Raw genomic sequence first — 72,089 nt, forward strand, 5'->3', positions numbered from 1 at the left:
AGCATTTCCAAGTTTCCTGCTGTTGGAGTCCCAGCTGTTGGTCCATACTGTCCTCTCTGATCTGTGTCCCCTTGGCCGACCTCATCTCCTACAGCTCTCTCCTTTACTTCGGCTTCAGCACCAAGCCCTCTCCAGCCTCAGGTCGCCGCGCTAATGCTCCCTCTATTCACCCGCCCGCCTCTCTGCTGTCTTCGGGAGAGTCACACTCACAGTCACGGCGAGGCCAGTGCTGGCTAGTCCATTCTAATATGGACGCTCCCTCCTCCCCCACCCAGCAGCTCCCTGTCTCTCTCTGGTCTGCCTTTTCTTTCTTCTTAGAACCTATTACATTTAACATTATGTACCTGGAATATATCTATCCAGCGATAGATAATTTACTTGTGTATTACCTGTCCGCCCGGCCCGCCCCCCACACATTCAAAAGTTCCCGAGAAAGTGGGATTAAAAAAAACAAAAAATCTCTTTGCTTCACTGATCTATCTATCCCCAGCCACTTGGCCTAGTGCCTGGACCGTAGTAGGCGCTCCCTGAATAGGACTGTAGAGCTTATGGAATTTTCTCTGCTGCTTCCTTTAAGGGATTGTTCATGCCTCCACCAGTTACTTAAAGTAAGTGCTGCAATGTGCCAGACACTGTGCTAGGCCCTGGAGGTCCAAGGGTGATCCAAATGATTGGGTACCTGCTCTAAGAGAACTCGGCTAGCGGCTAGTGATGCGGTCAATGCTGAATAGTGAAATCAGCCGTGTGATTTCTTTCTTTCTTTCTCTCTCTTTTTAAAAAGATTTTATTTATTTATTTATTGAGAGAGAGAGAGCACACTAGCAGGGGGAGGGGCAGAGGGAGAGAGAGAGAGTTCCCCGCTGAACTGGGAACCCGAAGTGGGGCTCCATCCTAGGACCCTGAGATCTTAACCTGAGCGAAGTCAGATGCTTAACGGACTGAGCCACGCAGGTGCCCCACAGTGTGATTGCTTAATAGTGATAAGGCCTTGGAAGACAGAAAACAAGGTTGTAATCATGACTGCTGGAATGGTCAAGGAAGGCTCATTTGAGTAGGTAGTAATGAGAGAGCAGGCACTATTTGCAGGTGGCAGTGGGGGGGCGGAGTCCAACCTGTGGGATGGGCAGGACTTGGGGCCATGAGGCAGGAATGAGCTAGATCTGAGCTGGCTGTTCCCCACTGGTCCTATGCCATATCTTTGCTCTCCTCTTGCTTTTTACCCAGGCCAGCTTCACATGCCTTCTTGCCCCTGCCCCAGGAGCTGTGCATTCGCTCCTCCCTCTGCCTGGATGGCTTTTCCCTGGTCTTCTGCAGGCCTGGCTTCTTTCTGTCACCAAATGGAATGTCCCTTTCCCAGGGCAATTTTTCCTGTCCCACATCTAAAGCACCTGCTCCTCTTGGCACTCTGCCACACCACCTTCATTATACCTGTCCCTAGCGAACGTGACCCACACAGGTCCTGCAGCTTAGGGTCATGCTTGTTCTTGAATGCTTGGTCCATGTTCACGGATGTGCACACTTGGGCAGGCCCCACCTGGATCAAGACACAGAACATTTCCAGCCTTCTGACCCTTCCCAGCCAGTGCTACTGCAGCTCCCAAGCCCGGAGAGGTAAGCCCCACTCTGACTTCCTTGTGCTGAGCGCAGAATTCTTCGTATTAGCTTGAAGAGAAGAAACATCTAGAGGGCTTGGGAAAAACCAAATTCTCAAGTCCTAACCGAGACCTACTGCAGAATTTCCTAGGCCAAGACCTGGTAATTTGCATATATTTCCCAAGTGCCTCGAGTAATTCTTAGTGAGCTATGAGCCTGGACCTTACCAATGGGTGGTTAGGTCTGTAGGTTCTCACCACCATATAAATCCTTGAGTTACTTGGGCGACCTTGGGCAGCTGCTCTATGTCTCAATTTTCTGTAAGTTGAGATAATGGTAGTAGCTACTTCATTACATTTTTTTTTTCCCCAGAGGAAGTCAGTCATTATGTATAATGTGCTTACAGTAGTGCCTAGCTCATATAACTGGGCAAGAAATCCCTGTTATTCTTATTTTTTATTTACACGAAGCCATTATCTATTTTCCCAGACTGTGAGCTCCAGGAGAGGGTATCTGGCTTGCTTTATTAGCCCTGTATCCCCAGAGACTAGGATAGGGTCTGGTACACAGAGGCTTCAATACAGTTTTTGATGTTGAATGAATTTATATGTTTCCATCGACTCCATTTTAAACATTTGCTACTATGCACAGCCATACTTTCTCTGGTATGTGTAGATCACTGCAATGGTTTTTGTTTTTGTTTTTGTTTTTGTTTTGGTCTTAAACTTTCTTTTCTTTTTTTTAATCTTCCTATATTTGTTTTTCTTATTGTATAAGTATTACAAGTTCACTGTTAGAAATTTGGGAAGAAATACAGAAAAATATAAAGAAAATAAGAGCCATTTATAATCCCCTCCCCAGAAATAACATTTTTTTAAAAAGTGAGCTCTACCCCCAATGTGCGGCTTGAATTTACAACTCCAAGATCCAGAATTGCGTGTTCTAGTGACTGAGCCAGCCACATAGCCCCAGAAATAATATTTTGATTGACATATATACTGAAAATCTTTTTTTTCTTTGTGTCTGTGTGTATATATATGCATAGATCAATGTACAAGTTGTTTTCATATATTTTATTAAAAATATGATTTTAATTTACATGCTGTTTTTAATCTCCCTTTTTGGGTATATATTATGATCATTATTTTTAAAGATTATACAAATGATACATGGCCACCTGAGATCCCACCATCCAGAGATAACCAATATTCACATATCTTTTTAGATTTTTCCATAGAAATATAATAGAACAAATCAAATAAATTGCTGATATTTGTGTATTTTAACGTAAAAATGTTAATTTCATATGGTTCAAATCAACATGACCCACCATATTAATATTATACTTCCGGTAGAGATTGCTTTTTGTGTACCTAATATTGGTTATCTCAAATTCTCTTAGTGGCAGAGTTTCTGATTTGCAGCTGAGTGTATGGCCTCCAAGAAGAAGGCCTTTTCCAGCCTCCTTTGTTGCTGGACATGGTTATATGACTACATCCTTGCGATGTAAATGAAATGTTGTGAGGTAACTTCCGGAAAGTCTCCTAAACTTATGAGTTGACATAGCCATTTGCTGTTTCTTTTCCACTCCCTCCTTTCCTTGCTTGGAAAGAAGATGTGATGGGTGGAGCCCTAGCTGCCATTTTGGACTATGAGAGTGAAGTTATACTCTGGGTATGGTCAGGTGGTGAGCTGGAAGTAGCCCAAGTCCCTAACTTCTTTGTAGACCTGTCAATTGGACTGCCTACTCCTGGGCTTTATTTACATGAGAAATGCCTTTTATTTTGTTTCAGCTACTGTTACTTGTGTGTGTGTGTGTGTATGCATTCTTTCATGCAGTGAATCAGATCCCCATCAAACACAATACTATATATACTGTTTCATAATTGGCTTTGATTTTGAAGAGTTTTCCCAGTTAGGTTGGTGCATTTGAATCACCTGGGATGTTGTCCCAGCTCCATGGGTGGACACTGTGCTTCTTATGCACTGGTATGAAGCCTAGGGATCTGTACATTAGATAAGAGCCCTGGATGATTGTGATGCATTTGGTGTTTGCAAGCTTCTGCTCCTCACTGTGAATTTTAATGGTTGCATAATATTTTATTATAAGACCGCATCATAATTTATTTGATATGCCATTGAATGTTGTTAATTTTTTTAATAGATATCCTAAGTAATATACTTGGTGGCTTTTTTTATTAGCCCATGTGAACCCATTATCTCTCTATGCCAGCCATCCTGAAGAGAGCTGCTGGAGAACCTGTTTCAACACCATTTGGAAGGGCTTTTCCTCTCCTTTTCTTTTCAGATCATTTTCTCAATATGGGTTCCTTCCAGATGAACTTCTCAGTAAGAATTACATTTCTTCTTTTTCTTTTTTTTAAAGATTTTATTTTTTAATATTTAATATTTTATTTATATATAAAATATATTTTTATATATTATATATAAATTATATATATTTAATATATTTATATATTTATATTTTATTATTTATATTATTTCTTTCTTTCTTTATTTATTTGACAGAGAGAGAGCACAAGTAGACAGAGCAGCAGGCAGGGGTAGAGGCAGAGGGAGAAGCAGGCTCCCTGCTGAGCAGAGAGCCTGATGTGGGGCTCAATCCCAGGACCCTGAGATCATGACCTGAGCCAAAGGCAGATGCTTAACCCACTGAGCCACCCAGGTGCCCCCAAAATTACATTTCTTAAAAAGGCTTTGCCATAAACACTAGAATGTTTATGGTTCCTTTTGTTCTTAAGATTTTGACTACTTCTCAGTTAATAGAAAGAACACAATTTAGCAAAGGCCAACTTCCTGTAAGTTACAAATATAATCCTACTACCTGTTGGAAATCTAGACTGTAGAATAAATTCAGATCTGTTGCCAATGCTTAAAAGATGGTACATTTCTCATAAAAATGGGGATTTAAAAGCTTTAATACCTTTTAAGTATCCCAATATATCCAAATTATTAACATTTCAACATGCAATCAATATTAAAATATTGTGTATATTTTGTTTAATTTATTTTTAAAAGATTTTATTTATTTATTTGAGGGAGAGCGAGCAAGAGCAAGAGAGCAAGAGAGAGAGGGAGAGAGAGAGAGAGGGAGAGAGCGCATGAGCAGGGGGCAGTGGCAGAGGCAGAGGGAGAAGCAAACTCTCTGCTGAGCAGGGAGACCAATGCAGGACTTGATCCCAGGACCCTGGGATCATGACCTGAGCTGGAGACAGACACTTATCTGACTGAGCCACCCAGGCACCCCTAAAACATTATCATATTTTAGTATTATTATTAACAGTTTACAATCCAAAGCTAAGTCTCCTGATCTGGTGTGTAGCTGACACAAGACATCTTCCCCGAGACCAGGCCCATTTCAGGAGCTCAGGAGCTACGTGTTAGTTGCTACTGTCTTGGGTAGCACAGTTTTGTGCCAGCATTGGGACATTATTCCAAAAAAAGCTCCATTTTAGTGAGTAGCTCACGTCTGCATCTCTATATTTGATAAATTTGGATTTAAAGTTTTTGTGTGTTTTTTTTTTCAATGGAAAGATCTGGAAATCCAGGACTGCATTATCATATGTGTATGGTAGCATTTGCCTGGATCTGAGAAATTTCTTCAGATCTAATGAACTGCTCGTAGCCTCTATAATTTACCCCAGTCCCCATTCCTCCCTGTTGCTTCTTGGTATCAAGATTGAGTTTTGGGGCACCTGGGTGGCTCAGTTGGTTAAGCCTCTGTCTTTAGCTCAGGTTCTGATCCTGGGGTCCTGGGATGGAGCCTCATGTTGGGCTCCCTGCTCAGCGGGGAGTCTGCTTCTCCTTCTCCATCTCCCTCCCCCGGCTCGTTCTCTCTCTTGCAAATAAAGAAATAAAATCTTAGGGGGAAAAAAAAGATGGAGTCACTTCCCTAGATCATTGCCCATTTGAATTTATTCAAAATTTCTACCATGTTTCTGATAGAAAAAGGATTTGTCCCTCCCTATGGTTTAAATATTTTTATTTATTTGTTTGTTTTTATTAACACACAATGTACAGGGGTACAGGTCTGAGATTCATCAGTCTTACACAATTCACAGCACTCACCAAGGCACACACCCTCCCCAGTGTCCATCACCCAGCCACCCGTCCCTCCCAACCCTTTCTTTTGACTAAAAATCTCTGCCAAGGAATTACCTGCCTTACCTGTACTTTGCCATTCAATCTCCCGAAGGGTAGGCACGATTATCACTATTTTACAGATGTAGAAACGGAGTCTCATAAAGGTTAAATGGATTTCCTCTGGTCGGAAGGCCAATGAAGGATGAACTCAGGTAAGAGTCTTTAAGGACAGGTCGCACAGACTGTAGAAGGACAGAGATTTGCCTAAATCAACCTATCAGAATTATTTTCTTACTTAAATGATTTCTGGAAGGAGATTTTCAGACAGTTTCTTAAATTATTAAAAGAATACACATTTTTATTTTTTTACTTATTTTTAAAATATTATTTAATTTATTAATTTATTTGTAAAGATTTTCCATATTCATTTGCCAGAGAGAGAGGGCACAAGCAGGGGGAGCAGCAGAGGGAGGAGAAGCAGGTTCCCCGCTGAGCAGGGAGCCCGACGTGGGACTCGATCCTGAACCCTGGGATAGTGACCCAGGCTGCAGGCAGCTGCTTAGCCAACTGAGCCACCCAGGTGTCCCCAGAATACACATTTTTTTTTTTTTTTAAAGATTTTATTTATTTGACAGGAAGAGAAAGATCAGAAGTAGGCAGAGAGAGGGAGAAGCAAGCTCCTGGCTGAGCAGAGAGCCCGATGCGGGGCTTGATCCCAGGACCCAGAGATCATGACCTGATCCGAAGGCAGAGGCTTAACCTACTGAGCCACTCAGGTGCCCCTAGAACACACATTTTAAAATTCTGGTAATATTAGTCATAACAAGAATCATAAGATCATAATCACTGGGTTCATTGTCTTAAGTTTTGGGAGGAAAGATCCCCTTCTCTTAACAAGATAGTTCGTAATTTCAAGTAACCAATTTTTTTCCATAGTAAACATTTTTTTTTTTTTCTTGAGTAAGCTCCATGCCGGGGTAGAGCCCAGTGGGGGGCTCGAACTCACGACCCTGAGATCAAGGCCTGAGTCAAAACCAAATGTCAGATGCTTAACCAACTGAGCCACCCAGACACCCCTTCCATATTAAACATTTTAACAAATGTAGCTTCCTATAGCAGTCATGCACAGTGCACTAAAAAGTAAGGTCTCAGGGCAGGAACTTTTGTTTATCTTCTTGTTGTACACCAGCGTCTATAATGAGGCCTGGTGTATGAAAAGTGATGGATGCAGAGATGGTATCAAAGTTCCTTTGGAAGGTCACTGTTACAGCAAACCTTTGGCTATTTCAAGAAAGCATTTTCCCCCCATGTTAGTTAAACATACAGACATAAGTGTGATACGATGACAGAATCCAGAAAAATGATACCTTCCATTGAAATTGTATGGTAGCTGGTGTGCAAACACTTCTAAACCTCTCTTATTTTTCGAGACAAAGGCTAGAAAGAACGGCGAACCCAGAGCTTTGCACTTTCAAAGGCATTTGTATCCACCACCTCTCCACTCAAAGTTCGTCAAAATTACACAGAAAATTGTGGTGCAAGCTTTCCACCATATATTTAACCAAAGGGCCGGGGAGGGGGGCAGGCCCGGAGTGAGCTCAGCTCACCTGTCAGGGGAGCTGACCCCCATCTGTGATTTCGAGGCTTTGGGGGGGCTTTTGGCTTCCTGCCAGGTTTGGTTAAGGAAAAGCCACATGGAAGGGAAAAGCCAGAACAGTTCTTCCCCTCCTTCTTGACCTTGGTGGCTGTGGCTGTGTCTGCTCTATGGCCCCAGATCCCAGCTGGACCACTGTGGCCTCATCTCAGCCACGTGATACCAGTCCCTTGTCTCTGAAAACGCCCCTTCTCCCTTTGGTCCCAGCTGCATCCCTGGGGAGCGGGGGTGGGGATGGGGGTGGGTAGGGCCTTCCAGCTGTTACGAATCTCTCAGTTGCCTGACCACGCCCATTTGGCTTTTCAGCCCCCTTACGCTGCGTGTATCAAATTCCCTGCATTAAATGTACGCTTAAATTCTGTGTTGCTTCTCTTTTTCTGGTTGAGCCCTGATTGACATGATGGCCATAAGGTTTATAGGGCTTACGGTTTTATTCTCGCTTTTCTGGACACAGCAGGTGAATCATAACTGGGGAGCACCTCGGACTCTCCATGGGCACCTGCTGGGAACCCACACGCTCGGGCCCCACCCAGACGCCCTGGAACAGACTCTCCGGGCATGTGGTCTCAGCACGCAGCATGGAGACACACCTTGGGTGACTCCAGCGCCCACCTCCTGACTTCGTCCGTGAAAGCTGATCCAGAGTCTTTGAAGGGGACCGGGGAAAAACTTACTCCAAAACTGATTCACTAACAATATTCAGCAACTCCCTGCGATCCCTGTATAAACATAGAAGTCAACAAAGAAAAACTTGAAAGCTCAAAGAGGCGCAAAACCCCTCGGTAATAGGGCATCATCAAGACTCAACCCGTTGTGCGTTGAGACCTGATTACTCAACCAATTATTCTGATGGGAGTTGGCGTTGGGTCTTGCCTGGCACCAAACCCAGGGTGGCACACCTGTGTTTTAATAGTTACATTGATTTAGAAAATTTCATGGGAACAAGCAGACACAGGTCTTGCTTTTTTCACTCTTTTACATAGTTAATGCAAGAGCATGGAAATACTTCCAACAGTATAAAAGAGTATACGGAGAAAAGAGGGTGCCCTTCAACTTCCCCTGAGCTCCCCCCCAAATTTCCTTTTTAGGAAGCAACTGCTATTACCAGTTTCTTGTGTGTCTTTCAGATGTTCCCTACATCTGTACAGGAAAGGATGTGTTTACCCATCCGTTTCTTTTGTCCAAAGTACACTATAAAGCAAAACAACCTTCTACATCCCAATTTTTTAGCCTAACAATGTATCTTGGAAAATATTGGTTAGAGGTGGTCTAACTCTCCTTGCTTCAGGAAGTGTTCAGTTTTCCAGTGTGCACACACATACACTAAAATGTACTGACACAATTCCCGTTAATGGACATTAAGTTTGTTTCCAGTTTTTTTTTTTTTTTTTTTTTTTACTACAAAGCTGCAACAAATATCTATGTCTGTCTTTTTATCTGTATGGGAGAGAGAGTATCTGTAGAATGATTTCCAAACATAGAATTGCTAGGTCAAAGGGCATTTAAAGTTTTGATGCATTCCAACCGGGTTGTGCCACTCGGAGCTCCCGTCAGTAACTTGTTAGAGCCCCGGTGTCACACTCACTCCCAAGGTGTTCTCACGTTTCTGATCTTTGTCAATCTGATGGGTAAAAACATGCTCAGTTGTAGACTTAATTTGCATTTCTCTAATTAGAATACAGGCCTAAATTTGAGCAAACTAAAGCAAATTTTTAATGCCCATCTCTAAGAAACCAAAGCATATAGTTACAATCTAGGTAATTATTGACTCCGAGGAGGTTCAAATATAATGCATAGATGGTAAAGGAGACACACTGTTCCAAAGTTTGAACATCAAAGAGGGAATCTGAAAGTGAACCTCTTGGGGTCCTCAGTGTGTGAAAAGGTAGCATGTAACAAGTTTTGGGTGTGTATTATCAAGTTGTGTTAATTATATGTTAAAGGTGAAATTCAAATCAGATATTTGCTGAGTGTTCCTAAGGGAACACCCTTAGGAGCCCTGTGCTTGGAACAGCACTGATCTAGTTCTCATTTGACAGAAGGGGAAACTGAGACCCTTCCTTTCTTGTGGGAATCCAGAGCTGTTGGCAGAAGTTTGAAAAAAATATTAAGCCTTTTTTGGATATCTTTTTATACCCTTTTATTTTGAGATAGTTTGACCCACAAGAAGTTGCAAAAATAGTACAGGGAGTTCTCATGTACCCTTCACCCAGATCCCGCCAACGATAACATCATACTCTTTCTGAGCGGCAAAAAATCTTGAAATGTGGATTACTTTTAAATGCTCTTTAACCCATCCTCATTCACGGCCAATTCTAAAGAGAGTCATATCACAATTGTACTGATAGTCCAGATTTCATTATAATGTCCTGGAAAGTATTTTAGTTAGGGCCACATTTGCTCCTGAAATCAATACCCCCCATATAAATACAAAGCTTCGAAGTCACAGAAACTGACTGCTTATTCTCAAGTCTGAGATGGAAGGTCTCCTTCAAGGTCCTGGACCCCCTCCATCCTGTGGCTCTGTCATCCCCCACAGCTGCACCTGAAGAAAGTGCACTCATGTCCTAGAATCCTTTGCTCTAAAAGACACACACCTACTTCTAATGTGCCATTGGTAGAGCCTAGTCACACAGCCTTGAGTGACTGAAGGGGGCCAGCCTGGAAAGCGTCATCCCCGGATGGGCAGTCCTTTGTAAACTACAACTCTAGGCTGCAGGTGGGGCAAATTTTGATGGACAGACAGCTGTTTTCCACAGAATGTTCTATACTTTGGCTCAGATGATACAACACCAAGGAGATCTATGAACCCAGGTTTTACTTCAGCTTATTATTATTTAGCTAATTCTAATGGATTTTGGTGGTTTTGTTTTGGAGTCGGCCTGGTATCTTCTGATAATGGGATGACCTCCTTCCATGTTTTCCTTTTGGCAAAGGTTCCCCGGGCTCCACATAGAGTTAGTCACAGTCTCCGGTCCCAGGAGTCACAAAGGTGTCCTGGAACTTAGACACAGCCAATACCTTCCATGGGACTGACTGATCTGGAGCCCCTCCAAGCTTCTGTACGAGGTCCACTCTCTTCTATTTCCCATTGGAAGTTCTGTTTCCCACCATATGTTCAGCAGTGGACATGGTTTCTGGAGCTTCGGGAGCCATCTTGTGGACCTCAGCTGGTGAGCTTGGGTGTGGAAGTGGGGGTGCTGAGAGCAAAGTTAGAAGGAACCTGGCTCCTGCTGAGATTACTGAGCCATTGACATGGCTTTGACACTGCCTCCCTTCTCACTTTCCATTAATATAATAATAAATGTCCTTCTGATTTCAGCCAGTTCTTCCCACCCAACTTTTTTCGCGTCAGAGTACATGACTGAAAAGCTATTGGTATGGAAGCTAGGAGAAAATGAATCATATTTCTTTTTTTTTTATTTAAGGTTTTATTTTTTTATTTGAGATAGAAAGAGAGAGAGTGAGTGCACAAGTGGCGGGAAGGGTAGAGGGAGAAGGAGAAGCGGGTTCCCTGCTGGGCAGGGAACCTGACTCGGGGCTCCATCCCAGGACCCCGGGATCATAACCTGGGCTGAAGGCAGATGCTTAACTGACTGAGCCACCCAGGCACCCCTGAAAATGAATCATATTTCTTTATGCTAGTTCCTTAAAATGTAAAAAATAAGACAGGAAGTTTTCAGAAATAATTAAGTATTATAATTTTCCAAAAGTTCTTATAAAATGTCAGATTTTTATTTTTATTTCTTTAAAGATTTTATTTACTTATTTGAGTTAAAGAGAGAGCCTGAGCAGGGGAGAGGCAGAGACAGAGGGAGAAGCAGACTCCCTGCTGAACAGGGACCTGCCGCAGGAGCTTGATCCCGGGACCCAAAGATCATGGCCTGAGCCGAAGACAGATGCTTACTTGACTGAGCCACCCGGGCACCCCAAGTGCCTGATTTTTATACAAGAGACTTGAGTTTGTTCCACAGACACAATTTTTGTGTGTCAGACTATGATTCAAGTGGATATATGCAATTCCTGCTGAAATATGTTATTTATTTATTTATTTTAAAAGATTTTTATTTACTTATTTGACAGAGAGAGATCACAAGTAGGCAGAGAGGCAGGCAGAGAGAGAGGGGGAAGCAGGCTCCCTGCCGAGGACCCAGCTCGATCCCAGGACCCTGAGATCATGACCCAAGCCAAAGGCAGAGGCCTAACCCACTGAGCCACCCAGGCACCCATCTGCTTAAATATTTTTAATCACGATCTTATCACATATTTGATAGGTACTGTCAATGAAAATGTTGTTAGCACAAGGTTAAATAAAAATATAAAAATGTTTTTTAAAATAACCTTTCAGAAATTTCCAATACTAATGTATATTTTTAAGGCTCTAATGGCAAATATCTTCTTTCCTGTCCTTGATGAATGTTGGCATTGCTTGTGGCCTTCCAGTCCAACCAGACACATAGATGAAATACCGTGTTTCAACAGTAGCTTCCACAAGCAGACCTCATGGGCATGGTTTGAGCAACCCCCCATGGCTCACCTAAATTCACCAGAAGGGAACAGCTGGGAAAGCAGAGCAGTAACCATGTTTTAAAAAGACAGAGATCAGGACCACTTACCTGGAAATGGATCAAGTGTTGTTCTGGCCAGACCGTCCCCCAGCCCACCAACCAACTCCACACTGGTTGGCTTGGCTAACATGTTCCTTGGGCGTCTGGAACGCCAGCTCCTCCAGGAGCTGCATGGCACCTTGGCTGGTGGTTGGAGGGCATGTCCAGCTCCTGACATGAAGGTGGCTCCTGGGCCACCTTCAGCAAATCAAGCACCAATCCATTATTTTAGTAGTTGTCAGTTCTCTGTTGGTTACAATGACAGAGATCCAAGTTTGAATTGGCTTTAAACAAAGGAGAGAATTTATGACTCTAGCTTCAAGGCTGATATTATCAGAAATGGCTGTCTTTCTCTTGGCCTGGATTTAGGGAAAAAAAAATAGATTTCTATTTTTCTTTTCTTTCCCCACATGATTTCTTCATGTGGGGTTTTAAAATTTAGTTTTAATTTTTATCTGTGTGATACAGGCATGCAGTTTAAAGAGTTAAATTACTCTCCAAGGCTCGTTATAGAGAAGAGTGATCTCCCTGCCACTATTTCCTGGGCCCCAGAGGAATTACAGTGTAATTATGTTTAGACAAATATTCCATGTTTACATTGTGTGAATACTAGTTTGCAGCCGAACCATAGTATATTCTGATTATGCTGTTCTGCACAACTTTTTGTTTTCATTTGAGTTAAAAAAAAAAAAAATGTCCCTTTCTGTTCGTCTGCTTACTCTTTGGTGTATTAACTCATCTGAATTAGTTCCTACCCATTGGGTGAATCTCTTCTCAAGGTATTCAAACACACACCAGTTTCTCGGATGTGATTTCATCTTTTGAAGAGGATTCTTCAATGTGGAGAAGAGCCACTGGGCACTGATGGTCTTGAGATGGTGTCTTCGTCATCCCCCAGGATTTCTTTTTTTTTTTTTTTTTTTAAGATTTTCTTTCTTTATTTGACAGACAAAGGTCACAAGTAGGCAGAGAGGCAGGCAGAGAGAGAGGAAGGGAAGCAGACTCCCCGCTGATCAGAGAGCCAGATGTGGGGCTCGATCCCAGGACCCTGGGATCATGACCTGGGCTGAAGGCAGAGGCTTAACCCACTGAGCCACCCAGGCGCCCCTCCCCCAGGATTTCTTACGCTTCTTCCTCATGGCAGACTGTCTTGTTCTTCTACCTCTCTTCCTTCTTGGTGTTTCCCCTTTTTCGGTGTGCTAGATTCCTGTGGCGAAGTACAAGGGAGGTACATTTTAAGAATTAACCTGTATATCGTCCTCCTTTATTGATGATTTGCATTGAAAATTCTAGGCTAGGTAGAATATTACTCAACAGTCAAAAGAAATAAACTACTGATAGACGTAAAACCTTAGATGAATCCCAAAGGCATTGTGTTGAGTGAGAGAAGTTACTGTCAAAATGTTACGTACTGTGATCCCATTTATGTGACATTCTCTAAAAGATAAAATGATAGTGATGGAGAATAGATCAGTGCTTACGAGGGCTTAAAAGGAGAGGGGAGGGTTTGACGACATGGGGGCAACAGGAGGGGATATTTTTGGGTGCTGGAAATGTTCTGTGTCCTGATTGTACCCATGGTCACCCAAATCTATACATGTGTTACAATTCATAGAACTATCCACTGCAAGAAAAAAAATCTCATTATATTGGACTATAAAAAACCCATTCTAGGGTGCCTGGGCAGCTCAGACAGTTAAGCATCCAACTCTGGGTTTTGGCTCAGGTCATGATCTTGGGGTCCTGGGACTGAGCCCCGAGTGGGACTCCCCACTCAGTGGAGCTCTGCTTGTCTTCCTCTCCCCCTGCTCTCTCTCTCTCTGAAATAAATAAATAAATCTTAAAAAACCCCATTCTATGTTAAAATTATAGTTGTTTCTTATTATTGGCTACCATTGTGTTCTACAGGTACCATGATGCTGAATTAGGGAATAGTGTTGCTAGGCGAAATAGACGTGGATCCCTTTGAGCCTCTGATCACGACATTTTCATCAGTCCATCAGTCCGTCAGTCCATAGCTTTATGCACGTCTCTGTTTAAAGACACTTAATTTAATATATATTGTTGATTCACTAGGACTGAACTCTGCCAACAGCACTGTTTACTTATGCCTGAACAAACCTGATCTAAGACACCAACATTTTCTGTAAGCATCTCCCAGCTTTCCTGCATGTAGGAGCACTAGACAGCACTTCATTCCATTTAATTATTATTATTATTATTGTTATTATTATTATTTTAATTAAGTAAGTAACCTCTACACTCAACATGGGGCTCGACCTCATGACCCTAAGGTCAAGAATCACATGTTCCACTGACTGAGCCAGCCAGGTGCCCCTGCTTGGGGCCATTTTAAACAGTCTGAAATCATGAATAAAAACCCACAAAAAATGCGTAAAATGGGGCACTAAGCCGACTGACGAGGACACTAGCTCAGCTGACGTGAGGAGGTAGAATGTCACCTTGGCTGACCTCCGCTGGGTGTCCTTGGCCCTTCTCTGACATGGCCCTGACCAGCCAGGAAAACTTCTCCAGGATTGGTTTCAGTGTTAAAGGAAATTTGAGCCGGTAGGTTAATTCCAAATACTGAATCTGGCCATGAAAGCGATCGACTGGAATTGTCCTTGAGAAATTTGAAGGTGTGGGGCGCCTGGGTGGCTCAGTGGGTTAGGCCTCTGCCTTCGGCTTGGGTCATGGTCTCAGGGTCCTGGGACCGAGCCCCGCATCGGGCTCTCTGCTCAGCAGGGAGCCTGCTTCCTCCTCTCTCTCTGCCTGCCTCTCCACCTGCTTGTGATCTCTCTCTGTCAAATAAATAAATAAAAATCTTTAAAAAAAAAAAATTTGAAGGTGTTGTTCCAAGGTTCCTGAGTTTTCCGTGTCCCGGATGACCTAAGTCTGACGCCATTCTGATCGTTGTGCTTTTGGATGAAAACTTGTTTTTTTTACTAGCGTTTAGCTGCATTTCCTTGTCCCTTAGTTAATCTGCAATTTATGATGCTGTTTACTGGTGGGGTTGATTCCCGCCCATTGCATGGGGTGCCCAGGGGAGCCTTATCTTCTAATAACTAGTGTCCTTTGCTGTCAGTTCTGAGACATTGTATAGTTTTTTTTTTCTTCCCCTGTTTTCTCTGTCCTCTTGCTAGAATTTCCAGCATTTGGAACTGGACCTCCTGCCCTGCTTCTATCATTACATATCATTTCTCTCCAATTTCGTGTCTTGGTCTTTTTGCTCTACCTTCTGGGACGTTTCCTCTACGGTACCTTTCAGGTTTTCTGTGTGGTTTTCCTTTCACGCTCTCCTATTTTTAACTTCCCAGAACTCTTTTCTGGTTATTGGAATTTTTTAAAGAAAGGCACCTGATCCTTGTTTTGTGGGTGTGGCATTTTTTCTTGTCTCTCTGGTGATGTTGCTACTTTGGGGAGGCGCTTTCTTCCTCCGACATAGTTATGGTTTCCTCCAAGTGGCTTGATGCTTCTCTGCTTCACTGTTTCTGCCTTTGTCTTTGGGGTTTCCTCAAAGGTCTTACACTTCTTGGATCTCCAGTCTTATTCTAGGAAGAGGGACGGAAATGCTGACCGGCAGCTCCGAGGGCAGGGGATGGGGTAGGCGGTTTGCCAAGCCTGAGCATCCGCGTAGGATGACCTGGCTGGGCTGTGTCACTGCTTGTGCCCACGGGTTTCCCTTTTCTACACTTGGCAAATTTCCCAAAGAATACGTACCACTCAGCTGCTGGGAGGCTATCCGCCTTCTTGGCTGTGGTCTTGGATGGTGGTGGGGAGCGGAGTGGAGGGAACAGTGGAGAAGGAAGGTCAGGGGGTTCTGCCATCAGTTTGTAGCCCTTCTCTGGTCCTCTCTGTTTTCAGTTTAGTTCCACTGCCTGGAGCTCCCTGTCCAGAGACCTTATGTATCAAAAGGCACTTTGCAGGGGCACCTGGGTGGCTCAGTGGATTAAAGCCTCTGCCTTCGGCTCAGATCATGGTCTCAGGGTTCTGGGATTGAGCCCTTACATCAGGCTCTCTGCTCAGCAGGGAGCCTGCTTCCCCCTCTCTCTCTGCCAACCTCTCTGCCTACTTGTGATCTCTGTCAAATAAATAAATAAAATTTAAGAAAAAAAAAAAGAAAAAAGGCACTTTGCAGATGTGATTAAATGAAAAGTCCTGATCTGGGGAGATGGTCCTAAATTGTCTGGGTGAGCCCAACACAACGACAAGTGTCCTCACAAAGGGGAAACGAAGGTCAGAGTCACAGAAGATGTGGTAATGAAAGAAGAGGTCAGAGAAGGAGAGATTTGGAGAGGCTAGACTGCTGGCTTTGAAGATGGAGGAAGGGGCCATGAGCCAAGGAATGTGGGCAGCAACTTCTAGAAGCTGGAATAGACAGGAGATGGGTTCTCCCCTAGAGCTTCCAGAAGGAACCAGCCCTGCCAACGTTTTGGTTTTCAGACTTCTGACTTCTAGAACTGTAAGATAATAAGCCATTTGGTGTTTTAAACCAGTGCATCTGTGGCAGCTTGTTACGGAAGCAGCAGGAGACGACTACACCTCTGTTTGCACACTCATTTCAATGTTCCTCAACTGGGAAATGTCTGTTCTTTGAATGGGTTCTTTGAAATGTCTCCTTTGAATGGGTTCTAACACTTCCAAAAGGAAACCAGCCCTGCTAACCCCTCGAATTCAGCCTAGTGAGACCGAGTTTGGACTTCTGGGCACCTGGGCTGTAAGATAATGAATCTGTATTGTTTCAAGCCACTAAGTTTGTGGCAATAAGGAGAGCAGGAGAAGACGCTGAGACACTTCCCTCAGCTTTGGCACACAGAGGGCCGCCTAGAGCCGGTGCCCGAGACGGAAATGTTGGTGTGTGGAAATACCCGAACAACTCACTAACTTAATAAATAACTCAAAAGGGAGCCTGCAGCCTAAAATAAAGTTGGCTTTTATCATATCAGAATCACTTACATGGTTTTTGAAAGGCACGCAAGTCCCCAAACTTTTATTCATGTGGCAGAAATTGAACTGCAAGTGTGAGAAACCGAGATCCTGTTGGCTCAGCATGAATGTCTGTCTGCGAGGCATGAAGGGCTCCTGAGACCTCCCGTCGCCCTAGGACAGAAAGTCGGCGTAACAGCCACGTCCAGGAGGTGTCAAGGGTAGCAGGAGGGGGTGCAGGAACAGTCGCTGACATTAATCTCTCCACCCACATTGCAAAGGTGACTTTATGGTTGAAACATCACGACTGACTTCCTTTTTGATTTTTACCAGAGCTTTCGCTCTCCTCTTCATTTTTTTTTTTTTTTCCTGCTGGCAGATGTGTGACATTTTTTTCCCCAAAAAACTTACTCAGCACTTCAAAGTGTCATTACTCTTTAGTCCTGTGTCCTAACATATTTGGCTCAAGTTAAAAAGAAAAAGGAAAAAAAGGTTGGCTTTGGTCTGTGCCCTTGGCTGACCAGGCCTAGAATGAAGAAGAAGAGGAAAAAAAAAAAAAATGAACAGAACTGACTAAAAGATTCAGGCAGGTCTCCCAGTGGCTCATTTTTGGTATAAGTTCCACATATTTATTCCTTGTCTTTTTCTTAGTGGACTCCTACGTGGGAACTGCTTAAAAGACACATGAGTAACTTAATTTAGGCCCTGGCTTCTGTTGTGGGTAGAATTGAATCCCCCCCAAAAATGTGTTGAAGACTACCGCTGGTCTTTGTGAAGCTAACCTTATATGGTCCTTGGGGATCCTGCTGGAAGAGGACTTCTGGCTGCCATCTTGAATTTGGACTTCTGGCCTCTGGAACCGTGAGAGACACATTTCTGTGATTTTAAGCCACCCAGTTTGTGAGGCTTTGTTATAGTAGCCACAGGAAACGAATATGGCCTAACAGTCACGGCACTATTGACACCTGGGGCTGGAGAATTCTTTGTCACGGGGGCTGTCCTGTGTATCAGAGGATGTTTAATCGAATCCCTGGCCTTCACCCACTAGATGCCAATAGGACCTGCCCACTTGTGGCCACCAACAGTATCTACAGTTACTGTCCCACGTCCTCTGGGGACAAAATCAGCCCTGTGATTGTGGTTGAGAGCCACTGGTTTAGAGTTTAGGAATCTTCTGTCCATTACCACTATAGGGGGGTAGCCAGAAGCGCTGATTATAATGAACCTCATTCCGTCTTTTGACCAATAATCCACTTCTAGTTGTTGACTACTCTTGGTGGAGGGTTTCTTCCCCAAGTTCTGCACCCGCTCCTGCATGTTTCCCCTCTCTGGGCAGCGGGCAGACCTGGGTTTTCTGTTGCCTTCCCTGGGCTACGCTTGAATGCTTAGCACAGCACCCACCCCTGTGTGGTACCAGATTGCCAGACTCACACCATCCATCCCAGGGACACAGCCTGGTACAAACGCAGATTTCTGGGCAGAGAATAGTGACTCTGACTATATGAGGTTGGGAGCCCAGGACAACTATTTTCACCAGCCTCCTCCGCTGAGGGCCACGGGAGCCAGACTAAGTTCCTGAGCTACTGGCTTAGGGAGCAGAAAACACGCCATGAATCGAAACATGCTTGTTTCTGCCCTTCATGTACACGAAAGAGGAAGTTTTGGGTCGCAGCTGTGCTATACAGCCCCCTCAGACAGACTGTGTGTAGACGTTTGTTCAGGATTTATGTCGAGGGAGGCGGAGGGCTGGAGGGGAGGAATGCCCAGGAGAGCAGTCGCGGGAGGGATTCAAAGCCGCGCGTTCCCTCGGATCCCGCGGGCCACGTGAGTCATGGTGGACCAAAGTGCGAGAGTAGCTGTGGCCGGTGACAGAGACGTCTGGGTGCAGGGAGCCTGTTCTAGGCATCGGCTCCTTCCTGCCTCTGGTCCCCAGAGACCAGGTTGGACACATCAGCTCGCTCAGTGCAAGGCTTAGACATTTCTCAGCGGACCCTTCCTCACATCTGACTGCACAGGGTCCCCTGGCTCCTCCTCGCTGGAGGGCGGGTGGGGGAAGTATTTGCACCCCCAGTCTCTCTCTCTCTCTCTCTTTTTTTTTTTAAGATTTTATTTATTTATTTGACAGAGAGAGATCACAAGCAGGCAGAGAGGCAGGCAGAGAGAGAGAGAAGGAAGCAGGCTCCCGGCTGAGCAGAGAGCCTGATGCGGGGCTCGATCCCAGGACCCTGAGATCATGACCCGAGCCGAAGGCGGCGGCTTAACCCACTGAGCCACCCAGGCGCCCCGTCCCCCAGTCTCCTGAGTGGGAGGTGATCAGTGGAGGAGAGGGAAGGCAAAGAGTAGGAGGCGACTCAGCGAGGCTGCGGGAGCTCCCTGCTTCCCTCCGGGTCCGGGAGCTGTCGTGGCGCCCCAGGAGCCTCTCCTCTCCTCACACGGCCAGTGAGCCTGATCTCCCGGCACAGGTGGGCACCCAGGTCCTTGCTCCTCTAGCCAATCCCGCCTGGTGAAATATGAGATAAAAGAGATGTAAGTGAAAAGAAATAATTTGGGGCTTCTTGGTGAAAACGTTTTTGGAAAAGTCTAGATTTTATGCCGGCGAGGACTTATCTACCACTTATTTTCCATCTTCCCAGAGTGCCGCACATTGTGTTCTGAGCTGAAACAGAATGGACGGGGGGCCGGACTGAAATGAGGCAAAGCAAAGCAAAATCTACCAACCTTAAAGAAAGCATGAAAAATAGCCCAGTAATTAAGGACATAAACATAAAGACAACGAAGTAATTATAAAGCTTATAGGAACCTTACGGATCTTTTTTTCCCTTTTTTAAAAAGATTTTATTCATTCACTAGAGAGAGCACAAGCAGGGGGAGAGGCAGAGGCAGAGGGAGAGGCAGGCTCCCCACTGAGCGAGGAGCTCAACATGGGGCTCGATCCCAGGACCCTGGGATCATGACCTGAGCTGAAGGCAGCAGCTTAACCATCTGAGCCACCCAGGTACCACTTTAGGGATCCTTTTATTATTTTATTTATTTATTTATTTTAGAGAAAGAGCCTGTGCAAGAGTCGGGGGAGGGACAGAGGAAGAGGGAGAGAGAAAATCAAGCAGACCCCGCACTGAGCTCAGAGCCCCATACTGCACTCAGTACCAGGCTGGATCTCACGACTCTGAGATCATGACCAGAGCTGAAATCAAGAGTCAGATGCTTAACTGATGGAGGTGCCCAGGTGCCCATTAGGGATCCTTTTAAAAAGGGATTTTTGATTCTGTGTGTGTGTTTGTGTACTTTTAGGAAAGTTTTATCAGTATATTGGAGAAGAAGGTGTAGAGAAGGTATACATTGGTGGAGAATATTTATGATTTTCTTGCTGCCCAGAATATATTCCCATTTTAATGGTATAAACACTCCTTTTTCTATTGGAGAAATTGAATCTCCTGTGTTATAGGAAGTCTTGGTAGGATCATCAATGAAGATACCTTCCCTTGCAAGCCGAGTGACTAATCAGACACCCATTTCCTCCTTGTCTCGGTGGAGACCAAGGATGGAACTCCTTCTTTCCAGGGGGTGGACTCTCAGCAGTCTGTCAAGTCATCTCTGTGACCGGTCCTTCGGGAGAGAGCCCTCTTCCTGGTTTGCAAAGAGCTGCCTCTTGCTGTATTTTCTCATGGTGTGGAGATTGAGAGGGAGGAAAAGAGAGAGAGAGAATGCCCCAGTAACAGGAGACATCCAGAAACAAAGAGGTAGACAGGACAGAGAGAAGCAGAGACAGAGAGAGAAAGAGAGAAACAGAAAGAGAGAGGATTTCTCTTGTGTCTCTTCCTCTAAGGACACTAATCCCATTCACGAGAGCTCTTCCTCATAACCTAATGACCTCCCGAAGGCCCCGCCTTCAAACTCTATCATGCTATCATTGAATTAGGATTCCAACGTATAAATTTGGGTGGTGGTGGTGGTAGGGAGAGACATGAACATTCAGTCCATAGCATCTGTCTAGAACTGCTGTGTTTAAGATGGCAGCCCCGAGCCACGTGTGGCCAAGTCCTTGAAATGTGGCTAGTCCAAACAGAAATATTCTGTAACTGTGAAATAACACACCAGGTTTTGAAAACCCAGTCCAAAAAAAAAAGAAAAAAAAAAAAAAGAAAAGGAAAGAAAAAAAAAGTGAAAGAGCTCATTAGTAATTTTTTTTTTAAAGATTTTATTTATTTATTTGACAGACAGAGATCACAGTAGGCAGAGAGGCAGGCGGAGAGAGAGGGAAGCAGGCTCCCTGCCGAGCAGAGAGCCCGATGCGGGATTTGATCCCAGGACCCTGAGATCATGACCTGAGCCGAAGGCAGCGGCTTAATCCACTGAGCCACCCAGGCACCCCTCATTAGTAATTTTTAATATGGATTACATATCGAAATGGTTTGACTATAACAGATTAAATAAAACGTCTGATCAAAATTATTTCATGTGTTCATTTTTGCCTTTGTAGAAATGTAGCTACTAGAAAACTTCAAATGACACAGATGGATGGCATTCCAGTTTGACTGAACAGAACTGCTTTGCACTCTTGCACTCGTGAGTTAAGGACATCGGGTAAAGCTTTTCTGGTTCTACTTGATCCCAGGCAAAACTGGCATCAGAAGCTTGAGGAGGACAAAGAACCCAAGTGCTTGGCTGGCGGGAGTAGGAGCCTCCTGGGAGTCTCTGTGTGCAGGAGAGGGAGCCCCAGGGTATGGTGGTCTACTGATGTCGTCTGATCAAATCCGTGTAATACTTGTCTCAGGAGTTAGTTATGTTCTCATTTATGTAAGCCTTATTTATTTATTAAGTGGGCTTCACCCCAGCACGGAGCCCAACACAGGGCTTGAACTCATGACCCTGAGATCAAGACCCAAGCTGAGATCAGGGGTCCCACACTCCACTGACGGAGCCCCCCAGGCACCTCTGTATAAGCTTCTTTTAAAGCAAAAGTTCATCATAAGCAGTAATATTGTGGCATCTCAGGCTTGGTACACTAGTAATATTTATTTCCAAGACACATTAAAATAAACACAAAGCTATTAACGTAGACTCAAATTTACCTCCTGTCCCACTGATGGTGCACATTTTGGAACATTCTGGCAACGATCAATGTTTGTTAATCTTCAGCAAAGGAATTCTTTCAAAAGAAGAGTCAATCATTCTCTGATATGTGTAATTATGACTTTCCTTCTCTTCGATTTTATGAAGCCATTTGAATTCCTCCAATGTGTTACTTTGACACTTAATGCAATGTTTATGCAACAATCGTAAAAATTAATTGTCTTCCTTCTTGAAAGTATTTAAAATCCTCATCCTTGGCCTGCCTTATTGACATGTGCATATTAAAGTATGACTATGTGACAATAATAATTTTACAACAATGAATAAATGTCAAATTAATTACATTAAAATAGTAATTTGTCTGTTTCCTTTCAGATAGATATAATTATTAATTTGGGGAAAGTGTGCAGAAACTGTTAAGTGTATTATCAGAGCTGAGGTTCCTTCTCTGAAGTGATGTTTATTTTTTTCTTCTGAACTGTATTATTGGGGAGTTTCCTTTTTGTCAGAATCTGTTACTGGTGGTCAGTAAGTTTTAGGGAAATTCCACACTTTTCAAGCCAGGGGCTAGGAGGTGGTAATGGCCATATTACCAGAACTTTCTGTTTGTGAAAACTTTGTGGATTTTCTTTGGTGGTTGGGGGTGGGGGGGAGGTTTTCCTGTCATGAAAAGGAGCGTACCATTTTCTAGTTTCGTTTGTTTGCCAGAATATCTATGCAGCTAAAAATAGAAAGCCTGGGTGGTGTTTTTCTTTTTCTTTTTCTTGGTTCTTCACATATTGTCTTAAATAGACAACCGTGGAGAATCCCAATTTAGGCTTAACGTTTTCGGTAGTGTTCTCTGTCTTCCTCTCCGGTGGTGTAAAGAGATGAACTGAATCTCTGCTTTTTATTTTTTGTAATTATCCTTAGCTTATGCCTTTCACACAGATCCTACCTCATTATGTATTTTCACAGTACTCGGTAAATGGATTCGGTGAAAAGCTCTGTGGGTATTGTGGGGTTTATGGATATAAATGAGGGGTCTGGCAGGTTGAGGGTTAGCTCTCCAAAACCTCTCTAGTGTAGTATGGTCGTATTGCAAAACTTCTTATTTTATTTTATTTACTTATTTATTTATATTGCAAAATTTCTTTCTAGAAATGATAGGGTGTAATGTTCCGCATTCTTTTCCTAAAGGCCTGGGAAACACGAGAGACCATGAGAGCTGTTCAGTATGGCTCTTGGCAGAGCGGAGAGACCCCAGCCTGTTCCCCAGCCTGTTCCCGGGGCCCCTCACGAATCCCTGGGGAGCCTGCAGCCCGCCTCCCTCCTTTGGGGCCGGCTCACCTCCAGTCCTCTGGGTGTGCTGTGGGCAAACCGCTCTTCTGTCTCCTAGGCCAGCACTTGCCTCTGAGCAATGAGCTTCCCCTCTCTCCCTCCCTTCTCTTTTCTTTCATTTGCCTTTTTAGAAGGTGGGCTTGGGACTAAGGTGACTCTTGAAAGTGGTTGGGGGGATCCTCTCGTTCCTTAAATTTTTGATAGGTGTTCATCGCAGTTTCTTGCATTGACTTTGATTTTAAAACTATTGCATTAAAATATTAAAATTTATCTTGATGGTGGAGCTTTTTGGTGCCACCTTAAATTTTCCACCTGAGGGGAGGGTCTCGCTTGCCTCACCTTAATCCCCTGCCCCGCCTTTGAACTCTTTCCGGAGAAAGTACTTGCCTCCTGAAAATCCTTGATAATTACTGATCTGGGTAATGAGTATATGAGGCCTCAGGCTGTCTGTGTATGTTTGTATTTTTCCAATAAAAAATTTATATATAGTAGAGAGCCTGTGTTATATTGCTTTACAGATACATTATGTGTAAATGTAAGTATTAGCAATAACTTTTTTCCTCGATTAAGAATTTCATATTTACACTGTAAAATTTTGGAAAACATTTCTCCAGGTATGATGAAAAAGATGAAAGTTACTCTTAAATCCCACATTCAGAGGATTATCGATAATATTTTTATATATCTCTGTCTCATCTTTTGCCTTTGTGTGTCTTTGTGTCCATCTGTGAGACACCATCAGCCAGGGGCAGGGGGACATCAATTGAAAAGGCCCATTAGCATGGCAATTTAGGACTCCAAAATTTGAGAGCACTATTTTCCAATATACGCAACTAGCACCTTTCATTCTTGCTTACTATGTCATTAAGCATTCATAAAGGGATTAAAAATAAGTTCTTTTAGGTCTAATTCTCATTACAAAAGTGATACATGTTAATCTTAGAAAATGCTGTGTTTTTCTATGATTACGTACTACCAAAGTATCATTATACTGTACGTACTGTGCTGATTTATATATTTTTACGCAACAAGAAATCGCAAATATTTTTCCTTTTCAGTAATATTCCGTTATTTTTCATGACTACCTTATTGTAAAGTTTTTTCCGGCGAGATAAACACAACACCCGGCAAAGTGGGTGCAAGGCAAGATTTATTAAAAATGCTCTCTGGCGAAGTTTCAGGGCTCAGGAGAAGGGGAGCCAGGAAAGTTGCACCGGGCACCCTCGAGTGAGGTTCTGCGACTCTGGAAAGCAGAGTGGGGGAAGTCGTGCCCAAGGCAGGGAGGAGGGGGCTTTTAAGGGGTCTCGGAGGAAGCTCAGGGGTCTTTTGGAAGTTTCCCTTATTTGGATATTTCGCCTGCTCGTCGGGGTCCCATTGGTCCACAGGAGCCCGGGGCGGGGGTCTCAGATTCCTGCTTGTCAGAGTCCCATTGGTCCATGGGAACCCGGAGCTGGAGGGTCTCAGATTCCTGCTTGGGCCTTTGTTCTCCTGTCTGAGCTTAGGTCTTGTGGCGGGAACTTTCGCCGTCTTAAGTAGCCCTTTCCTGCCAGCCCAACACTTATATGCCATCAAATTGATACAGATTAGTGTGTTGGCTAAGATTGTGGGCTTTATTCTTCCTTTAAAAAAAATTTTTTTTAAGATTTTATTTATTTGTTTGTCAGAAAGAAAACAGGAGGCAGAGGGAGGAGCAGGCTCCCTGCTGAGCAGGGAACCCTAGGCGGGGCTTGGTCCCAGGACCCTGAGATCATGACCTGAGCCAAAGGTAGAGGCTTAACGGACTGAACTCCCCAGGGCCTCCCTGCTCTCTTTCTTACTAGCTGTGGATCTGGGGCAAGTTATTGGAATGATTCATGCCTCTGTTTCCTTGCCTGTAAAGGTAGAAAGTTACAGTACATACCTCACAGGTTGTTAAGAAGAGTACAGGAACCAATGTCCATAAAGCCCTTAGAACAATGCCTAGCATATTGTAAGTCATCAATAATTTAATTACCTAATCCTCTCTGACTAGATGCTTAGGTTGTTTTTTAAGGTAAGGCTGCGAGCATCATCTCTCTCTTAGGCTAAGTTCTTGGAAGTGAAAATACTGAGCTGCAGGGATGTTTGTGACGATGCTCGTGACACATCGTAGCTCTGGAAAGGCTGCGCCAACTTCCGTTCTTGGCATCCGCTGAAATATTTCCAAGACCCTTTTGCCAAGTTAGATAGTATTATTATTGTCATTATTATTTTACATTTCTTTCACTAGATAATTTGCCTTTTTTTCCTTTCCTAGTCCCTGATATGCACCCCTGTTTTTGAATGATCCCTCTATATCTCAAGGAAAGGACATTTTTCGTTCATTGCTGAATCTGTGTATAGACGAAGGGAGTGTTGTTTAAAGTGATGTGTCTTTTGTTTCAGCAGACACAGGGAAGAGTGAGTGTTTTTTCCCTCATTTCCTGTTCACCCCAATAATCATTAACAGATTGTTTGGTATTCTTCTGGACCCTTCAAATACTCGTTTAAAAATAATAGAGTGATGCGGGCACCTGGCTGGGGCTCAGTCATTTAAGCGTCTGCTTTGGGCTCAGGTCATGATCTTGGGGTCCTGGGATAAGAGCCACATATCAGGCTTCCTGCTCAGCGGGGAGTCTGCTTCTCCCTCTGTCTGCTGCTCCCCTTGCTTGTGCTTTCTCTCTCGCCCTCAAATAAATAAATAAGATCTTTAAAAAAATAATAATATAGTAACTCCTATATTCTTGTGGCAAAAATGCAGACAATGTTCAAATACACCTATGAGTACCTATTCCGAGATGACATCTTAGGATTCTTACTGAATGCAGAATGCTCTTGTGTTTCCCGTCACGTCATGGATGTTTCCACGTGGGCATACGTGGATCTGCTCATTTTTTCAAAATATCTCCAAAGCATTCTGTATCCTGCTTATCTGACTCGAGTCGAAATTGTCCCTATCGATGGACAATTGCCTCCACTTTGTTAATACTATAACTTGACATAGTCAACATCTTTGCACCTATATTTTTTGCCTATTCGTATGTGGAAGAATATCTCAATGTTCCCTTGTTGGGGTGATTCTTTTAAAAATGCTAATGCAGTCAGTATACAAGGACAGCTGAAGTTAACCTTTGAGACAATACAGCTGTAATCTTTCTTCCTCCCCCCGTGGTTGTGTGTGGTATTCCAGCATCAATAATAAATGTGCTTGATTAAAAACGAAAATGAACCCAACAAACGGAAACAGATCTCAGTTTTAAATTCTTATTTACAAACATGAATGTGTTTTTTTCCCCCCCTTGCCTTCACCGTGAACTTTAATTTTTAACGGTAACCCAAACCACCTTTAAAACAAATCATTTATCCCAAAGGTTTGCGATGTCATAATTGCCTGGTTATTTGGATGATGGATGTGTCATATCTAAAAACAAACTAGTTATCTTGTGAAATTTATTGCAACATGTGTTATCTGAACCCAAAGATGAGGACACTGCATGGATAAATATGATAAAAATTATGATGGATTTAGAAGTTTGGTGCTCAGCTTTGTTATTTTGTCGTTTTTATTATATCGTTGGGTCAAAAATGTAAAAGGAAGCCAGCAAAGGAAATGTTAATGTGCCTTGTGGAGTGGTGCCCCCCCACACCCCCCAGTTTGGGAAGCAGGTCATTCTAGCCCAGGAGCTCTTGAATGCTTTACAAGTAATAGGAACCAAGTGGGAAAAGCATGTTTTATATTTCAATGCCGAGATCCTCATAGAAAAAAAAAATTAAAGATTCAGAAACCTTGGCTGTGATTCAGTACCTAAACACTTCCTGGTGATTTTCACAATCCCCCGAGACCCGTAAATGCTTCTGTGCTGGGGGTACCCACTGTCCCCGTCACTTAGGCCATTCATCAAACTAACGAGCTCAAGAGTGATGCTATTTCATGTTCAATTCCGTGAAGGAGGGACAGAGAGAAAACAAAACCGAAATTCAGGCAAAAGAGGAATCCTAAGGGCCAACCTGACAAAAAATTTATTAACTCATACACCCCGAATCTTACCCAGAGTGATACTCTTTGCTGAGATTTGACTCTACAAATCTTACGCTAGTTCCTCACCCAAGCCTCACAGATGAAGCACGATGGTTCTCACACGGGCTGATGCTTATGGGTCCAGACTTAAAAAACAGTACTGTGTGGCTTTCTCCACCAACAGAAGGCTTGTGCATCCCTGGGGAAGAGAGAGAATGTCGTTTTCTCTTGTCAGGTGCCTAAGGCTTCCTCTCTCAATTAACACAAGGGGGAGGTGGCGCTAAAACTCATTTAGATGAACTTTTCCTTTACTTTGGAATTTGAATCACAGGTCAGGTTGGGGGGAAAGGGTGAGTTTCTGTGTTATGTGTGTCATCGAAACAAACATTATATTAGAACATGAGATAATCCACAGGTAATGAGAAAAAAAAAAAAAAAACAGAGCTTATGTAATTGCGTATTTCTGGGGCACCTGGGTGGTTCAGTTGGTTAACTGTCTGCCTTCGGCTCAGGTCATGATCTTAGGCTTCTGGGATTGAGCCCAGAGAGCATTGGGCTCCCTGCTTCTCCATTTCCCTCTGCCTGCCTCTCCCCCTGCTTGTGCTCTCTCTTTCTGTCAAATAAATTTTTTTAAAAAAGATTTTATTTATTTATTTGACAGACAGAGATCACAAGCAGGCAGAGAGGCAGGCAGAGAGAGAGGGGGAAGCAGGCTCCCCGCTGAGCAGAGCCCTGATGCGGGGCTCGATCCCAGGACCCTGAGATCATGACCTGAGCCGAAGGCAGAGGCTTAATGCACTGAGCCACCCAGGTGCCCCTAAACTTTTCTTTGGGTTACATTTTCCATGTAAAATGAGGCATGAAACAATTTTAATTAGTCCTTTACTTTTTTCTTGTTTTATGGTAGAAAAACTAAAGAAACATAAACAAATAAAATCTGCTAATATTTCTTATCCTTTATGTCTGTGCTCAAGAGAAGACATTTTTCCTAGAATGGCATTTAAAAAAAAAGAAAGGCAAGTATAATGTACATAACTCTTGCTTTCTTGGTTATATTTCTTTGAACTTTAAGACATTATTATTTACATTAATGTTTGAAGCTTTTTCTCTTGAGAATCTACCTATGTGGGTTTTTTTTTTTTTGTTTGTTTATTTGTTTTTTTTTCTTTTTTTTTTTTTTTTTTTTTTTTTTTTTTTTTCATACTGGCCTTATTTTCAATAGTCGTATTTTGTAACTGATGATGGTAAAATTTATGTTCTTAGAACTTCAGGCCATGATTCATTCTATTTTGAACCTAAACAAGAATATTTCTTTCCCAGTGGAATGGCCATGCCTCACATTTACCCTAGCTACATGATCGACGATTTTTGCCTTAAAAAGGCATGATTGTCTGATCATGTTTTTATCATCAGTAATTTCATGCACAAGTCATGAGGCCCACGGATTTCCTCATGCTCAGCATACACTTACTTCTCTTTTGCTGTATGTGCTTGATACTTTTGGGAAGAAGACTTTGGATTTAGGATAAACTTAAAACCTAGGTTTGCAATGAAGTATATGTTTTTTCCTATAATGCTGGAAGCCAAGACTGTGAAAAGGCCCTTCGGGGAAGCAAATGCTGTTTACTTGAAATGTGTAGAGCAGGGTTTCTTGCTAAAGGATAAGAAAAATGGTCCTATTACCACCACTTTACATTTGTGTGACCTTTTATATTAGAGTCAACATTTGTCTCTCTTCCCCACCCCTCAACATTTGCCTGCCCCTCCTCTCGCTGTATCCGGATTTCTTTTTCGAAGTCCTTTTTTCTCCATGAGCATGGTCAGAGTGTTCTGACTTTCCACTGTAGAGACCAAGGAGGTTCCTTCCTAGAACTTCTTCTTTTTTTAAAAGATTTTATTTATTTGACAGAGGGAGACACAGACAAAGAGGGAACACAAGCAGTGGGAGTGGGAGAGGGAGAAGCAGGTTTCCTGCCGGGCAGGGAACCCAATGTGGGCCTCAGTCCCAGGACCCTGGGATCGTGACCTGAGCCAAAGGCAGATGCTTAATGACTGAGACACCCAGGTGCCCTTTTTCCGGAACTTTTTAATCCAGGACAGCCAAGGGTGCACAGGTGGCTCAAGGCCAGCCAACCAGATTTCTCTCCCAGGACTTTGAGTAGTGAGCTTGGCTCAGAGATGGAAAGGTCCGAGGGCAGTGGCCCCTGATGGGCGTGCTGTGTTAGGTCCTTCCTTGTTCCTGATCTTTGTTCATACCTGATTTCACAGCTTTCCCATAAATCCTGGAGTCTTCTAAATATCCTTCCGGTGAATTTACTTTTTGCTTTTGCTAGCCATACTACAGTGGCCACACAGTTTCTGTTTCTTGCCACCAAAGAACTCTAAGTGGTAGAACATGGGTCTCTAATTCACTGGATTGGAGTGGTGAGCAGGTATCACCATCCCCATTTTATGTATTGGAAACGGTGGGTTCAGAGAGGCTGAACGACTTGCCCCAAATCTCACAGCGAGTAAATGACAGAGCTGTGATCTGTTCTCACAGTTTTGACCTCTGCTTTGGTGGTTCATCTGTAAAGGCAATTTCAATTTCCTTTGGTAGCAAAGCATGACTTCAATACCAGACAGCCTCATGTTTGCATCCTGGCCTATCACTGAAACTCTGAGCTTCATGAATGGGGGATAAAAATATCTATGAATAGGGGATGACAGCATCTATTCCAAAGGACTGTTGTGAGGACCATGTAAGATAATGATCTTGGGAAGCATGTAGTATAGGGCTTGGCATGCAGTATGTGCTCAATAAACTTAATTCCCATATAGAAGTTACAACATTAAGATTCAGGCTCTCTTGATATTGTATGGGCAAATTTATTAGAAATAAAGTCCCTTAGTACTAGAAAAGCTTGTACGATGGAGAAGACTCCTCAGAACAATGGTCCTAGGGGCACCTGGGTGGTTCAGCGGGTTGGGCCTCTGCCTTCAGTTCAGGTCATAACCTCAGGGTCCTGGGATTGAGCCCCACATTGGGCTCTCTGATTTGTGGGGAGCCCGCTCTTCCCCCACCCCTCACTTGCTGCTCTGCCTACTTGTGATCTCTCAAAGAACAATGGCCCCAGCTGGGTTTATCTGGGATGTACGGCCCAACCTTCCTGGGCCTTTCCTGTAATAGGTGCCTGCTTCTCCTGACCACTTTGGGAACCACTGGGTATACACATCTCTCTCTCTTTGTATTGTGGGTTGTGAGGACCAAGGACAGATTAGCACAGCTGTTCCCCTATGAAGATTTTTGCAAGACTTTGTTGAGTCTTAAGCAAGAAAATTTATTGCACTGCCAAGTGCATGAGGCAGTGGAATGGGGTGAACGGAGGTCTCAGATTTGAATCCTGATCCCACCCTTCATTGGCTCTGTGACTTTAGGCCAGCAGCTTAAACTTCTGAGCAACAATTTCCTCTAGTGCCAGGGTTTATGGGTGTCCAGCTTCCCCTTCAATACTTTTGTGAATCTCTGCGGGACTTTGATCTGGATACCATCTGCTGGACAAAGAGTGAGGAGAAGTCTTGGAAAATGAAGTTTACTCAAAAGGTTCTTTTGAATAGCGAGAGATTATCTTAACACTAGAAGAGCTTGAGATACCTTAATGGTAAGTTTGTTTGCTTTTCCCTACTGTGGGCTGCAGCCTGGGCTGTCCAGTGGAACCATCTGTGGTGACGGACATGGGGTCTCTGTTGGCACTGTCCAATATGGTAGCCACTAGCCACATGGGCTGTTGGGTGTGGAGGTACTTTAATGGATGTGTTTGTTTGCTTTTCCCTACTGTGGGCTTCAGACCTGGGCTGTCCAGTGGAACCATCTGTGGTAATGGACATGGCGGTCTATGTCTGCACTGTCCAATATGGTAGCCACTAGCCACATGGGATGCTGGGTGCTTGAAATGTGAATACATGTGTCTGAGAAACTGAATTTATAATTTTACTTACATTCAATTAATTACTATTAAATTGAATTAGTCATGTGTGGCTCATGGCTATTATGTTGAAAAGCTAAGCTCTAGAGGAAAAATAATGCAGTTAGAGAAAACAGGGACGCTCTGCTGACTTTGAATGGGAAAGTTTACATTAGTGACTCTGCAACATATGAGTATGACCTGATTTTGAGACTCTGGTGGAAGGGCATACATTCAGCCCATGGACCAGGAGCCTGGCACAGTGATTATGAATAGAGAAAGATGGAGGGTAGTCCCCAAAAACAAGAAATGAAGGTCCAGGCAGAGTAATCATTAAGGTCTGCTATAGACTGAGGGTTTGTGTCCTCCTACAATCCTTAACCCCTGTAAGATGGTATTTGGAGATGGTGGCTTTGGGAGGTCTTTAGGTCATGAGGTGGAGCTCTCAGGATGGGGTTAGTACCCTTCTGGAAGACACAGGAGAGAGCTTGCTTCTTTTCTCTCTCTTAGCCACGTGAGGACCTGTGGAGAAGGCAGCAAGCCAGGAAGCAGGTTCTTCCCAGACACCAGATCTATTGACACCTTGATCTTGGATATCCCGTCCTCCAGAACTGTGAGAAATACACGTGTCTTGTTTAAGCTCCCCAACCTATGGTTATTTGTTATAGCAGCCTGGAGAGACTAACACAGGTTTCCTTCCTGGGTTGTTAATTTCTTAAAGATCCAAATCCCTTTACAGAGAGGAAATCGATCTTCTGGGGCAGGTGTGGGAAACACCCAGAAGAAAGCAACGTTTAGCCAGAAGAGATGGAAACCTACTGTTGTAAACCAAAAGAGCCTGGGTCTAAATCAGAAAGGACTGAAATGCCGTAGTTTGCTAGTTTTAAGTTCCATTTCTTTGCGCTCTCCTTATCCACAGGCAGGATTGACTCAGGGTTTGGAGAGGAGGACTCAATCAGTTATAGAAAATAAAGGTACATTTTCCCCGCATGTCTGAACATAACATGCTAAAATATATGTTTTACCTCACTTACAGTAATTACATATTTATTTGTGTGATTATTCAATTCCTCTCTGTCTCACCTTCTTGACCCTAAGCCCCCCAAGGGCAGGGGTTGTGTTTGCGTCTCTCACCGCTGGATTCAGCTCCAGATGGTGAACTTGGCATAGTTCTCTGATTGTTCAGTGTCCCGCAACCAGCAGCGACATGGGAATTTAATATTTTTATCCCCATGTAGCAAGGGCCTCCCAAATAGGGTAGTTGCATTATGCTTTCTGTTATATGCCACCTAACGGAGATTCTTGGATCCACCTGTGGGCTATCCAGACAAATAGGAATTCTGACCTTTGATAGGTTATGGAGAATAGTTACTGAAGGACAGTTAGTTAGAGATCTATTTAGCAGATTAAATCACTGAATTTAATTTACCTAAAAAACTAGAAATATACGATTTCTAGTGTTGTTCGTATAACTCAGTTTCCCCCCAATTACAAGATGTTGCCATGGATATATAAAATGTGTGCCATTATTTATTTATTTTTATTAAATGAACTCATTTAAGAAACTAAGTTGAGGGGCACCTGGGTGGCTTAGTGTGTTAAGGCTCTGCTTTTGGCTCAGGTCATGATCCCAGGGTCCTGGGATGGAGCCCCGAGTGGTGGTGGTGGGGTCTCTGCTCAGCAGGGAGCCTGCTTCCCCCCACCTCCCGCCTGCCTCTCTGCCTACTTGTGATCTCTCTCTCTCTGTCAAATAAATAAATAAAATCTTTAAGAAAAAAAGAAAAGAAAAGAAGCTAAAATGCCCTAGCGTCCTCTTGGACTCGAACATCTATAAAAGCAGATTTGCTGCGCTAAGCTTTCCCTCACACAGTAAATGTGTAACCAGTGGTGTAGAGACTTGTCCTTTATGACCCTTGACTATGTAGCACAGTTTGGGGAACCCCAGATGCTTCACTGTTGGAGTGATGTCTTACAGAGTATACCTGTTTGTTACAGAGGTCAGGGTCTCTGTACCCAGAGCTGTGTGGCCCCCTCTACAGAGGAAAGATGATGGCCAACTGGTCCCCCTTTGCTCTAGACTTTTTCCTGCAAGTCCCACCTTCTGGGAACCCCCTCAGTCTTGGGCAAGCCAGAATGATCGGTCTTCCACTAGACGGCACCCTCGTAACTTGGTCACCATCTTTTTAGAGACAACTCCCTTGGTCCTAAGACCTTGGGACTAGGTTACCTTGGGGAGGAGGAGACAGATAAAAACCATCCAAGACGTGAAGGTAGGAAAATTGGGTTTGAGAAATGGACTCAATGGCTCATTGGGCACTTAATTGTCCTAATTTGGGGTTTCTCCAAGTCGCAGGTCCTCAGATGCGGATTCGAGTGAGGAAGATCATTCAAGAAGCCACTCCAGGAGACACCTGTAAAGGAAGGAAGCACTGAGATTAGGATTGAGAACAGTCAACCGAAGATGCACTATCACGCCAGTTACCATCGTGAGTACCTGCAGCCTCATTCCTTGTGGGAACCCCGGGACCCAGGACGGACATGGGCCTCCTCCCCGGGGTTGGGGAGAGGGAGCCGAGGTATTTATACACCAATTAATCATCTGTCCTTGGCTGAGAACTGTTCCCGGGGATGTGAATTCTCCAGGATCTGGCCTGCTCTGAGTGGAGCAGTTGAGTGGGTTCCCACCACCAGAAAGAGCCTGCAAGCCAAGAGATGGGCGCTTCCCTGGAGACACAGCAGTGGAAACACCTGAGGGGCCGAGGGCGGCCCCAACCACGTCACCTGCAATAGCCCTGGGCAGGCACTTTCCCTGGAGTTTTATTGTCTCCAATCTTGTGAGAAGCTGGGGTTTGGTGAGGCCTTCCCAAACTGGAAACAAATACTAGATTCCTTCCTTCCTTCTTTCTTTCTTTTGAAAGCATCTGAAGAAATTTTTTTTTTTAAATTTAAATTCGATTTCGTTAACACATAGAGTATTAATTAGTTCCAGGGGTAGAATTTGGTGATTCATCGGTTACATATGACACCCCATGCTCATTCCCTCAAGTGCGCTTCTTAATGCCCATCCCCCAGTCACCCCTTCCCCGAACCCACCTCTCCTCCAGCAACCAGTCTAGTCATGATTTACTTCCCTCTCTCTTTTTATTTTACTATATTTTTCCTTCCCTTCCCCTGCGTTCATCTGATTTGTTTCTTAATTTCCACATATGAGTGAAGTCATATGGTATTTTTCTTTCTCTGACTGACATATTTCACTTAGCGTAATACACCCTAGTTCCATCCATGTTGTGATGAAACGGCAAGATTTCATTCTTTTTGATGGCTGAGTAATATTCCATTGTATCTATATGCCACATCTTCTTTATCTACTCATCTGTCGGTGGATATCTGGGCTCTTTCCGTAGTTTGGCTATTGTGGACATTGCTGTTATGAACATTGGGGTACACATGCCCCTTGGAGTCACTATGTTTGCATCCTTTGGGTAAATACCCAGTAGCATAATTGCTAGGTCATAGGGTAGCGCTATCTTTAACTTTTTGGAGAAACCTCCACACTGTTTTCCAGAGTGGCTGCACCAGCTTGCATTCCCACCAACAGTGTAGGAGGCTTCCCCTTTCTCCACATCCTCGCCAACATCTATTGTTTCCTGAGTTCTTAATTTTAGCCATTCTGACCAGCTGGACATTAATTTCAGAGGACATTGAATCACATAAGAAGGTGGTTTCTGATTCCTGTCCTATCCTTCCAGAAACATGGACAAGAAAGTCTCTCCTGAGTACTTTCTCCTGAACATCTCTAATACTTCTCAACCTTTCCTTTTTAGCAGGTCTCAGCCTGAGTACAAATCCCAGTGCCTAGAATGTAATAATACTGCTTTAAATTATGAATTTATTTATTTTAAAAGAATTTATTTATTTATTTGAGAGAGAGAGAGAGACACGGGGCTCGATCCCAGGGCCCTGGGATCATGACCTGAGCTGAAGGCAGACGCTTAACTGATGGAAACCCCCCAGGTGCCCCAATAATACTCTTTTTAAAAATTTTATTTACCTTCATGGTTAGTTTCTAACTGTAGTGTGTGATCTTCATCGTCCTTTAAACAAAAGTCCTCCTAAAAGATAAACCTTAAGTAAAGGACAGATGGGTTGTTACTATGGTAAAAATGAAGGTGATAGATTATGTGAAATAACCTTGAAACTCTCTCTTGCTTCAAAAGTTTATTGTTCCTGGATTTCTTTGAGAACCTTGTTGTTTTAGGGAAACTCCTCTTGTTGACCTTTTTGATTATTAAACTGCTTAGTGTGCTAGGCTTCTCAAGTCTTTCCCCTTTCACTTGAGTGGCACCAAATAGAGATGAACTATGATTAATGGTTGTATAGAGATTGCTGGTCCTGGGCACTTTTCTGAAATCTGCTGTGGCAAGTTTCCTCAGCACCTCTTGCTTCTGCCTTAAGAGGGATTTTAATTTGGTCTCTATCATTGTCTGCATCAAACCACAAGGAGGCATCAGTGGATTTGTGCTTGAGGCCAAAGAAGAGAAGTTTTTAGAAGGGACAGGTGTGTCCCCATCTCCTAGTCATTTGCAGTCATGTTTGCATTCAAAGATTCTTAAACAAAGAAGGGCATTTTGATCAGAAAAATTGATTGCCGTTTCAAGCCTTGATGTGCTGCGAGAAGAAAAAGCTATTTTCAAGACTAATCAACTACATTTAATTTAATAGCTGAAAAGCAGAAAAATAAAATAATGCGGTGGCTTTAATAAAGAGTGCTGTGGTTCGAAGCAGTCTATTTTATCCACAGCAACTCTGAGAGGCAACATTTTCGGGAAATAGGTCAAATTCTGAGTTCCCACTGTGTCCCACTAGAGGGCGCTCTTTAGCCGTATATTTAACATTGTCCTCCTTTTTGTAAAAATAATAATAAAAAAAAATGAGTGTGGGGGTATGAATTCTGATACAATTCTTGTTGAGCATGTTATGAAATTTTCTCCCAGACATTGTTTTATTTTCGGCTTATATGTGTGAAATTCCACTTTAAGAAGTATAACATGATTCTGAATCTTTCAATATGTATAAAATCCCTGCGGTATTACGGTACAATAGAAGCAAAAGACATAAGTTTAAATTATTGTAATCCCATAGGTATCTTGGCTATTGTTTCTCTATATATGTTACTGCACAAAGAAAATTTATTGTAAATATTAATACCGTCTGCTTAGATCTTTTGTGGAATGACTAAGGGAGACAGTGTGGTGTAGGTGGACGAGGGGAGGTATTCTGCTGGCTTTTCCGGAGCGATTTTCGTTATCTATCAGGACGTTCTTTTAATTTGTTTTTCAGGATTTCAGTCTGTTTGGATCGCTTTGTCTTACAGCCATGAAATCATGGCCTGCTTTTTCTTTGATTCCTGTTCTCACAGATCCTTTACCTTTCTCCTTGGATCTGGGCTTCTCACACTATGAGACGCTGCTGTTTTTGTAACAGGGGGATGCCACCTTTAGAAATAAATTATGACTTTCCCCTGTTTTCAGAAAAGAAAAGTAAATCAATCAATAGGGTTTTCTCAATTTATTTCACTGCATTACAATTTCCTTAAGCTGCTACCGTTTAAGGCTATAGTTTAATAAGATATTGACATAAAGCAGACATGCAAAATTTTGTTATTTCAAGGTTAATAAATGGGTTTCCACGGTGTTCTCCAGAAGTCTTCATCTAAACATGTTTGTGAATTCTAACGTTGGCCTGAAATTACAAATCTTTTAAAAAAAACGTTTATAATGACACATTAACATAGAAATGTAGGCTCTAATAAGGATTCAAACAACTAATATTTCGTGATTTCATTTGTAACGTGGAGGTAAACATGTCCCTTTTTATCCCTTCTAGAAAATCCTCTTCCTTCTCCAGAAGTCACCACTGTTCACATGTCAATGTGTATACTTTAGACATTTCCTATGTACATGGGAAATTTAAAAAGAAACCATTAGCTTTTATTACTTTTACCTAATGGAATCATAATCTATGTATTGATATGTTGCTTTTTCCAGTTAGCAATTGCCATAGTGATCTTTCCATTTCAATACCTATAGATCTACCTCATTCTTTATAACCACCGGAGAATGTTCCATTGTTTACATGGATGTACTGTCCTTTATTTATCCAGAGAATGAGGTTGTATCCAGTTTTTAAAGTCTTTGAAGCAACCTTGCAGAAGACACCTTTGCTTATATATCCTTAGTGCCTATGTGGGCAGATCCGTAGAATGCATCTCTAGGGGGGTCTCTGGGTCACAGAGCAAACTTACATTTTTTTATAGTCAGCATTTCTACTGTCAGAATCATATTCTCCCACTTCTCACCCCCCAGTTATCACCTAATAAAACTCTGATCTGGAAGAGCGTCATGGAAGTTTCTGCGAGGATTACCCCGAAGCTTGCGAGAATGGGGCCCTCCAGGGGTGGAGTTTGGGAAAAATTTCGGCCTCCATTTCCTCAAGGATATGCCAAGTCCCAACTGATTTAATTTCCTAGGAACAAGTGGCAGTGGAGACCATTATTCTGATAAAGTAAGTCTTCCTTGGTGAAAGAAAACAAAAAATGAGAATTCAGTTCTGTGAACATTGGTTGAGTACCTAACCTGTGTGAGCCGCTGGCTGGTCACGGCTTGAAATAAGAGAGTTCAACAGAGGATGGGCGCACAACCACGGGTGGCCCTGGCAGGGTGTAATAAGGTAAAACATTAACTAAATGTAATCCCAGGTGGGACAAGCGAGGGACAGAAAAATTTTAAAAACACAAAGCACTTACGATAGCCCATGACTCCAACCTCCCAAGGGCAACCACTAATAAGTGTTGACACATTTCTTTTGGTTATTTTTTCCAGGGTATAATTTGTAATGGAGGGGACCACTCAGGCCAGTTTTGGAAGTTTTCAGGGTGATTGGCCCAACTGAAGAGAGTAGAAGCAGAAGCCCCTCCCTACCTGCCTTGAGGTGGGGCTCGGCCGCCTGTTGAAAGGACTTGGCAATTGCCAACGCTAGGAAATGATGTCTTCCCCCCTCCAGCTCTGTTCCTGGGATACACAACCGTCTGATCACCATTTCTGGGAGGCGCCACCCAGTGTAGCAAAGACAAAGTCAAACAAGTTGAGTGTACCTATCAAAACATGTTCACATCTTTCTACACTTGTCAAGACATCAATCAACACCATTAGGCGATTTTTCTCCACAGGGCTCCATCATTCAGGTGCAGGAAAAGTAGCTGAGGGATGGCTGGAAGAATTCTCGGTTAAGGAAGAAGTTTCTATTCATTCCCGAAGCAAACATTTTCTTAAGATTCTAAGCACCAGGAAGACAGCGAATGCGTCTGTTTTAGAATATTTGTCTTCCGTCCTGGTGAAAGTCATCCTTCCTAGGAGAATGGGCCAAATGTCTCCTTCTAAATCTAGCAAGAAAGAAGCAGAAGGCAAGTTGATGTTTTCTTACCAAAGACAGTTTGAAACTTCAGAATCTGGGGTGTATTTTAAGCATGACTTTTAACGGGGTGTCGCCTGGACCAGCAGGGTTTTGACAGGCAGAAGACAGAGAGCATCTCAGAGGGAAGTTTTGCATGTGGAACCCTGGGGGTAGTGCGGGGGTAAGGAGGGACTCAGTTGCCTGCACTGGATGGAACATGAAGTTTCAGAAGATCCAAAGATATCATAATATGGGGTGCCCGTCCCCAAGCCTCCTGGGGGACACTTGGCATTTTTTCTGGCTGCTCAACCCCTTTTCCCATCCTTTCTAGACATGAGGGATTCTCCATGTTGTAAGTCTCTGTCATCGACCATAGAAGGCTCATCCTCCTAGGCTCTCGGGTGGCTCGAGGACAGCCACAGTCCGGCATCCACAGCAGATCCTGGGATTCCTCCTGGTGAGACAAGGAGACGCTGCAAGAGTCCACTCCGGCGGGTGAAGTGGGGGCACCGTCTGGGCTCTGGAGGCAGCAGCTACAGGGGCTTCAGGACAGTGTCCCAAGCCCACATGGTGATGCAGGTGCCACAAGCTACAGGGTCTGGGTCTTGAGGGGGACACTGGTGGTCCTCTGGAGCGGTTCTGCAGGCCGCTGTGGGCGTTCTTCCTGGCTGAGCTGCCTCCAAGTCCAAGTCCTCTGTCCCTCATGAGGATTCTCTGACTCCGAAATGCCCTTTATTAAATTCCTTTTCTACCCCAGATAGCCAGAGATAGCTTCTGTCGCAACTCCCCATCCTGATGTTTGGGAGGAGTCCTCCTGAGGGCTGGCAGGAGAAGAGGCGGGGGAGGTCTTCGTGATGTGACCTGACATCGAGCACGTGCCCATCAGAACGTTGACTGGAGCACAGGTTGGTTCCTCAGACAATTCATGAAAGAATACATTAAGCTTCTGAAAAATGAGATCGCTTCAGGATCAACAAAACTGCAAACACAATCGGATATTCAGGATCAACAAAACTGCAAACACAATCGGGTATTTTTATCTCAGAGAGAGATGGGAAACGGTAAAAAGGAAATGCTCTGTGTTTTTAAACGTGTGGGGAAGTGGACCCTTGGGGATCCATGACACAGACTTTCTGGAAGGACAGCTGGTACCGTGTGTGTGTGTGTGTGTGTGTGTGTATTAACCTTATATATCCATGTGCCTTGATCTAACAGCTTCCAGGAATTTATCTGGGGAAGTAATTGGACAAGCAGAAAGTCAGACAGATGGAGATGACGCAGCTTTATTGCTGATGAGACTTTTTTTGGGGGGGGTGTGTGTAGCTTAGAAGTGGGTCCACCTGGGTTCAGCCTACCTGGGGAAAAGGTCCACTTCTCCGAGATTGCTGACTCAGAGGTGGTGTGGTGCTGAGGCAGAGAAGAAAGGGGGCTTTTTAATCCGTTTCCTCCCGCAAGTGAGCGATGCGGACCCACGACTGTCACCCGCCCATCCCTGAGTGCCTCCCTCTGCGGGGCGGGAGCAAGGGTGTTACAACGATAGTGGCTCCTCTGCAGGGAAACATGGCGAGGAGAGAATAAATGTTCCCGGCCCCCAGCATTATCATGCGATGCCATGTTTGTTTGAAAAATGTGTGTATGCTTGAGTAAATAGATACAAAAATCAGCCGGAGAGGGATGTGTGATAAGTAGTTTTCCTCCTAAGTTGAGGCTATGAGAGAGTTTTTCAGGTTTTCTCTATTACTTGACTCTGGAAAATAAACCATCATTATTTATTTATTTTTTTTTTTTGTGAGACAAAAACCCGAAATATATTTTTAGGAGAAAATGAAGTTTCCGTTCCTATTGTGTGTGATTCATACTTTATGTAAATGACATTTAATCATGCAGCAAGAGTTTTCTAGTTAGCTAAACACGGACAATCCATAGACACAGGTTCCATGACGAAGTAATTACTAGATTCCTGTGTCCTTTCAGTGTTCTGATGTGGACCGAGGGCCTCTCTTCTCTCCCTCAGATCCCCTTTCAAACCCTGCTTATTAAAACCCATTTCTCATGTTTTCATTGTGCCTTGAGTGAGAAGTCATTCTCAGTGCGTTAATTTACAGGCAAACGCATGAGTTACAGGTAGGTATCAGCCGTTTACAAATAATTATCCTTAGGGGGGACTTGAAGGCAGTAAATCTGAAATCTGGTAAGCCTGAATCCCAGCTTTTGCTGGAGTGAGGGGCTGTTTCAGACGCAGTCCAGCTACATTAAAATGAAAACAAAAACAAAAACAAAAACAAAAACAAAACAAAAACAAAACCAAAAGTCCCAGAAAAGATAAGAAAAGCAAAAAGGTAAGGGATTGCTTAAGAAGATTACTGGTCTCTTTCACTTATCTTTTTATTTCTCCCCTGTTGAATCACTTTGCATTTAAGGCTAAAACCAAACCGACTTAAACCCACATCTGAAACATCAGTGAGCTTTAGGAGACCAGGACGAGGAGGGCTGTATCTTCTGTTTTCAGAATTTTCAAATCAAAACCTGCTCCTTCTAGCTCCCCTGCCGCCCGCTGAGGTCCTGCCTTGCTGAGGGCACACGGGAGACAGTGCTCTGACACCCGCTCTCTCTTCTTGCTTCTGGCAGAACCCCAAAGCCGTGTGACCTGAGTGATGTGACACCATGTATAGGTCCATCATGTGTGTGTACTCTGATTTGGGGGTGGATTTAAGGATGGGCACCTGACACAGTTTTTGCCATTGTTCACATGGCTGGGGAGAGGTGTTCTATTTTTCATTCGAAAATACGTAAGGCGGGGTGCCTGGGTGGCTCAGTGGTTTAAGTCTCTTGCCTTCGGCTCAGGTCATGATCCCAGGGTCCTGGGATCGAGCCCCGCATCAGGCTTTCTGCTCAGCAGGGAGCCTGCTTCCTCCTTTCTCTCTGCCTGCCTCTCTGCCTGCTTGCGATCTGTCTGTCAAATAAATAAATAAAATCTTAAAAAAAAAAAAAAAAAAAGGAAAGAAAATACGCAAAGCAAGAAGCTGGCCACCATCCTGCCATCATAGGGAGCTGGTCATCCTGAGAGTGTCGCTGACGTAGGGGGCGGTTGGAGCCAAGAAACATGGCTACCAGGTCCTGAAGAGATTTCTGAGCCCCCAAATCAGTCTGGGTGAGAAGCCAGCTTGATCTTTAGCATTTTCTTTTCTTCTTTCCTTTCTTTTTTTCTAAGATTTTTATTTATTTATTTGACACACACAGAGAGAACACAAGTAGGCAGAGCGGCAGACAGAAGGAGGAGGAGAAGCAGGCTCTCTGCTGAGCAGGGAGCCCAATGTGGGGCTCGATCCCAGGACCCCGGGATCATGACCTGAGCTGAAGGCAACTGCTTAACCAACTGAGCCACCCAGGCACCCCGATCTTCAACATTTTCAAGTATTTGAGTCAATTAATGTCTTTTTTCCTTCTTAAGTCTCTTTGAATTAAATTTTCTGTCACTTACAGTCAAAAGAGTACTTAATCTCATAGTAGTAATAGTATCTTGTCCCCAGTTTATAAGTGTGGGATCTGAGCTTCAGGATAATGCGATTTCCCCAAACCGCCCGGCTTTGAACTCAGGTCAGTATCCCTCCAAGGCTGGTCAGTATCACCATGAAGACCTCACTTACCTAGCTCTAGTCCAGCTGACCATGGCCAAAGGTGGGAGCCAAGCTCCGCCATCTTGGTACTGAAGGTGAACCTACAGTTCCCTCGAGTCCCAAGCTGAAAACACTGGTTGAATGGAGGCAAAAAAGAAAAGGAACATTTCCTTGAACAGATTAATTTTTGGACTTGGTATTTACAATGAGCTATTTTTGAGTTAGTTACAGCAACCTCTGTGGCTTATTTATTTGATCCCACATGACTCTGAAGAAAAACAGCTTTGATTCGGTTTCCCAGTGACCCAGACGAACCGCATCATTAGGCAGTTGGTGGAGGTCTTCCTAATTACAAGAAATAAAGAGAAAAATCTGAGCACTCCTCCTTCGCCCTCCAACATTCTTTGCAAAACACGCCTTGCTAGGCCCCGGACTAGTTCATGAAAATGTGTCACTAACAAAATATCGAAGAGGCAGAAGAGCCTGATGGAAACAGTTTTATTGAGTGCCTCTGTGACAAAAATATCTTCAAAGGGAGTTCTATCAATTTTATTAAGCTACATTGTGCACTTGTACATGACAAGCATATCAAGCACAATAGCATTTGAATTAGCAATCAAGTTTTAATAGTATTTGACACTTCCCCACCTTGTACTGGCAGAAACTGTCTCTCTGAGGAGAGATGCCATGAGAGGAAAAATCAGCCTCGAACGGAGAAATAGGTGGCGTCCAAAAGTTCATTTGTGAATTTGTGGCTTGTTGCTCAGGACATGGTCAGGAGGGTGTTTCGTGTCCTGGACAGACACAGAAAAGCTGATTTAGTCTGTTTTATTGTTTAAGAGGCTTTGGTTGCTCATGAGAGAACAATGAACTGTGGTTAATTTAAGCCAAAGGGAGTTTACTGGAAGAATATTGGGAGGTCTGAATCAAAGGGGAGGTTGAAGGAACCGACTTTCCCCAGAGTGCTACAAAGCGGGACCCACAGTGATGACCGCCATCTTAACGTCCTTCTCAGGATCTTCCACCCTGGCAAACAGGACCTACATTTGCCCTACATATACCCCACAGGTATAGCCTGGTCTAGCTGTATCATTTCTCACCTAAAGCCTTGTCATCACTGTCTCAGTGGCTTAACTGCCTTCCTTCTCCTCCCAGGTGGTCTGGAGGGATAATGTTGAAAACTAAGCCAGATCACATCATTCCTTGGAAAGTTTCTTATGTTTTAGTCAATGGTTTGATCTGACTGATCCAGTCCCTGTCACCTCTCCAGCTTTCTCACCCATCGTCTTTCCCCTCCATGCTTCTGTTCCAGCCACACTCACCTCCCCCTCATTTTTGCTTTAATACACCAAGCATGCTTCTGCCCCAGGGCCTTTGCATGTGCTCTACCTTCCACATGGAACGCTCTTCCCAGAGCCTCTTTACAGCTTTGTTGGTGAAGTCTTCTCTGCTCACCCTCCAGAATAGGAGCCACCTTTCCCCACTTCCTATCACTATCTATCCCCTTTTATTCCATGCTATTTTTCTTTGTGGCCATATCACCATCTCCATTATATAAGGCACCAACCTGTTTACAATCTAACTCCCTTTCCTTGGATACTAGTTACTTAAATTTGTCTCTTTTCTTCAATTCCACATCCTCACATCTGCATATATTAGTTCCTCCCTAATATTTTTTGGAGTGAAGGAATGAATGCACGTATGGGTGACATGGGAGCAGCCCTGGGCTGGGAGGAGTCTAACTAGTCAGCTCTCTTTCACCAGAAGGAATGAACTCCACTAACTTTCCATTTCAATAATCAAATTCCAGGGAGGGGTTTCTGATGAGTATAGGACGGCTAACATGCCCAAATCTTGGCTAAAAGGGAACAGGACACTAGTCCCAAGAGCTTGCATGGAAAGGAAAGAGACACTCCCAAAAGGAAGCTGCTTTCTATGTTCAAGCATGGTAAGGGATTCTTTATTCACAGGTGAGGGAGCTCCACCCACCAACACATGAACTGCTGCATAGAAGTGAAAAAACTTTCTGTCTCAGTCAAGGATACTTGGTCTTCAAGTAACCAAAATCCAAGAAGTAGTAGCTTAGACACACAAGACTTGTATTTTGGGCATACCAATCTGTGAGAAGGCAGTTACAAATACCTGTTCAGTAGCTCAATGGTATCAGAATTTGGGCTGACATGTCTATGATCTTCTTGGCTTTTCCCTCATGGTCACAATATGGAAGCCATGTGTCCAAGGCTCCTGCCATCACACTTTCTTCAAGGGAAGAAAGGGGTGGAGGATAAGGGGCAGAGTGTTTTCTCTAAGCACTTCTTTGTGATCACAGAAGGAAATACCTTTCCTAAGAGACTTTCCATGTTCTCTTTTTAGCAAAACTGTAGGGCCTAGGACAATGTCCATTTAGCCTTTCCAAGCTCTGTGTATAAGATCTGGGCAGTGGGTAGGTTGTTGGGGATGCTTTTGGGTGTCTGCTCCAGATCATCCAGCTAGAGGTACAGGAATTAATGTGGACGGAATTTTGGCTGATGCCAAAATCTCTTAGGCACCAAGTTTCATTGCATCTTGGGAGGATGGCTCTGCTCTCCTTCTTACTTTGCTTTGTTTGGTTTTGAGACGCTGTCCAGGTAGTGAAACACAAGGGCCCTATACCGCAGGATCCTGTTGGTAGGAAATGTCCGGAATGGGCAAATCTATAGAGACGAAAAGCAAATTATTGGTTGCCAGGGGCTGGGGGCTTGCGAGAATGGGGAAGGGTGTGACTGCTTACAGGTGGGGGTTTCTTTTTGGGGTGATGAAGATATTCTGAAATTTGACAGGGGTGATGATAGCACGACTCTGAGCATATACTCAGAGTTACTGGATTGTATACTTTGAAACAGTGGATTTTTATGGTATGAATTATAATAAAGTAGTTATTTAAAGAAAAGGTAAATGCTAAACATACACGGTAATTTTTATAACCCCTTACATTTAAAAATATACCGGGAGCTTCCAAAAAATCAAAATGTCCCCGGCCTCTTGTGTTCTCTCAGAGGTGGGGGGCCCTTTCGCCCCCACTGGGCTCTCGGGGCTCCCACATGTCCATGAACTTCCCTCACTCTCCTTTCCCAGATGGGCACTCATTTCCTCTTACTCCTTTTAAGTCTCCTTTCTAGGTATTTTCCCACATGTCCTCACATATGAAAAACAATTTATTTCCCTTGCACTCTCATGACCTCATTAAATTGCAAATTCCATGAGACGGTACTCGACACGATAGCTAATATTGTTTCTACATAGTAGTTGCTCATGTGTTGCTAAGTGGAGGGTCGGATTATGAAAGTGTTGGAGAAGGACTCGAAGAAACGCCATGGCGAGTTGCGCGAGGATGGAGAGTCTCAACCCAGAGCTGTGCTTGAGAACCTCTGAGTGGCTTTTTGGGTGCTGTTGCCTGGGCTTCGTGGCAGAGATTCTGAGTCCACTGGGATCGGAGGTCAAGGCATTTGAGCTCTCCAGGTGATTCTAATAGGGATGGGGGCTGGGACATGGCTTTTTAGCTGGGAGTGATGCTGCCTTGTGGGCGTATTTGTCAAAGTCACCACATGGAGGGGAGGCACGTGTGCTGCTGGCCTCTTGCGTGGAGAGATACTGCTAAGCATCCTCCAGTGCCTGGGGCGGCTCCCCGCAGCAAAGAATTATCTAGCTCCAAACGTCAGTAGAACCGAGGTGGGGAAACCCTGGATTCTAGAAGTCAAAAAGACAGACGAACTGCCTCATCAGATTTTGACTCTGGGGCAGGTGGCAGGCTGGAACCCACATGGCTAATCGCAAGGAATCATAGCTACGGTTCGACATGACTTTGAGGTTGATCTCCTCATGCATTCCATAGATCCAGAACTCCTTTTGTTGATCATCTCATCTGAAAGCAAGACAGAAGTTACGTTGTTAAAATTCTTGTTATTTTTACAGACATTCTACATCTGAAAGCCATCAGCTGTCAACCACGATGAGCAAATGCCTATTCGCCTTCAAAATGAAGAACTTCTGACAATTACCATGCATCTTTATTCCTTCGGCATGCTTTCAGAATTATTGCTTTCATTACGGAGCAAAACTTGGGTTATCGCGTCATATTCCAGAAAACAGCACACCGTTACTGGTGATAAGGAGGGAACAGTAGATAAGAACAAACGTCCATAGATTCAGGAGAGAAGTCTTTGTGGGCTGGAGCGAACCCTTGAATCGGATGCATACCGTGTGCAAACCACGGAGGCAATGAGCCGCCTCTCTACCTTGGGACAAATGTTAACTGGGCGGAATTTTGTTTGTTTGTTTAAAACCAATCACTTGATATGTTCTCATAAGCTATGCGAGAGATTGCTATCATGGATAATGAAAACAAAATGACAGGCAGATAAATTTAGTTGCCGTTTAAGAAATCTTGTAAGGTATTCTCAATAGTATAAAGATAAGGAAATCGCATAATTGAAAGAGCTGAAAACAGCATTAGCTCTAGAGCATGTAAGGAGAGCAAGGAAATCAATCGTGGAATGCAGGCAAGGAAGGCGTCAGATAAAGCCAAGCTCCCTTCGAGGAATAAAACTGCCCACTATGGAAGCCGGATGAACTAGCCCACAGGTTTCCCACCTAGGCTGCGCGATAAAATCCCCTGGACACCTATAAAAGCTCCTGATGGCCAGCCTGTCCTTCAGCCCAATACAATCCAAACCCCTGGGGGTGGGGGCAGGAAGCTGCGTGTTTTAAAGCCCGGCAGGTGCTTGCCATGGGCAGCCATGTTGGGACCTGCCGGTAAGTGGTTAAGTGTTCTCTCTCCTTTCTCACTGTGGTACAGGTGTGGCCTCTTGGCTCAGGTCACATCATGCCCTGTTGTTCTTCACACCTTGAGCACATAGAAATACTTCATTCTGAAAGAATTTGTGGCAAAGTCATTGGACAGCGTTGTGAAACCAGTGGCAGCAAAGTCTAGTAGCAGCCGTGACCATGGTACTTGGAGGTAATGTCTTCATGAGAAAGTCTCTCTAATTCCTCAGGCACAGCTTCCCTTGGTTCCTGCTTATTTATTTATTTATTTTCCCAGCCCTTTTCTCTAGATTTTCTCTCAGTTTGGGGGACTTCCTGATTTCCTGCCAAGAATTGCATGGTTCCCAAGTAAACCAGATTTGGCTCCCGTTGCTTGCCTGCCAACAGTTATTGGATGTTTTTCTTGAAATTGACAGATTGAAAGAAAAAGTACTTGTTTTGGCTTCATCTCAAGTGACGATATCCATGAAATCCTTTTAGATGTGTTAGGTACATTTTTCTGAATAGATGTGAAAAGTAAATACATGATTGTTAGAAGGAAGACATTCCTATACCACTGGAAACTGTCTTGACTCCCACTGGCTAATAATAAGCCAAAATAAGGCATTCATTGGGGTTTTTCATAAAATCAAGGAAGAAGCCATGGGCATAGCGGCCATTGGGTAGCTTGTGACTTAGTTAGGATTATGGCTCTTCTCTCTCAAGTGTTCCCAGTAATGTGGCTTGGCACCAACACCTCCAGTTGAAACTTGTAAATATAGAGGACGAGGTTCAGCTGTTATCAAGAAGGGCGGATCATGGAGTCCATGCAGCTGCTGGGGGCCTTGGTCCATGTCTAGGGGCAGTCCCCAAGGCAGGCTCATTGATTTGAGCAAGGTCATCCTCTGAAGAAGTGCCTTCCACATTCCAGGAAAATGCTCAGGAACTGGAGAAGAGAGCCTATAAGGCAGGATATGTACAACTGTAAGTGACAATAAAACAACAGGGATGCCTGGGTGGCTCTGTTGGGTGAGTGTCTGCCTTTGGCTCAGGTCATGATCCCAGGGTCCTGGGATCGAGTTCTGCATCGGGCAGGGAGCCTGGAAGCCTTCAGTGGCTGCAGTAACAGTCCTAGGAGAGTCTGGTTAGGCAAAAGTAGCGTGCTCACTTGTGAACCAATCGCTGTGACCCTGGAAAGCTTGGGCTACCCTGAGTGGCCAGGCTGAGCTGGTTACAGGTAGAGGTCAACTCCTGTCAAACCATATGGGCTGAGGCAGTGGGTGAGCTGCTAAATAGTTAGCAAATGGCTCTGGGGGTGGGGGCAGGGGACATTTTCATGTGTAAATACTCCCAGCACGGTTGATTTCAAATTATCTGCATAATCTCACACAGTTTAGGAAGTTGCTAACAATTTAACAGTCAACCTTCATGAGCCAGAGAGGTAATTTCCTCAAGGAAAATAGTCATATTATACTACCCACACCGGAGTAATGGGTAATAGAGAACCTTCTATTTATTTAGTTAAATACCTATTGAGGTCTATTTTCACAAAAGTACTAGGAATTAGGCTCTAGAAGAGAACTCATTGATCCTTCAACAAATATTTGTTACCTACTAAGGACAAAGCCTACCTTAATTTTGGGATACAGAAATAAACTCATCACTTAATGTGGGAAGCTGGCACATAACACGAGGTTGTAAAACATATAGGAAATGCTCTGGCAGAAGGGAAATATTTGTGGAATTTCACAGAGCAGGACTTAATCGTGCCGGTTCTAGAAGGACAAATGGGCATTTGTCAGACTAATGGAACCAGGTGGGGTGGGAGGTAGGGTATGCAATAGCTCTAAGTGATTTCAGGTGGATTCGGGTGGGGGGTGGGAGGGGGATAGCCGGGCGGAATCTTGCGTGATATGTTAAGGACTTCGGGTTTTATGCTGCTGGTGTTGAGAGAGAAATGAAGGTATGTCAAGCAGGCAAAAGGGTCATGATCACTTGGCGTTTTGGAATGGTCTCTGAGGCAGCTGTGTGGAGAACTGATTCTGGAGGAAGGAAACTGAAAACAAATCCGTAGGAATCCAGGTGAGAGAAGGTGGGAGGAGCAAGGACAGGGCATGGAATCAACATGGTGGTCCACGGGGGTGTGAGGGAGAGACGAATTCACAAGAATGCTTACTGCTCTGGTTCAAGAGTAGTTGTAACCCACTGGGAAGCACAGGAGAGAAACGTAAAGCCTACATGCCGAAGGAACGAGGACTTAGAAAAAAAAGTAAGTCATCGATTTAATATTATAAACGAAAACAATGAGTGGTCAGGAAAGAGAAAGACCAATAGTGGTTGGCACAACTAAAAAAATGCTTCAAGAAGCAGAGTGAGATGGGCTTTAACTCGTAGAGGCTGCATTTTCCAGAGTGAACCAGAGACGGTGGTGCAGCCCTGACTTCGGACTTCTGGGTCTGGGGCTCAGCAGTGACCTCGGGAAGCCATGGTCGGTCCCTCCCCTCGCTTTCTCTGCTTGTCTCTGGGTTGATTCATGCCCAGAGAGGGGGAAAAGGAAAAGAAAAGAAAAAACAAAAACAAACTCCCCTTTTTCTGGATAAAGGTGATCTGAGATTTCAATTTTTGATGTATTGCAAGTTTGAAAATACATGTTTTTCTATCGTTCACAACAAAATAATAATTTGGCTGGTTATGGAATTCTCAGTTGGAAAGAAATACCCTTGCATTTTGAAGAAACGTGTTGTCTTTCAGTTTGCAGAATAGCAAACTGTGATGGTCCTTTTCTTACACCTTCTTAAAAATCTCACTCTCGAAAGTTGTTGGGATTTGAAATTTTATGATGGTTTAATTTGATGTGGGACTTTTCTCAGTTACAGAGGTGGATAACTGATGGGTCCTCAAAACTGGTGTTCTTCCATTTGGGGAAATTTTCTTGATTAATTTCTTATGTTATTTCTCCTTTTCTCTTTTAAGTTGTTATTATTTTTTATTATTATTTATTATTATTGTTTCCTAAAACTCCTATTATTTGGAATCTTTAATTTTCTTCTTAATATTTTCTCTCTCCATTGTCTGTCTTTTTTAAAAAAAATTCTCTTTTCTGGGAGCTTTCTCATCATCATCTTCCAAACGATCTCAATTTTTCATTGCGGCACTGTATCTTCTAATTTCCAGAACTATTTATTGTCCCCTGGGTTCTCCTTTTTAGGCATTATAGTCACGCACACCATATCTTTCTGAAGATATTTCAGTATTTTGGAAATTTAAAAAAAAGATTTTATTTATTTATTTATTTGAGAGGGAGCGAGAGACAGCAGGGGCTGGAGCAGAGGAAGGGGGAAAAGCAGACTCTGTGCTGAGTCCTATGGAACTTGACTTGGGACTTGATCTCACCACCCTGAGATCATGACCCGAGATGAAATCAAGAGTCAGACTCTCAACCGACTGAGCCACGTAAGCACCTTTAATTTTTTTTCTTGCACATTATATCTAGTCTTTGTTTTCTCACATTTCCTTCTTTCCTCTATTTGTTTTTATCTCTGAACTTCATCTTACTGCTCTGGTTCAAGAGTAGTATGTAACCATAATCAAATATATGGTGATGCTTGGATATCCCTTTTGTTTCAAAATAAGGCATTCAAAGCAGACTCCATGCTTTATGTTTGGGATTGATTGTGTTACTGGTGAGGCTCTGAGCGGGGACAGTGGACAATGATTTGCCTGTTTCAATGAAGGATCGCAAAATATCAATATCTGTAAGTTTTTCTTCCCCCCCCTCTTGGACAGAGCAGTTCCCCCCGACCCCCACACCCCTCCAAATGGAAACAGTGAATCTCTCACTTAGAAAGGAGATGAGTATTGAGCAGGAGCCCAGACTGGGAGCTGAGCAGAGAAAGGACTTGTCAGTGTGTTTGCTTGTATCCTAAAGGGCCCTCACTTTCACTTTCTTTTGTGACTGGTTTTGTCCAGTCTAGAGCCTTTAAACTTGTGCCTGTAGTCTTTCTCTCCTGCAGGAGGAAGGTGGAGGAGGAGGAATGCCTTAAAGTTTTCCTGATTTCACTCCAAGTCTGTCTGGTGCCTCCTCGTCTTGAGGCTCTCCAGGATCCTGGAGCTTGAACTGGCTTCACACTGACATCCCTCCACCCAGTCTCTGGCTGACGGGAAAGGGCTGGAACCTCAACCACTTGTCACTTATTTATCCCATTCCCTTCCATGTCTCAAAATCTGGCTGACATTTCCCTCCGTCGTTTTCTATTCTCCCACTCTCTTTGTCCTGGTGAGTTTATAATTCTTTACTGTCATTTCCGTGGGGTTTTGAGAAAGAGAGAAGACAAACAGGTGAATTCAACCCACCATTTTATACCGGAAGTCCCTCAATATACTTCCTGTTCCTTTTGAATGTGTCCATCCCTCTCGTCTCCCTCGTCACTGCTGCTCCAGACTCTTTGGGCACCTTCACTGAGCTGTCCTTGATGATGTCTTGTGAGTCTTTTCCTGGTGAATATTTCACAAGGTCAGAATTCAAGAGTGCTAAGCTTAGCCCCACCAAGTGCACAGAAATACCAGCTTTGGAAGAGAAGCTGGTTCCTTGTGGCTGCTCAGCTCCTCTTCCTCTCACTCTTTTCCAACAGGAGCTGGGAGAAGAGGGAAGCAGGGCAGGATGGAAGAGGCTATGTAGATCTTTGTGACAGATTCTGCGGTCTTAAAGCAAATGCAAGTGGGAGTCACAACGTGGCTTTCTATTGTGCAGTTTTATTGTAGTTTGAAAATATTTTAATTTTTTCCTGACAAAATCTTTTGAAAAATATTCTAAAAATATTCCAACATTGTAGAAGGTCAACATACACTTTTTTTTTTTTTAAGATTTTATTTATTTATTTGACAGAGAGAGATGACAAGCAGGCAGAGAGGGAGGCAGAGAGAGAGGAGGAAGCAGGCTCCCTGCTGAGCAGAGAACCCAATACGGGGCTTGATCCCAGGACCCTGAGATCATGACCTGAGCCGAAGGCAGCGGCTTAACCCATTGAGCCACCCAGGTGCCCCTCAACATACACTTTCTTAGCCTCTTTGTCCTCTATTCCTATGCATACCTGTTATGAATTTGGTGTGTATTCCTCTACACCTCTTAAATTATGTACTTGTACTAACATATATTTATTCATTCATTCATTCATCATGGCTTTTGTGTCTCTATTACGTGATGTAGAGACGTAGCAGCATGTTGGTGAACAGGACAGGCCAAATTCCTTCCTGCATGAGGATGTACATTCTAGTGAATGTATTAAACTTTAAACATTCAACACGTGCACATACACAAAGACACACAACCATACACACACACACGGAGACCATGGTATACACGATATTCTGTAAGCTCCTTCCCCCCCATTGTCATCTGGTACATCTTTCCATATTAGCATCATAGATCTTCTCTATTATTTTTAATGGTTGTGTGACATTTCATTATATGAATGTGTCATTCACTGCTCTCCTAATAATGATCATTTAGGTTATTTCCAATATTCTGCTGTTACAAACAATGGATCAAGCATGATTTGTTCAAATATTCTCCTATTGATCGACCTTGAAGTGTTTCCAGCTTTCTATTAAAATTTTTTTATTGTACAGACAACTTTACAAAATTGATTTTATACATTTAGTTTTGTACCTCTGTGCAAGAATATTTAGACTGTATGTATTTCTACAAGGAGAACATGGGGGTCACGTGGAAAGGCATTATACATTTTGAAGCTATTGCCATATTGCCCTAAAAATGTTTGAACTTATTTATACTCCCACCAGTGGCAGACTGTGCCCGGTTCTGAAAAAAGGAGCTTTTGACTGTGCCGTGGTTTTCTTTCATTTTGCCATATTATCTTTTTTTCCCCCCTAGTTAATTTAATTTTCCCCAGTTAATTTAAATGTGGCTATTGCAGGACTGTAGGCTTCCAGACGCTGCTCGATTCATGCCTTCTGAGATTTCTTATCAGACCCCACAGCACTTACTACTTTCTCAAAGCAATGTGTGCATTGATACCTTATCATTTTCCTTCCACCAGATCCTGAACAAACAAGCTAAAGAATCTTTGTCTCAGACCTCTCTTTGGGGAAGTCATTTAAGGAAAAAAAAAAAAAATCTAAGAAAATCCCCAAACTATATATCTACATATCATCCTAAATCACTTTTCATCCATAGTAAAATGTTATCCTTTGCTCCATATTTAGAAAAGCAAAGAAAATTTTATGTATAAGGTCATCTCTATCCACAATCTCAATAATAAGCCTTTTCAAAGAACTGTATGCAGGTGGTGGCATGATTGGATTACAAATGAATATGCATTACTAGACCTGAGAACTAAAGATACCCGAGTCTGGTGATGAGGAAAGGCAATGTTGGACAACCCAATACTAATGGCGGTCCCTCACAACAACTTCCAGAAGTTGTCTCCAATAACCTTCCTTCATTTTGGATAAGATATGTTCTGTAGGGTTCCTCAACTGGATCCTTGCTCCTTTAATCTATTTTTCTCTAAGCACATCCAAATTGTGTTTGACTTAACCAAGCAGCTCTACTTTAATTTGTCAGCATGATGTGATGCGTAACCCAAATGGATTTTTAGGCTCATCAAACGTCGATGCTATTTGGTTCAAAAGCAGAGTGACCTTTACAACTCGGACCACGCATTGCGAATCTAAAATTTGAGACCGGGATTGGAAATTCTCACACTATTTTCATTTCATTAGAGGAGAAAACAGAATTCAGCTGGACACATGCACTAAAATTAGATTCTTAAATAAACAGCCCGGATCTTAATAATTCATGCGAAGACGCCGGGGAAAAATGGGGAAAATAATTGAGCAATGCCAGGCAAATACCACGTCGTTTTGCACTGCCTCAAACTAATCATCGGCACTGTGTATCTCTGATACACAGGTTTATTAATGAAACAAAAAGGAAACTAATATGGATAAATAATACATCATATGGAATTCACACATTCTATGCATAATAGGGATCAGTGACACCTATCAATTCATTTTTAAATCAGGTCATGCATATTTCGCTCAGTCTGCAATTTGTCAATCTCTGCTTTCTGTTCAACAGATGCCGTGGTTTGCTCTGCTTAAAAAAAAAAAAAAGCAGTGTAGTGAGGAACCAGGTGAAATATAAAAGTAATTACAAAAAAAATCAGCAAGACTTACTCTGCCCTTACAAAGGCAGCCTAAACAGTGATATATTTGTTCATTTATCATAACTAACATGAACTCGGCTTGGAGATTTAGGGGCAAAATTCAGCAGTGCCATTAAGGAATGAAGACATTTTGCAAACTTCCTTTTTTTTTTTTTTTTTTTCCCCCCTTCTACAAACCTATTAGGATATTTATAGCTGAGGACGAGAAAAATTAGTTTCATCAAGAGGAAGGCGTTGTCCAGGAGGGTACGGGAAGCGGAGGGTCAGCATGATGGTGGGGAGGGCAGGCAGAAAAGAAGAGCATCCTTCAAGCTAGGAAACTCGATTGAATAGAGGTTTCTAAAAAAACAAAACAGAACTAAAAAACAGCCAGAAAAATAATTAGCGGATTCCCATAAATAGACGTCATTAGCTGTAGTAATGTCTATGACAAATAAATAACCGTTGAAAACAATAAAACTCCTGGTAATGTACTGTGCTGTAATATTGATGGCCGCATGTGGGAAGCCTCTGACAGCTGTTAAGCAGATGTGGCAATTAGCAAACCGTATGGTCATGCCGGTAAGATTATTATGCAACACGCTCCCCAGCAAAATCAGACGACTTCCTTCTTTGTGTGGCCCTACCCACGTGGAGAGTCAGGGAGTCTGACGATCCGTTTAAGCAAAGCCCTTAGCTGCGATTGCCCGAGCCACATACGTGTGTGCGCGCGCATAGATACACGTACCCAGTTCTTGATGTCTTCTGAAAGATTTAGAGAAATGCAGAATTTAAGCAAGAACAATATCAATTCAGCTGTGTAGCAGATACTTCAATTATAATCGCTAATGGACAAATTGAGAGATAAAAAGACTTTTCTATCATGTTGAAATTCAAGGAACAGTTTTCAATTAGGCTTAGGATATAAAAGGGAGAAGAAAAGCGACTTTTCCTTGATGTTAACATTGCCGAGAAAGATGAGAGGAACTCCGCTTTTTCATTATACTGAAGAGATGCATAGAATGCCGCATATTTAAATTATAAATCAGGTCGCTATCTGCCAACTGAAAGCAATATCAATTAGAACTTAGGTGAATTAAGCTTTAAAATGCCTTATATTTAATGACAAAAGCATGACTGTTAATCTCCGCAGCCATCAAAGGGATAATTTAAGGCAGCAAGAAATCAGAGAATGATGTCACAAATATAGGCCCTTGCAGCTTTTTGGATAGTATTATCGTAATTAATGTACTTCGAATGACTTTTTTGTGGGTTATGGGCTTTCACAAAAGCATTTATTGCGGGCATAAAATATAAAACTCTAAAGAGTGGGTTTGACTAAGGTTGACTGGAGGGTCCTTACCCTTTCTGCTACAGTAATTCCTGTAAAATAATAGTTTCATTTACAGGCGCAATTTATAATGTTGAATTTATGCCAGTTCATCTGATATAAATCACGGTAATAGCATGATCTATTGTATGTCACTTGAGCGAATGCAAATTAAATATCGTTAAATTAAAGAAAAACTGTTAAAATAACATTAGGTTGTAACTAGAGCTGCCGCACTAGAGGAAATGTGGGGTTAAGGATGAAGTTTCATCCTGGGTCTTGGTCTAATCCTGGGGTGTGTTGCTGAATGCAGATACACGGACACAAATAAGTAAATAAGTGAATGAATGGCAATGTGGAATTACGGACAAAGTCATAAATCCATTCCAGAGAGTCCTTTCCTTTTCATTTCTAACAGAACTCTAAAAATTATATAGCTGGTTTTTTTTCCTTTTTTTTTTTTTTTCCCGGTTGGGTTTTTTGCTTACTGCAGTACTTTAATGTCGAATTCAGCAATGGGAAAATGAAGTTTCTTTTTTAATTGTTTTGTGATTTTTTTTTTGGACTCAGGTTTTTTTTCTTTTTCTTTTTTTCCCCCCAGGAGCACTTTCAACAAAGCAGTTGTTTATTTACTTCTCCAGACCCCAGCACCTTCCTGTTAACAGGCCCAGAGAGCAGAGTGGGGTTAGCTAGTTAGTTCTCTGGATTCTTTTCATTGCTTTTATAGGGATCGATCGATCGTGAGACCAAAGCAGGGAGCTGATCACAGCTTCAGTTCTTGAATGTGGGTCTAGAAAGCCTGGTCCTTAATAAAGAGGAGTGATTCAGATTATCTACCGGACAAATCTGCTTCTTCCCGCAAATCAGTTTCTCCTCATTCCATTGCCGAACTTGATTACAACTCATTTGCAAAGCAGACCAGAGCCACTGCGTTTAGATAAATATAGGCTGGGGGATGGTCTGGAGAGAGTTGGGGAGGAGAGAGGGAATAAGAGAGGGAGAGAGAGACTAAGAAACAGTGGGTACAGGCAATATTATTTTCGTTTTGCATAGAAAAAGTATGTTACAAATGGTTTCATCAGTGGATGCACACTTGGGAAGCAATAAGTTGGAATTTTGGTGTGTGTGTGTGTGCGTGCGCACGCATTCCGTTTCACATGTAACCCAGCACGTTGTCAGAACTCAATAAATGTTGATGGATGACAGGGTGACATACCCATTATAACATCAATTAATTTGCTGTCAAGAAAAAGTGGGCCCTTCAAATTATCCAGCCATAATTGCCTTGGCTTTGCTAACTTTTTCCCCCTTCCATAGCAGGTTATGTGAATAGTTATCAACACATATGTCTCAGAAATTTTCAATAAAAGGCTGCATTTTTTCCCACATGCCATGGTAGAAAAAAAAAAAAAAGATATAATTTATGGCAGTGACTGGTTCCCTGTGAAGATGTGAATGTGGGGTTATCCGGATGGACCAGGGATGCGGTGTGGGGGTGTAAGACAGAACACCGGTGATAGTGTCGAAACTGCATTCGAAGATGAACTACAAAAATTAACTACGTTAATTAAGCACTTGGCTGACTGTGTGCCAGAAATATACTAGCCAGGACTGGGGTCATGGAAGTGAAGCAGCTACTGTGGGTACAAAATTTGGGGGGGAAAGGACATTTAAAAAATTGTAATTGGCATAAACCGTATTTCAATGAGATATTTAAAAAAAATCAAAATTAACATACAAGTCCATAATGAACAAAATATCAAAATTTTAAATAAAGGCAAGATCACAAACAGTGCTGTGTAAATCCATATTGGAAGCAGAGTCTGAAGGGAAAATGGGCATTTCCATATGCCTGCTTTTATGTGTTTTTTTAATGGTTAGTTTCTTCCCTTAGAACATTAAAAAAGTTGGAAAAAAATACAAATTGAGTCATGGGTATGTTAAAACTCATAACATTAAGTTTAAATTTTATTTTTATTTTTACTTATGTTTATTTTATTTATTATTTTTAGTTATTTTATATATTTATTTATTTTATATAGATAAATATATTTATATATTTATTTTATTTAGTATTTTTATTTATAAATAAGTATATTTATATTTATTAATTTTTATTTTATTTTTTACCCCAAACTGAATTGATCATAATTTCACTTTTCTGCCTTTAATGGAAACAAAATAATCAATAGTGTTTTCAAAATCTAATCCAGGAAGAAAACTTAACAATTAAAAGATACTTACGAGGAAACGCACATTTTCTCTTTTGCCTCTGGCTCCAATATGGATTCACACAGCTCTGTTCCTCACGCTATTTTTATGTAGAATTTTGGTATTTTGTTCATCATGGATCTTTTCTTCTAATTTTGATTTTTTTAAAATATTGATCAAAATATGATTTATGTTGATGGCTCAGCTTTTTGGCATCCCTTTATATTTGCCTAAGGCAAGTGCTTTGCCTGCCTCACCTAGTTCCAGCTTTAAGGTACTACATCTTATTCATGTAATTTTTCAATACACTCAGAGGAAGGCCTTCTTATGTGTGTTTTGCCAATAAAAAAGTTGAGTGGTAGCACCTTTGGGTGCCCCGACTCAGTCCTTAGGCATTCCCTGGTCTGCCAAAAGCTTATTGCTGACCTTTGTGACTCTCAGCCCCAGGGCCTTTGCTGGTCCCCAAAGAATGTTCTGTCAACGGAGAGGTTAAAGAAGTTCTGCTGTGTGAATGCCCTGGGGGTAGCCTTCCCTCACTGACTAAGATAAACCTCCCAGTCTCCCTGCAGTCACCTTCTGGAGGCCCCCCGCAGGAAGGAGTCCCTTTGCTCCTCCTGGGTAACAGCTCCTTAGTGCTTTCCATCCTGGGCTCTCTCCCTTCCCTGTCTGGCTTCTTACAGCCCAACCTGTGCTTCTCGGGATTATCTCCCAAATAAGCTACTTGCACTCAAAGCCTATCTCAGGATCTGTTTTGGGAGAGCCCAACCTGCATGTGGAGGCACAGACGTGTGGGTTCCGCAATTCATTGAGTTAATACATCGAAGGTATGATGGGAGATAGAAATCTCACCAAGGGAGTCAGCTTCTAGAGTGTGTGGTCTTACCTTGGTTCTGACACTCACTTTGGGGAACTAGGCCTGTGGGCCACATTTGGCTCCCTGCCTGTTTCTATCTGACAGTGAGCTACGAATTGTTTTTACCTTTTTAAGTGCTCAATAATAATAATAATAATAATAATAATAATAATAATAATAAAAGAAGAATTGTATTTTCTGACATGAAAACGATGTGCAATTGAAATGCCAGTGTCCACAAATAAAGTTTTATTGGCACATAGCCCCGCCCATACATTTACATAATGTCTGGGGCGCTTTCCTGCTACAGTGGCAGAGTTGAGTCCTTACCACAGAGACGGGATGGCCTGCAAAGCCAAAAATGTTTGCAAACCTTTACAGTTTGCTGAGTCCTGTGCTACTGCCTTTTCTATTCCAGCTTTGTAACTTCTTAGTTGGGTGGCCATAGATAAGTTTCTTTACTAACTTGTCTGAATCTTGGATTTTGGAAATGCAAAATGGGCATAAATAATTGCTCCCCACGGTACTTTTGAAGATTTCACATTTGAGAGAATATTTGCAAAGCTCTGGGCACACAGTTCACCTCCCAGAAACATGATTTCCATCTCCACCAAAATATTATGAAAATACTGTGATTTAAGTTGTCTCTTCCCCTATGAAGGTCCTCCTTAGTAACCCGCAGATTTTTCTGGTGGGTTGGTCTGGGGGAGCATCTGCATTCCAGAGGTAATAGTGGGCCTAATTGCCTGTTAGCTACAGATTCCTTTAAAGCTGGGGAAGACATGGGAAAAGCTGAAAAAAAAAAAAAAACCCAAAAAACCAAATGCAGAAAAACAGAGAGAAAAACAAATGCAGAAAAACAAAGCAGCGTGGAGAACGTCGGGGGTGGCTTGTGAGAAACTGGAATCAATATTCAAAATGCATGCGTGTCTCAATTTTTCTTTGTTACTGTGCCACTGTTTTGAAAAGTCTAAATTATGCTTGCAAAAACTTAACCTATGCATACATATGTATGAGGCAATGAGACAGCCGAGCACAACAGTAGGTTTTGCTTTGGGGCACTGGGGTTAAGCCTCTGCCTCTGGCTCAGGTCATGGTCTCAGGGTCCTGGGATCAAGCCCTGCATCGGGCTCTCTGCTCATCAGGGAGTCTGTTTCCCTCTCTCCCTGCCTACTTGTGATCTCTCGCTCTGTCAAATAAATAAATAAAATCTTGGGAAAACAACAACAACAACAACAACAGTAGGTTTTGCTTCAAGAAAGAGGCAGAAGTAAATTTTAAGATTCATTTCCTTACACGAGTCGGAGTGGTGGCTCCTTCCAGCACACCCTTCTCAGGCGCGTTAACAGACTCATGAGAACTGTAAGGGAGGCTTCTCCGTTTCTCTTGAATTCATATCTTTCCAGTCATTCCTCTGGTCCAGGCAGCTTTTCTCTCCCTCCTGGCTTACGGCTTCCCAACCTGGTCTCCTGCACTCCAGGGTTTCCAAATGGGCTGATTTTGCCCCCCAGGGGATTTTTGTTGTTGTTGTCCTCACCGGAACTCTGCATCCCCGAACGTCAAGAGTGCCGCGACTGAGAAGCCACTGGGGTCATTCCCTCCCGTGGGCTCTCCGTTGGGCAGCCAGAGCGGTTTTGTACTTTCAGAAACGTACAGCTGGTCATGTCGCTTCCTTGCTTCAGACCCGTATTGTGTTCTCAGGGCTTGCTGGGTAAGTTCTGGGTCCTTATCCCTGATTACAAACCCCCTGTGCCTGTTTCTTGCTCATCTTTCCCCTCATCTCTTCGGTCATCCTCTCCTTCCTTCCTTCTCCCTTGATTCCTCTCCTTTTCTCTTTCTTTTCTTTTTCCTCTTCCTTCCTCCCTCCCTTCCTTTCTTCCCTTTGGACTTTTTTTTTTTTTTAAAGACTTATTTATTTATTTGACACAGAGAGAGAGAGAGAGAGAGAGAGAGAGAGATCACAAGTAGGCAGAGCAGCAGGCAGGGAGAGGGAAGCAGGCTCCCCGCTGAGCAGAGAGCCCGATGCCAGGACCCTGAGATCATGACCTGAGCTGAAGGCAGAGGCTTTAACCCCCTGAGACCAGCCACGCCCCTGGACTTTGTTTTTAAGTAATCTCTACACCCAGTGTGGGGCTCAAACTCACAACCCTGAGATCAAGATTTGCACCCGCTACCGACTGAGCCAGCCCGACGCCCCCTACTCTTACTTTCTAAATGCATGAGGCATTTGCTAACCTGGAGGACTTGGCGTAAGCTGTTTCCAGAGGCTGAGTCACCTTTCCAGAGCCCTCTTCACCTTTTCCTGGTCAGCACCTCTGCATGAATGCTGTCAAATATCAGTTTACAGATTAGCTCCCTTCGATGGCAGACATCATCTCTCCAACGTGTTTAATCCCTTCTGCTGTAATCGCTTCCTCAGTGATCTGCATTCTTATTTGGACTTAAAGCTTTCTGAGGGCAAGGATTGTGCCTTTTTCCCCCACTATTACATGTGCAGTGTCTGGCACCCAGAAGTCTCTTAGTAAATATTTTGTTGATGAATGGAATGCTTATGTTAATTTGTGTGGAGCCGGCGATTCAGAGTGGTGTTAAGACACGTACAAGTGTAGATTGATGTGATAATTCATACTTCTGAATTATGATAATACTGACTTGCCATGTAGTCCTATCAGCTGACAAATACAGAGAGGAAGTAGAAATGTGAAATGGTAGAAGTTGAGCAATACCAATTAATGGCCTGTTCTGGATCCTATGCAGGTGATGCAGGAGTAGCATTGTTTTATTTAAAAATAAATCATTTTTATTTATATTAAATATTAAATTAAATATTTAAAGATATATAAAGTATCTAAAAATATTAAATATTAAAAATAAATTATTTTTATTTAAAAGTAAACTATGAGTTTTATTTAAAAATATCATTAGGCGGGGCACCTGGGTGGCTCAGTGGGTTAAAGTCTCTGCCTTCAGCTCAGGCCATGATCTCGGGGTCCTGGGATCGAGCCCCACATTGGGCTCTCTGCTCAGCACAGAGCCTGCTTCCCCCTGTCTCTCTGCCTGCCTCTCTGCCTACTTGTGATCTCTGTCAAATAAATAAACGAAATCTTTAAAAAAAAAATCACTAGGCAATAGGCAATGTCACTGTCAAAAATTGTGGAAGATCTAAGATTTCATTTTGCTTGCAAGCTAACAAGTGGGACTGCAACAGGTTCATGGATGCTGGCAGAAGACACAAGACTGCTGGGTCAGAGACAAACGAGTGTATTACTCACAGCACAGCCGGCGGCATGAACTTCCAATTTGTGTCTCTTCCCCTTGCTGTCAAGTCCCAAGTGGGCAATGTAGAGTGACCTGGGGTAGATTTTGCACACCCAGAAGGTTTATGTTACAGCTGAGGATCCTTGAACTTAACAAGCCTTCCATATTATAAGAGGGCTATTGGTCAAACCTCCCTACCTTTGCCTTAGAGGGAAGCATTACCTTTACTACCCCAGTCAGGAGACAAATCTGCTTTCTGCCTGGAGGGAGATACTACCTCCATTCTTCAAGGCTACACGCTATATAAACACCCTTGATAAGATAGTCTGGGACAAAGACCATCAAGCCTTATAGAAATGTTATGGAGAGTTGTATAGAGTCACTATGATGCATTGAACTGTTAATGCTTTTAGGATGAGCTTTAAACTCAACCTCCTTTCTACCCTTTGAAGTATGAGGTAACATTCCCTTGTATACTCATTTACATGCAAGATAGATGGAAGAAGAGAAAATGTAGAAACATGCCCAGGTTTTTCTGTACTAAATTATTCTCACACATGCATGGAATGTGCTGGCAAACATTTAAAATTGTATTTCTCTGGGAATGGCACCAGCTACCAAATCATCAAGTCCTGTTGATTCCATCTCCCAAATATTTCTTGAATTCATCCATTCATCTCCACCTCCATGGCCGCCATCTTGTTTTAGGCTGCCATTTTTGTCCCCTGGGGATGATAGCAAAGGTTTCCCTAGTGCTTCTCCCCTTCTGCCCCAGTCACTGCTTAACTAGCCCCTTGAAGCCCAGTTTCCGTATCTCTGAAATGGACATAGCAACAGTCCTACCCAGTAGAAATTTTGTAGCATTATGTAGAATGATGCAAGGTGGCCTGACAAATACTGAGGCCTAACTCATGTTTTCTTACTTCTTTGGGCACAGGTCCTGAATTCTTATTCTCCAAGTTTGATTTCTTATAGCCAACCTGTACTCCGAGGCAACATCTTCAATGTGGAATCACTCCTTATGAATGGAATCAGGTAAGGTCAAAGCATTTCTAGTTGAAAGGTACTATGTGAGGAGAAAAGGTTTGAACTTGGGAGAAAGGATAAAGCAGACCAGTTCATCTTTACCCTTTGAGGAAATAAAATTTGAACAATTCTCCCATTGCAAACTATCTCACTGCAAACTATTTCAAACTATCGCCAACTATTTCACTGGGAACGTACGTTTGCTAAGCACATCAGAATTTTTAAAAAAAAGATTTGAAAGCTCTTCTCTATTCTGTGATTAATTGAACATGTTTGGGCCAATACAGGAGGAATAAAATTACCACATCACTATATGTATGTGAGATAAAATATACGACTAAAAATATTTATTATACTGATGTGGAAAAGAATAATATGTTAAACAGATAAGCATGTAATAATGCATATTTTCCCCATAAAATTTAATTTATCCCTTGGGCCGGGCATAAACTTTCCTCTTGAACAACTTGCTTTCCAACTGTAGATTGCTGAGCTAAACTGCTTAGTTTTACAGCAAATTGATCACTACTGTAATATTTCAGGAGCAAAATGATCCTCACCAGTCAGTTTGATTTCAAAGGCCAAAATTTATAGTTTTGTTCCTGATTTAGTGATAAGATTTTTTAACATATTGAGCATTTTATCACCTTCTCTCAGGACATGGAGTTGAACTTACAAATGAAAAAAAAAAAGCCAACAAAAAAGGAACCATAAATAATATACTACAGAATGACAGAAGAGTTTAATATTCCCTTTGGACCAGTGGGAAATTACTCAGATTTCTGTCCTTGTAAACATATGTCCTGGTCTCTACGGAAGATGTGTTTTACAATCTTTATGCTTCCAGAAAAGACAAAGCTGGAACTCCAAACCACAAGGACTTTGGTAAAGCATAAAGGAAACTTATATGTATGCTTCCCAGGGTCTCCACTCAACTTTATTCAAGGCAGATAAAATGTAGTTATTGGACACTTCTGACATGTTGAAAATAGGTGCAGACATTTAATGATGGGAAAGTTCATGACTCAGTAAAGATTACTCCCTTGCTGGTAGCTTAGGACAGAAAACTATAAAATCAAATTATGATAATCATAGGAGTCAGGAGAAAAAAGTAGGCCCACTGAGCTCTATTTACTGAATTTTTGAATTCATTATGCACCACCTACTTTGGAAGCACAGGGAAAAGATTTTTTGATAATCTCAGTAGATTTGCAAAGGAAAGCTGTTTTGTGATTACGACAGTGATTTTTGGGGAAGGCTTAAGTTTTAATGGGATGGATGGGGCCAGATAAGATGTAGAGTCATAGAGAATTAAAACTATCTGCTTGTATCACAATATACTCACATGCATCCTGAACTTGCCTCTTGAAGTGTTGGTTTGACATTAAACCAGTAGAAACAGATGTGGTTGTCTTGGTTTTTACCACTAAAAATCATTTTTTCCCAAACAACATTTCCATCACGTAGCGGTGTCTACCTGTCCTGACATAGAATTTAAACCATTGATCTGGGGCTTAAATAGGACTTGGAGCTGCAACGGTCTGTTTTATCACATGTAACTTATGTGTTGAGTCAGCAAGGCCAAACATGCATCTAGCAGACCTCAAATCTTGACAGCCAGGTCTGCGAGTTCTTTATTTTTTAACCTTCACCCAGATCTGTGTTTTAGGGAGAGGGCTGACATTTTCTACCTGTGACATTAAGAATATTTATGCCTGGACAGTGCCCTTGGCTGATGAATCTCGTTGATAATTTTGTATGGAATCATCAGCCCTTGCTCTGTCAAAACATGCAGCTGCTTGTGTTTGGTAAGATGCCTTCCTTTTGGTATGCTCGTTAATGTTGATGGAATTCTTACCATGTGCTTACTTTTTAATTTTTCTTTGTTTATTTGGTGAACTCTCCCCTCCCCCCCTTTTTAATAGACTTCATTTATTTGTTTGAGAGAGTGAGCATGAGCCTTGGGTTGGGGGGCAGAGGGAGAGGGAGAAGTAGACTCTCTCTGGGAGCTCAACCAAGGGCTCGATCCCAGGATTCCCGGATCATGACTTGAACTGGAGGCAGATGCTTAGCTGACTGAGCCATCCAGGTGCTCTGCAAGGCTGGTTTTTAACTATTCTGTAGCATTAAGCTATTGCTGCATAACAAAAGCTGTGAAAGCTCCATGACATGCTGCATAAGCATTGACTGACCCCATTTGCAGGTGGTTAGCCAAGTGGCCTGTGTCTGGATTGCTTACATATCTAGGCATCAGTGGGGGTCGCTGGGTGGTGGGTGTCTGGCCACTGTTCACCATATCTCCCAGTCTCCAGTGGGCTAACCTGGGCACATTCCCAATGACAGTGGCCGAGACCCTTGAGACCTAGACTCAAGACTGGTACACTGTCATTTCCATGGCATCCCAGCAGCCAAAACAAGTCCCAAGATATAAGGACGCTACTGCTTCAGTGAGAAAGACTGTCAAAGGGTGTAGACAGGGACAGGGAAGGACCAAGGGGCTCACCTCAATCCACTATATAGCTCATTAGCCCTGACCATGATGCTATTAGGTAGGTATGATTACAATTCCTATTCTGCAATGGAAAAAATAAACCCATAAGGTGTTTAAGTAAATAGCTAAGGCCCCCAGTTGCTTAGTAGTGGGGCTGCTAAGCTAGATGCTTGATTAAAACTAACACAAAACCTGTAGCTCATGGAAAAGGATGCACCATCTTGGTGAAGTGAGTATAAATTTTATAACACAAACTAAGATGCATGATAGAACTTGATTCTCTAGATCTCAACTTAATCGCTAACTCAGAGCTCCCATCTGTTGAATTGGTAGAAAAATTAAACAAAATTCTTACTGGAGGTCCCTTCCTGTGGTAAACTTCTGTCACTGTTTTTTTAAAAAATTTATTTTTATTTTAAAATTTTTATTTACTTGAGAGATACAGAGACAGAGAGTGGGAGAGCACAAGCAGGGGGAGAGGCAGAGGGAGAGGGAGAGGCAGACTCCCCACTGAGTTGAGAGCCCAACATGGGGCTCGATCCCAGGACCTGGGGATTGTGACCTGAGCCGAAGGCAGACACTTAACCTTCGGAGCCACCCTGGTGTCCCTGTTCCTGTTTTTGACTGCTGATCATCTGAGTTTCCTTCTCAGGTCTGAGGAACCCTCAAGTTTCCAAGGCTGAACTCACCTCTGGTACTGAAGATGGAAACACCAGAAACGTACTTGCCTAGTGTCCTTGAAAGTTTCAGATTCCAAGAAGCATGGGATGGGAAAAACCAGAAAATCCGTCCTGGCAATGGCTTCTAGCGGTTGCAGGGGTCACACCCGGTAGAGGCAGACATTGTTCTGACATCAGTGTCTGATGTCCAGGGTTGTTGGCCTAACTACATCCAGTAGAGATGACACTGTCTGTGCCTGGCCCTGGCTGGGGTGATGGCCTTATGGGACCATTGTTACAGCTCAATTCTAGTCATCCTTCCAACCGCAAAACCTCCAAACCTTGTTCTTCAGAGCTCCTGGGAGATTCTGCAAACTATAAAGAATCCTTTAATACATTTTTTTTTTCCTGCTGAAATTAATCAATATTTGTTTCTGTTGTTTGCAACCAGGAAGCCCGATCCTTCTTGTTTTGTGCCACAGTCTTGGGACCTTGGCACTGGGCCCAGACCTCAGAGGTGGGTCACTTGACCTACTGACTACATGGGGTCCTGCAAACATGTCCATGGCACCATTTGCCCAACAAATCCAGTGACTTTCTGCTACCTCCCTGCCATGTTGGCATGAAGGGATTTGGGGGCAGCTGCTTATGGCCCCACTGCCTAGACTTCCTCTGCCATCATGCCTTTGGAGGACCCCCTTCCTTCTCTCTTTGCTTAAATTCATCTCCCACTTGGGAGGATTCTCCTATTCCAGGGAAACCCCTTTTCTTACCTAGTTTGTCCTATACAGCTTGGGTTTGTTTGCAAACTTCTTCTTCTCTCTCTCCCTCTTTTAAAAGTTACGTTTACTAGTCCCAGGATTTTGGAAAACTATTAGCCAAAAAAACCTTGAGAAAAATTTGTGTTCTGTCCCGAGCTGCCAAATGCAGATCTTACTAATTATTGAAAAATGAGAAAGACAGTAAATAAATATTTTCCACAGGGTAGTAATAATGTCCTACCATATGAACTGAAGCTGCTTTCCTGGCAGAATGGATTCTAAGCCACCCGGCATTGTTTTGGTCTACTGTACTGACCTCACCTCTGGACAAGAATTTCTCTTCCCACTCTACAAAACCTATGTTCTCACGGAACCAAACCAGCTAATGTGAGTTGATTATCTTTCATGCTTTCAGATCTCTGTGCACATTTTCTCTGCCTAAAATGTCCCTTGTTTCCCTCTTCTTGGAGACCAGATCTTAACTACGCTCCAAGTATACGTGGAGGGAGGGAGTCTACACTGGTGGCATAGATAGTATTTGGGTAATTGTTTCAGCAAATAGTTTGGCTATTTGAGGACATTCATACAGAGAAAGTCCTTTTCTGGAGGCTTGTGTTTTGGTGGAAGAACTGGTCAAGCTTCTGAGACTCTAGGTAGGTCCCCATGGGCTTTCCTCCAAGGAAAAGATCCATTTCTGAAGACCTCACATCCCTGAAAATCTGGGTTCTTGTCAACCTCATTTATTCACTGATTATATTAAGAATGGGTGTGGAGGAGAAAATTTTAAGTGCCCAGGAATTAATGGAATACTAATTTTAAGGTCATTTTAAATGTAAGTGGGCTAGAAGTTACCTATGGGGATTTTGTCCTCTTGAGCTTTCTTTTCTTAACATGGTGATTTTCAAGGATGTTTTTGTTCTTTCAAGGACATTTATTGAGAATTTACCATGTGTAAGACATTATGCTAAGCAGAGGCATTATGTATATAATAGAACATTAAACAAGTTAGGGATAATGGGGTGTAAACATAAAACAATTTTATCTCCCACTGTCACTTAAAACTTTATTAAACTGAGAGGGTTTTTCCTCTGACCCTCAATGATTTTTTTGGATCGCTCATTTTAATAGAAATTTCAGCAGTTACATTAAGTTACTAAACACAGTCTTAGTTCAGAGATTGGAATGTTTTGCACCATATAATATGCCAACCTCTGAACTTGACTTAAAATGAGATTTTTCCTTCTCTTAGACACGCTTTCCAGGAAATCCTGCCTCTTTGGTAGGGATAAAGCCACCTTCTTTGCCCCATCACTCAGTGTCTACAAGTTTGCTCAAAGGAAATGTGGTTGGAGGAGAGGTTGGGCGAGCAGTCTACTGACAACTGCTAGGCAATGCTTCCAAAGCCTCTGGACCTAGCGTGTGGGTAAGCCAAGGTATTGGAGATTTCTTTTCCATTGTTGGGAAACTTGCATCAGAACATTTCTGTTTTTCTTCTGTTACATCATGCTCAAGGGCCAAGGACTTCCATTGCTGTCCTGCTCCCTCCTCACGATAGAGAGATCCCTCCCTCCGTGCTCAGAGGGTTTACAGGTGTCTCAGATTATTGGGTGACATTAGCTGCACAGAGACGCTGGGCGCTGGATCTCTCACCTTCTGCTCTGTGCTCTTGGAGACAAAACCCCATTGGTAATGAATTCTCTCTTGCAGCTTTAGGATTCCAGTTTCTTTACTTCATCCCCAGCCTGAGTCACTTGTCTGGTTCCACTCCTCCAGTCTGACCCCTCATCAGCAGGAACCCCAAATTCCCCCCTATAAACAGGTATCCAAATTTTTCTGCCTCAGAGTTAGTCTTGTGGCTTCTGTGAATCTTTGTTTTTGATATAGGAGAAAACACCGGAGAGAGAGGACTGGGTGGGTGAGTTCAGCTGAAATAATGCAGCAAAATGGCTCCAGGTCTACTCTGCCACAGACTTTAATGTGGTCATTGAAGGGTCATTGCAGATTTTTCTAAGAGGTGATTTCTTTTTTGTTTGTTTGTTTATTTATTTATTTATTCATTTATATTTTTATTTATTTATTTTTAGCATGTTCTGAAGCATAAGTGTTTCTCTGAGGTAAAATAAAGAAAAAAGATATTCTTGACAGGAGGACACCAAAGGGAAAGGGTCTGGAAGTGGATAAAAGGGGTGTGAAAATGGTAACAGCTTTGGAAATCGTAGTTGGGAAGATCCTTAATGAAGAAGAGCTTGGCTGTCAAGCTAAGAAGCTTGCCCTTTCCCCAGCACTCCACAAATTCACTTCCGAAGGCTTTAAACAGGGAAGTGATGTATTCTAGAGAGACAGTGCCACCTAGGAAACAACTAACAAAACGTGTGTGAATTATCTGTGGAGAAAGCTACAGAGCATTAGGGAAAGGGATAAAACAGGCACTTGAAAAATTCTGCCATCTTTATTTGGGTGGGGGGAAGGGCAGAGGGAGAGATAATTTTAAGCAGACTCCCTGCTGAGCATTGGGCACCATGGGGGTTTGATGTCAGGACCCTGAGATCATGACCTGAGCTGAATTCAAGAGTCGGATGCTCAACCGACTGAACCATCCAGGTGCCATGGGAGATCTGGCATCTTAAAGCCCTTGGCTGCCTATCCCAACAACTGTGTTATTCATTGGTTTGGTTGTCTTGTCTATTTTTGGTTTTGATTGCTTTTCTGCTAGATGTGGAAAAGTGAGGCACTTAAATAAAACTTCTTTTAATGTTCCCGGCCCCTTTCCCTGTTGATTTTCAGTGAGGAGCTGGAAAACTTAAAACTAAAACAAGACCAAACCACTTGGGCTATAGACATAAATGGGAAAAAAAGAAAGTCACCAATAAGTATATATATTTGTATATTTACTTATAATAAATGAATGAATATACAAATAAAGAGTACATGTGGTGGTGTTAGTATATCCATGGAGAAGTATTTGGAGGAATAGACACCAAACTTAGTGTTTTGGTATATTTTCAAGTATTATATTTGCATTGTCTAATATATACATATGTACATATGCATATATGCATATATGTGTATATATGCATATATACACTTTAAATAATGAGTATGTGAACCAGGAAACCCTTGTATATGTACACACATGCACGCACGCACACACACACACACACGTGCATGCACTATGAAGATGTCACACATAAAATAACACCCAAAGTCCTCAGCAGGGCTCTCATGACCCTCCGGATCCAGCCCCTCATTATTTCCGACCCCATCTCTTTCCTCTCTTCCTCTGGTCCATGTCCTCCTTGTTCCTTTGGGCCAGGTGCATTTCTGCTTCACAGTTTTCACATGTGCTATTCTCTGTGAACTCCAGGTACTGGCATAGGTACCATCTCCCCTTCACTGAGGTCTCTTTGAAATGTCATGACTTCAGAAAGGCCTTTCCAGAAGTCCCCATCTCCTTAACCCGCTTTGTATTTTTTCATAGCTCTTACTCACTACATTATATCATGTCTGTCTCTATCTACCTATCCATCCATCATCCATCATCCATCATCCATGTATCTGTCATCTGTTTATCAACCACCGATCTGTCATCTCCCTATCTCAGTCTACAAATATAATGTCTGTGAAGACTTGGCCTAGAATAGTCTGATACCATAGGAACTCAGTAAGTATCGGTTGAGCAAATGAATAAATATATAGAAATCATCTGCTTATACGCGGGCAGCCATTTTGCTTTTGTGTGTTCAAGGTTCAGGGGTAGAAAATATTTGAGGTTCTGTAGCTCTAACTTATTGAAGCTCAGAGATTTTCAGTCGTTCTTTTGAAATTTTCTTATAGGACAGAGTTTCTTGGCCTCAGATTTATTGAAATGTGGGATGGATAAGTTGTTGTTTTAAAAGCTGTTCTGTGCATTGTAGAATGTTTAATAGCATCCCTGGCCTCTACCAATTTGATGCCAGTAACGTCCTCCCTCCCCATGCTCTGCCCGTTATGACAACAAAAAATATCTCCCGTCATTGCCAAAGTGTCCTCTGGGGGTAGAAATCCTTCCCCTTTCTCTCACTGAGAACCATTTCTATGGGAGAAACCTAGAGTTAAATCCCTCTCCATCTTCCTAAAAATACATGTAAGTATCATATTTAGGTAGACAGGGTAAATTTTGATCTATGGTGATGCTAGCAGAAGGGAATGATTTGAAAACTGTGTCATGGATTCTTATACTTTAATGAGAGTTACTCAGGTCCCGGCACCTCTCTGCATTTTGGTTTTCTTGTTTAGTATAAATGCAATCCAATTTAATCTGCATATAAACACATCCATTGCATATTAAAATCAACATATTATAAACATCAGGCTGAATGCTTTCTTGAAGAGGCAAACAAAAAAAATTCATGCATATTAATATCACAGATAAGCCAATTATTATATGGAGTAGTAAATAAAAAACAATATGATTAATCTAAAGCTGGGAGCTTCATAAAATAAAATATATGATATTAAGATTAGACTGCTTTAGAAACAATGTTATGAATCCTTGCATTTTACATGTAATTTGTTTAAAATTAATTTCTCAGTGTGCTATCTTATTTTTTGTTTCACCTAGACCTATACTAATAAGTTTTATGAAACATAGATATTACTTAAAATCACAACACAGAGAAGAAACCATTTCTCTGTTCTTAATTGAGGCAAAGCACACTGTTTGCTTTCCCAGCTCCCGAGGACCTCTAGGTGAGCTGGAGTCCTGGACTATATGTCAGTACTCTGGCCTGGCCTGTTTAACAGCCAACATTTTTGACAACCTAATAACAATAATAATGACCTTTGTAATAAACAGTACAACTTCTGAGCACTTGCTCTTTGCACCAGGCCCTTAGCATTGTGACTGTTTAATCTAGTCCTCACAAACTGTCTGGGAGCCCAGTACTGTTATTAGCCCCACTTGATAGAAGGGGATGCTAAGGAACTAACGTGCCCCGGGGTCACATACCTACTAGTAACTCAGTCCTGTTAGAGTCCCAAAACTTGACTTAACCATTATGCCACTCACTGTAGACATAATTAGCAGCCTATTATGTTATCTGAATTGCTATTGTTTGCATTAAATAGATTTTCTATGTTGAGAACTTGTCAGTTTGTATATCCTCATAATATGCCTATTCACAAGATCAAGTGGACTCCAGCGGAGAAAAATACGCCGCAGATGAATTAAAATACGCAGAGTAAGCTTGGGGAAAATGGCAG

Source organism: Mustela nigripes, chromosome 7 (assembly GCF_022355385.1).
Source record: "Mustela nigripes isolate SB6536 chromosome 7, MUSNIG.SB6536, whole genome shotgun sequence".
Lineage (NCBI taxonomy): Eukaryota > Metazoa > Chordata > Mammalia > Carnivora > Mustelidae > Mustela > Mustela nigripes.